This window comes from Lactuca sativa, chromosome 3, assembly GCF_002870075.4.
Source record: "Lactuca sativa cultivar Salinas chromosome 3, Lsat_Salinas_v11, whole genome shotgun sequence".
Taxonomy (NCBI): domain Eukaryota; kingdom Viridiplantae; phylum Streptophyta; class Magnoliopsida; order Asterales; family Asteraceae; genus Lactuca; species Lactuca sativa.
In genome coordinates, this window is record NC_056625.2 from 59549164 (window position 1) to 59621252 (window position 72089).

Here is a 72089-nt window from a genome sequence, read left to right on the forward strand (position 1 = left end):
ATAAATAACCCAAGTAAAAAATGTTTCTTTAGGGAATAAGGAAAAATGACAACTATCATGTTTGTTTTTGGAGCATATTCAACATTTTTCAATCTTGAAATACCAACAATCTATCTTAAAACTTCTAACTGGAAAATTATTCTAATCCTCCTATAATAAATGAAAACAATTCTCACTTAGTCATTTTTTTATGCATTATAATACATGTCATTTTGTGGTAAATTTAGATTAAATTATATTCATATGTCATTTTGTAGTTTTTCCATTTTATTAAATTTCATATAATTCTTAAATGTAATAAATGTAATAAGAAATATATATCCAATTCATTAATGCAATTTTCCTTATAATTTCTAAATTTCTAAATTGAATTTAATTATTTTAGTTGTATATTTATGTAAATTATTATTTTAAATTTAAAAGATAAATAAACATTTCAATTTTAATAATTAATATTTTACTTTTTTTTCTTGTAAATTTAAATTTTCTAAATTATTAGATATTTATGTTTGTTTATTTATTTTTTTTAAATAAACCAATGTAATACATGAATCTTACAACTAGTTTGTTAATAAAAAAATCAAATGTCATTGTTTATTAATTATGAATTATAAAACTGATGTAATACATGAATCTCACAACTATTTTGTTAATAAAAAAAAGTTCAAATGTCATTGTTTATTAATTATGAGTTGTAAGGTTATTACATCATTTCGTTAGTAAGATCGTCAATCCACCTTCGTAAACCTTACACTTTTGGGCCTTACTGATTTAATTATCAATGTTAAAATCAACATACTCATCATAAGTTGAAACATTTATTAGGAACTTTCGGACATTCAGTTAGTAGCCAACTATTCCCTAAACTCCATTAGTAATCCAAGTTTATCTTGCTTTAAACTGCTACAGAAAACAATACAACAATATTATCTCAGTTAATACATATGGGTAAGTAAAAGATAGGATGATCGCCAGCACCTACCATAAGGTGGGGATATAGAGAAGAGAACAATTACATTCACTATGTTTTTAATTTTGGAACTGTACATTAAAAATATTAGAACTACAAAACTTTATACAAATAATCCAACTTTTAAGTATTGTTATATAAATCAATAAACTTTATTAGCGCGCTATAATTTTTAAGTCAAAGCTATTGAAAACAAATAGTAGTGATGAAATGAAAATATGTAGTTACTAATTGAAATTTACCTTCAACCAAGACAAATTAGGTACCTAACCGAGACAAACGAAAATATTATGGGTCAAATCTGGAGTATAGACAGAGTCTAGGGGCTCTAAGTAATGTTCTATTTTAGGGTAATGCTTAGTTGTTTGCTTGACACGTGGCACACAGAGAAAGGCTGAAAAACATGGACCTATATGGATATTCTGTGGATAATGAGGTAATTGTTTGTTTGGTGTTTCATGTTCGGTATCTTTCATTTATCAACAAAAGAAAAAGTAACACAATAAAACTCAGGGCGGATTAGGCGGGGGAGGATAGGAACTTGTTTCTTTTTCTCTCTTTTCTTTTTGGTTTTAATGTTAATTTTATGTTTCATGTTGAAAGAATTTATTGGTTTATGCTTATGCGTACATCATTTTTTGAGAAATATTGTCTCTATAAATTTTGAAAAAAAAAACTATTCTTAATCGTTTTTGTAGTTAATGTGTATTATAATGTAATATGAAATAATTTTGTTTTGAGAATACATTGTATCCTCTAAGTAAGGCCTAATAAACTAGAATAATTAATTGTACATGTATATATGAGTTATTGAAAGACACATAAAACTAATTTGTCTTTCAATAATTCATATATATATACTTAGCACTTGTAATTTTGTTTGTCATAACGGAAGTATAATTAAATTCTTGAATTTAATAATTCCGGCTTTACTAAAATAGACGTACTTCATTTGAATATATTGTCTTCTAAAAAGTTAATGGTGTTAATGCATTTGATGTATGTAATACATAACGGATGATAATAACTCGTGTTGGATTCCTTGAGTTGACGTGTTTAATTATGGATATAAATCTTTAATCTTACGCAACTTTTTAAACAAATGGGTTGGGATCATGTTGATCATTTATTTTTTCCAACCTAAATCAACATGTTGACCCATGTTGACTCATATGAATCACAAAATCCAAATAAAACGATAAAAAAAGATTACATAAAATTTAAATAAGTTTTATAAGGACTTTTATTATAATGATAAACTACACCAATAATAAGACTTGAACTCTCAACTTCTTGTACAAATGAAATATTTACCTTTTTGTTTTATACACCTAAATAATTGATGAGAGTTAATTAATAATACTATAAATACAAATCCACCATTCAAATAAGATAAGAAATGTCTAACTTTTAATTTGGGAAAAATGGAAAAAGGGAATGCACAAGTCAATTAGATTTAAAGGGTGTTTGGAATTGTTTATTTAAGGTATATTTTAGCATATTGAGGTTTGATATCACGACCTACACAAGATGTTTTTATGCCTATCACATACAACTCACACAGTATTGCACAAATTTTCACATACATCACTCAACACATCCTCTCTCTTTTTATAGATGTAAAAAACACTAAAAGCTTAAACAAGTTGTGGACAAAATAGAGAACGATTGAATGTTTGTTTAAATAATGATTATCGTAATATTACGAGACAACTTCAACTAATCGATAAATTTAAAGTTAAATTTAGTTATGTATGTATATGTGTGTATGAGCAAAAACCCAATTAAGAACAGCAAACATGAACAACAAATCGTCAATAACAAAATCAATTGAACATCAAACATCAACAACAAGATCAATTGAACATCAAACATTCAAGAACAAAAAATCAAAACTTTTGGAGAACAACAAACATGAACAAAAAAATTGGAATCAGAAAATTATACTTGATATCGTCGATCGTTGGGTTGGGTGGCAGAGGAGAACTTTGCGTCGATCATTGGGTGACAGAGGGAGATTGTCGACGGATGTTGTTGGATCTTATGTTAGGGCAATGGTACAATTGGAAATGCTTCTCTCTTACTCACTCAACTAATTTCCCTCTTTTTACCCAATAATTTGTTGCTTTCCAAGTTAGATGACCAAAATTGGTTTATCAAACGCCTTTAGCTGACAAGTCAACTAAAAATATCTGACTCGACTCGGTCAGACACATATCAAACAAAGCCTTAAAATAGGGATGTTAACAGAAGCAAACCGGAAGGGGATTGCATTCCCCGCCCCCGTCCTCGAATTTTCAGCCTCCCCACCACCGCCCCCTTTTTCCACGCTCCCAAATGATTTTGAGATATTTTTTGAGTTATTGTCACTCTAGCCCAACAAAGTTACGTATAATGGTTTAAATGGTCCATCGTGATTATTTTTTGCGTTTTAAGGGCTTAAACTTGTTAATGACCGATTGAGAAAGTCACCTTACCCATTTTAGCAGGTTAACCTGCCTCGTCACTTGCCATGTATACGTATGAGGTAACTCACTGAGTCAATACCGAGTTGACTCGATGACACATAAGCTGGCACATGCAGATTAGTAATTATCGCCTTTAATGTCCACCAACACCCCAACAACCTTTCATTGTCGATTCGATTGAGTCCCAGGCACAAGTCTCGAATTATAAGGGGACATACGCATGTGGGGTTTGAAGTAAAACAAATCTGAAACTTGTTTACCATTTTCGGGTAAACAATCTTGTGGAAGAACCCTTAAAAAGCAACAATGTCGGCTCCACCACCTTCACCCAACTCTATAAATTCTGGTGATGACATCAACTACAATGTGCTCCACTCAATCTTCTGTGATTGTGGTCCGAAGATTACAGAAAACCAAACTGAAATGAAAAGGTTGAAGGAGTAGCTAGGACAAGAGTATATCGTTTGCAGGATCGACCACATCAGTCTCCAGCACAAGTTGGATGACCATGATCAGAAGTTTAAAGTCGTTGGTGTTGCTCTGGGTGGCATGATGTTGGGGATGCTCTTGTTGCTGGTTGTTGTGCTCCATTTCCTTGTTAAGCTTTGGTGATGGGTTGATCTGCAGCTAAGGTGGTTAATGGTTAAGAAGGTTATTAGTATGTAGTGTTCGTGTGTCTTAATTTTTTTTCTTTTATTTCTGTTTATTTTGGCGAAATATGTAAAAGTCCTGTCTTAATGACAAGCATTTTGTAAGTGAAATCGAATGATTAATGAAAGACCTATCAAAATGATAGGCGTTTTGTAAAGTTGTCTGATGTTCTTTGCCGATTGTTTTTTATCTGAATTAGTTCTTAAGTTTGATAAACGTATCCTTTGAAAGTGCAATAGTGGGGGTAATATAGTCTTTTACACAGTGGAGGTAATATAGTCTTTTTTATGCACTGCTCCTTCATATATACCTTCTTGCATTCATTCTAGCACATTGTTTTCTTCTTCAAATACTCTTCACTGTGAAGGTACATAATGAAGAACATGGAATGTGGATGTGGAGCTGAGGCTATAATAAGAACATTTCATACTACCAATAACCCAGGAAGGCCCTTTTATGCATGCCCGAAAAAGGTAATTTACCAGTTATTCAAATTTTGGTGTTAACCCTACTTTTTTAAGATGTGTTAACCCGAAAAAGGTAATTTACTAGTTATTCAAATTTTGGTGTTAACCCTACTTTTTTAGGACTCAGCCATGTTTCTTGTTTCAAATTGGTTAAGACCATTTGGTAAAACCTGCCAATACCTAGTGTAGACATAACATAAGTAATTATATTAATTTATGAGTTTAGAGTTTAGAAAGTACCTTTGTGCTTTTTTTAATTGATTCAGAAGGAGTGTAATTGCTGGGCAAGGCTTGTAATCAGGCCATGAACTACCTTTAATCTTTAAATTGTATATTCTCTCCATAACATACAATCTAATCTCCTTTAACATGGTGATGATTGGCTTTTTCCTAGCATCTCTTATCACACTGTTGAAGCTCTCATATAACCCATTCTCCACTGCATCACACATCTTTCCCTCTTGAAAAAAATGCTCTACTCCAAGATTTGGAGTTGGTGTCCATAAGATAAGCAAAGGCTGTAGGGTTAAGCACTTCAATCTCCTTCATGGAAACATCGAATAAAGGCTCCGTGGATGCCTTGCTTTCCTTCCAAAACATGTTTTCATAATGCACACCACTGAATCTTTTCCTAAAGTTGGCAACAATATGCCTTGCACACTGCCTATGTTCAGCAATAGGCAGTATTTCCTTCACAGCCTCTAACAGCCCCTGTGCAACAATGGTAACAAATTATATAAAGGGTATGAAACTAGAATTTATTAAATTAGGAAGTAAAACTACTAACCTTATGCTGATCTGACATTAATGTTATACCAAAACCATCATTCAGTTGCAAGTCATCTCTAAGGTTTTCTAGAAACCATTTCTAATTTTCTTTGTTCTCTACACAAACAACTGCCCATGCAATTGGAAATATGTGATTAGTGGCATCTGTTCCTACAGTAGATATGAGCTCACCACTACATATGCCCTTTAAGAAACATCCATCTAAATTTATAACCGTTCTACAACTCCCTCTCTACCCTTGATTAAGCCCATCAAAACACAAATAAAGTTTGCTAAACTAATTCTTACCATCTGGCATAGAATTGACATCAATTTTAACTGTTGATCCTGTATTTGATCTTCTAATCTCCTCACCATATGACCACAACTTTGCATAATGCTCCACTAATGTTCCTTCAATCAGTTCAATTTCATACTTCTTTGCTCTTCTACACTGTCCCATACTCACATCTATACCAAATTTCTCTTTAACCTCATCCCTAAGTAGCCTCACACTAACCTTTTGTTTATGTAAGAATTGTGTTGTGTAATGGGTACCTATCCATGAATAATTGACAATTGAACCTAACTTGAAGTTTCTTGCACAATTATGCTCATTTATAAGACTCTTTATCTGGAAAGACTTTTCCTCACTCATCCAAGAAGCCCACATCCTAAACTTGCACTGCCCAGAACAACATTTCACTAACAACCTCCTACAATAATTTTTTTTGTAACACAATTGATAACCATTTGCTACAACATAGTTACACATCATATGTTTCAGTTGTTTAGGACTCACAAATCTCATACCTAATACAGGTTTTTGCTTTTTCCAATGAACATTCTCATTGTAAATAGCCTAGTCATTAGAAATTACCTCAACTTCATCTGGTGGATCATATGTATCTTCATGAGGTGGACTGTCTGGGGTGACTTGCTCCTTTGGGCACAACTTACTCAGAAACTCATCCTCCTTTGTCTTGTTCATAGGAATGCACTCATCATGATTATTGTCCCTTTCCATGTGAATGTCATCATCTTCCTCTCCTTGCAAAATCCTCGTTTGGACGTGGGATATCATCCATACCACCATGTAAATCTTGCATGTCGATACCATCATCCATATCCATACGACTGTGAACTTCTTCACGATCTTCATTTGCATCAGATAATTGGTCCAAAGAACTGCCAACTTCTGCTTGCTCTTCAAGAATCCATTGATGTACATTAACACCAAGATGGTCCATATATACATCGATTACACAATCAGAATCATACCCTACTTCGATTAGTTCCATGTAATCCATGTCATTCGCGATTAACCTTAAACCATCAGGAAAAACAATATCGGGCATGCAAAAGTACACATTCACACATATCTCACATGCAAATCTTTCAAGGAACTCGACAAATTCCTTCTTGTCCATTCCAGCAAAATCAACATCATCAAATCGTTGCTCTGCTCCATCTGTGTAAGTAATAAAGGGGTACCTGGTAAAAATTCCAGCAAAATGTAGATCAATCTTCATGAAAACGGCCATAGCAACAACAAAGCTCCCCAATTTGAGTGACTAACACTTGAAGAAAAGGATAGGACCGAAGAACAAATCAACAACGAAGTCCGATGCGGAAGTTATAGACAAAAGTGAAAGAAGGGGACAGTTGAGGGGTTTAAACGTACATTATCTCTCATTAACTACTGTGCACACGTGGCAATGAAATGACCTTATTGAATATGACGTGGAATACCAGGTAGGATGGGGTCACCGGTTCACCCCTTCATTTTTCCAAGATTGCCCTTTTAAACCAACAAATAACAAGTTTATGCCCTTAAAACGCAAAAACTAGTCATTAGGGACCATTTAAACCATTATACGGAACTTTGTTGGGCTAGAGTGACAATAACCCATATTTTTTTATTAGGCTAAAAAAAAGTTGTTTTTTGGACTTAAAAAAACTATTATTTTGGGTTAAAAATAATTATTTATAACATAATTTTAAATATTAAAAATTAAAATATTATTATATCTCAATAACATTATGCTAACAAATTAAAAACATAATTTTTTTATTGTTTGAGAAGCTCAAAATATTGATATTATGCTCCCGCCCTGTCCGTTATTTTAACAAATATCCTCCTTATGGGTTTGGGTCCCACAAAATTAAAAACATTATACTTGGAAACAAAGCACGCCGTCTGAAACACCCAATTATTTTTCGAACGTTAGGATTCCACCATTTATATGTTTACCGGAACTCCCTCATTTCTTGATGCTTCAATCAATGAATCATTCGGTAACCTCTTGGCCAAATTTTCGCAAACAAACAATCTTAGAGCCATCAAGAAAGTCCATGCTCATTTACTTAGAACAGGCATAATCTTCATATCTTACACCCTCCAAACCAATCTCGCATACGCACATACGAATTGTTCTCAAGAAAACAACATTCAAACACTAACCAAATTCTTCAATTCCTCCATTCTCACACACCCGGTTCCCTTCAATTCAATCCTTTCTTGTTTTGTTAGAAATGGACATCCTTCTTTTGCTCTCAAAACATTCACTTTCATGCATGTCAATGGCGTTCCAATAGACACATACGCTTTGTGTAGCTCGTTAACAGCTTCTTGTTTGACTCGAGATATTGGGTTCGGGAAACAGATCCATACCCATGTACTGAAATCCGGGTGGGGTTCTAGTGTGTTCCTAGGCAGTGCCTTGGTTGATTTCTACTCAAAATCAATGGCTATACTTGATGCAGCAAAGGTGTTCGATGAAATTCCTCTGAAGAACACAGTTTGCGCAAATGCCCTTCTTTCAGCTTATTGCGATGCTAAAATGTGGGATAATGGTATCAAATTACTCCGAAGTATGCCTGGTTTACATTTATGTTATGATAATTGGACTTTTTCCATGGCTTTGAGTATATGTTCTGGGATGTATGCAATCGAATTAGGTAGTCAACTACACGCAAAAGTAATTCGAACAATTCACAATGCAAAATCCGACGTATTTCTCTTGAGTTCACTAATCGATTTATATGGAAAGTGTGGGCTATTAATCAAAGCGAAACAAGTCTTTTCCATGGCAGAATCTCCCGATGTGGTTTTATGGACATCAATGCTTAACGTATATGGTAAAAACGGGCATCACAAAGAAGTAATTCAACTTTTCAAAAACATGTTAACAAAGAAAGTTAAACCAGATGGGGTGGCATTTGTTACTGTTATCTCAGCTTGTGGTCACACGGGTCAAATTGATCTTGGCACTGAGTATTTCAAGTCCATGGGTCGGGATTTTGGGTTAAACCCAGATCCCGAGCATTACGGGTGCCTTGTTGACTTGTTTTGTAGGGCGGGTGAGTTAGAAAAGGCTTGGAATGTGGTGAAAAACATGCCAAGTAAAGCGACTCAAAGTGTCTCTGTTTGGGGGGCGTTGCTGAGTGCTTGTTGTGATCATGGACATGTTGATTTGGGGAAGTTTGCAGCTCGAAGAGCACTTGAATTGGATCCTATGAATACTGGGATTTATGTTTTATTGTCGAATATGTACGCTAAATGTGGTTTATGGGATGAAATCCAACAATTAAGGGAATTGATGGAAAATAAAGGGTTAAAGAAAGACACCGGATGTAGTTGGAATGTTGGATTGAGGTGACCGCGTGATTTCGGCTAGGATTAGGTATCGAGTCAAAACTATGTCGTTTTTATATGTTGCCAGTTGCCACCGACAAAATATTAAGTACTTGGAATATAAAAACAAAGCCATTTCAATATCATTTTATTCGTTTATTTCACAAGTATCAGTAATAAAACTCACAACTCACATTCACGTTTTTATTGGTTTTCTATCAAATAAAGCAACCCCACAAAATTTAAATACGAAATAACCAAAACATATAAACGGAGATCCTATACCAAAATCCACACTCTTTAACTGTTTACAACTGCACAGTTCCTTCGAATTTCACCCGTGGTTCCGGTTTTGACCCCGATTTGACCCATTTTCTCCATGGATAATCCGAATTCAGTGTAGAAATTAGCAATTGATCCTTGAAGGAGTTGGTTGATGAAAGTCAACGTGTTGGAGTTCCTAGTCAATGCTGAATCCGACTCAAACAATCCCCTACGCTTTAGTAATAACGCGTAGTAGCTAAGATCAAAAGTCTTACGACTTCCGGGATCCATCTCAACTATTGTTGTTGTGTCATTTTGTATCCTGCATTTTCTCGATCTGAGATTGTCCGCATATTCGCTATCCAGTGTCGGGTCACGATCACCCACACCCGTGAAATTGTATAGACGGTTCGTAAACGATGGACAATGTGAGATTCCAATAGTATGGGCGCCTGAAACAAAACAAACGGCCAAAGGTTACAATCTGAGCAGTGTGAGAGTTTCAATTTCAATATGACTGGGCTTATGTCAGCCAGGTGGGGAACATGAGATCAGTGTCGGCCAAGTCAAGAGTTACCGGAAGAATTGACCTTTTTATAGAAACTAATTGAATCAACGGATAAAAAGATACATACCAGAAAGCAAGACGAGATCCTTCAAATCAAGACTTTTATTTGCAAACTTTTGTGTGAGGATTGTAATGTTATCGAATGGAGCCGGGATTTGGGCCAATGCCTCGGATGCGTTTGACATCAGTCCGTCTCTTCGACCCGTAGGCACTCTCCATGAAGGGCCACCCTTTATTTAATTAAACCGGAAATAATAATTTAAAAAAAAACGTTATTTGTTATATTTTATTTTAAATTTTATTGGTCTTAAAAAAATGTTAGAATTGATCATACAGTGAGAACAATGGAGTCTCTAGCAGCAAGAGCAACGATATCAGCACAAGAAACAATGCCAGGGCATTCTGCTTCAAGTAAACTCTTCAATCTATCAATGAAATCAAACCCTCTAACTGTTTGGTTTGGAACTGCCACTTTCTCAGTTTGATTCCCTGAGGCTGAAGTAAAATTCAAAAGCACTGATCCATCACAACCCTATCCATTTTCCAAACAACAATAATGTTAGCAAGGTCAAAATGGTCATTTTATAATTATTGAAAACTAAAATATCCATTTCAAATTATGTTTTGATGAAACTAAAACAACGTGTCATATTTTGATTGTCACTTTAAGAACCTATCTTCATAATTCGTCATGTCAAGGTAAGGGCTCCAAGACAACAATAGTCATTTCGCATGCATAAAAAACGTGAAAGTACAGGGGTCTACCTGCTTAATTAGCAGAGAAGAAATAAAAAAAAAAAACAGGACCCACAATAATTAAAATGAACGACTTGAATGACCATGCTATAGTTAGTCTATGTTTTTTTTTTTCTAGATGTTTAAATGATATTTGAAAAAACTATGGAACACTTGTGAAAGTGATTATATACACTATATAAATGAAGGAAAAAAACGTACAAAAAATGGATTTAAGTCGAAATGCCTATTTCATAACATTATCTATTATATCATCCACACAATACATAGGTCAATAGAAAAAATGAATAATGTGGAATGTTTAGTTGTTTTTCTGCATTATATGTAACTTATCGATTAAATTATGAACACAGCTAAAACTTTTGCTAAAAAGAATATACTAACCCTGACAAAACAATCATGGAAATGCATTCTGATAAGAGCAGCTGCAAGCGATGGAGCATTGGGGACATGTTGATTCACGTAATCTTGAACAATTTTTTCAGCTTTGGGGCATGAACTCCCATAAAATCCCATCTCCAAATCACCTTCAACTGATCCAAGAATTGCTAGAACACCCAGAATGATCAAGCAAAATCCTTTCATTTTTAATTTGTCGCCTTTTCACCTTCTTTCCCACTTCTTTTTGTACAGATTCGTTAACCTCGGATTGAATTTATAGAGAATGAAAACAAGTAACACCTGGATTTTAAGTCATATCATATCATATTAAACTATCTAATCAATGTTATCTTGATTGATTAATAAAACTGAGATTAGTTGAAAGTAGAAGTAAGATTCCAGATGTCGATCAGAAATCTCACCTGCTACTTATGCATGTATAAGACATAAAAGAAGAATACAGACACTAAAACACACAAGACATACCGTTGCTCGTGAAAAGAAGTAGTTGATGGATATTTAGTTTATAAGCTCATGAGTTGTTGGAGATGTTGGGATTGTGCCATAACTGTGATTTTCAATGACTTGTAGGATTAAGATTTTTTTATATTATTTTATTCTATATAAATATCATTCATTTGCCAACTGGAAAGAGAGACTACAGTGGATAAAGTTGGAATTATATATAATAATGGTGGTTTTGGTAACCTGCTCTCTCTTTTTGTACATTTTACATGCATGCATTGCAGAACATGCAAACAGTTGAACATGTCTGAATTTGAATTGATCAAACTTTTGCTATATCGTGTTTAAGGTTGCAAGTTATCAAAAAGTTGAATATGTCATTGTATTATTTGCTCGTTACAAGTTATCAAAAAGTTGAATATATCATTCTATTGATTTACCGTATTAAGTTATCAAAAGGTTGAATACGTCGTTGTATATAATCGGTTTTAAGTTAAAAAAAATGAAATTTGATGACAACCAAACAAAATCAAAACTTAAAGTATTAAGTTTTTTTAAAGAGTTTAAGTGATTAAAATGAAAAAAAAAAACCCTACGAATTTTGATTATTATTTAATGATATTATGATTAAAAATAATTTTGAATAAAAGTTATTGATACATATTAATTAATTTGATTAAAAAGGATGTAGGGCTGAAGCATTATTCCCATGAAAAATAATATAAAATCTCTTCCCATGACCCATGTTATGAGATACCATTTTTGACTTTTTGGTTTTTCAAGTTACTTTTGGTTATTTGTTTTATGAGGATTACGATTTAATTAAACCAACGTCCACTTTGGTTGGACTATATATGTCATGTGTGACGATATTCTTAAATAATGGAAATCAAAATTGAGTTGATCACAACATATACCTGTCTTTTAACAATATTTTGAATGTGATATGGTTATTTTTAATCTTAATTTTTTTATTTGTTATATATATGCTTAAGGAAGGAATATTGTCTTTTAGAATGGCTAAAAGGCATAGCATATAGCATATAGGTGCTCTTTTTTTTACTTTCTGTTTTATGTGAATTTCCACCTCCGACAACTGCTGCACGAGAGTCTTGCCTTTAAAGCAATACTATTTTGTATGGGAAAACACAAAAATGTTATTTTATTTTAGATAAAATTGTAAAAATGGTGAGGATGGTTATTAAAATTATATGGTTTTGATTTAAAAAAATTTGATGATGTATGAGTGGTCTAATCTTAAATATTTTTAATAATTTTGGTCCCTATATAATTATTTTTATGCCGTTATAATTTATAGTTTTCATTTTCTTTAATTGCCAAAATACTTTAATTAAATTAATTTACCTTTAATTAACTTGAAAAGAAAACCTAACTCCCCTCTTATCTTTATCATAATACTTATGATACTGAGGAGGAGTGAACCCCAATCATCACCGGTTCCACCTTCCGTCATCAGTGTCCATAACCATTATCGGTGACCTCCATTCTCATCGGAATTCAGTCGATTCCTCATCTTCATCTGCATGTTCAAGCTCCACTAAGCCACTGCAACTGTTTGATAAGATGGACCACCTTATACACGATGTCGTTATTTACAACCCTAGTGACCTCGCTTCGTCCCCAAATAAATCTAGCGGTGTAAATAAATCTAAGCCACCGCTGCCAGAGTTATGGTTTGCAGATCGGAGCTACGATTTGCAAACAAAAATAGTAATAAAAATGTTAGGGTTTGGGTTCAACGATTAAGTTTCTCTCGCTCTTTCCATCTCTCTCCACATGACCTCCTTCTACCACTGCTTCCCCCTCCTGTAATTCAGTTCCACCACCACCTCCTTCACTTGTCCAGATCTAGATAATGAAACAAGCAGCAACCAGTATATATTTCGCCCTCCGTCAGAGTTATGGTTTACCAAACAAATCTTCGTCGATTTTTCGCCATGGATTTGCAGGTGTGTGTGTGTCGATTTCAAGCTTTTTTGGATTTGCAAGTGTGTACGCATTGATTTCAAGCTTTTTTACCAATCATTGATGGATAATGATAATCGTCGTTGCAGAAGATGACACAAACGACGACTAAACTTCTTCCAGAGATTTGTGTTTAGGAAAACAAGAAGTTGAACAGAGGTTGATGGTATGATTGGTCGGAGTTTTGAATAGAGGGTTAGGGGTGATAATGGTGAACGTCGATGATAGGCTCCGGTTACAGCAAAGGGGACGAAGGACACCGGTGGTGAAAAAAGCGATGGATATCGGTGTTAAAAAGGCGATGGACACCAATAACGGAAGTGGGTGACGAACATTGGTGCTGAAACAGGGGAAGACAGACTGAGAAACCTTTTGGCTCTTGTAGTGTGCACTGTGGATGAGTTTTTTTTATACAGAAGATAAGAGTAGAGGGGTGGGTTGGTGTTTGAGTAGTAAGTAAATAATTAAAAAAAATACAATGACATATTTGTTTTTTCATGTAGGGTATGGACCCAAAACCACAAAGTGATACTAAAGATACTAACTATAGGGACCAAAACCACGTAAAATATTTAAATTTTGACCGCTAATGCACCAACAAACATTTTTGGACCAGAACCATATATTTTTAACAAGCACAGAGAACATTTTTGCAATTTTGTCTGTATTTTAATTTGACAAATTGTTATTTCGGTAAGTAGAAGACAACATTCATCGTTAAGGATTTGAATCAATCTTGATTGGACAACAAATAATAATAATAATAATAATAATAATAATAATAATAATAATAATTATTATTATTATTATTATTATTGTTATTATTATTAAGATGGAATTTTACATGTCTTACTTATATTAGAAATTTTCCATATCTTTAGTAGTAGCATAAATTGACAATCAATTTCGAACTTTTATAAATTGTGGAATAAAAAAATGGTTTCAACACTCAATTAAGATGAAATTTCAAAATTTTGACATAACATTTTGTAATTCTATTTGAAGATTTTATGGAAGGAACAATCTTGATATCTCGTGATTTTTCTAAGAACCAAACGGCAAACCACACAAGTTCTTTACTTCATCTTTTGTATAAGAATAAAAAGGTTGTTTTTCGCAACTTTGTAACATCCTCAAAATTGAGACCAAAAATTTTATTTTTAAGCAAGTATTAAAGAAACCATTAGTGTTAAAAGCATTCATCGTGTCATCTCATAACAAACCAAATGTTAATAATCAAAACATGTCACAATAAAGCATCGTCAGAGTCTCCCAAGAATCTCATGTGCGGAATAATGGTGTGATGCGCTGCAATCATGTCGGCTTCTTTCCCTTTGAAGAAGAGGTACCTGAAACCAAAACTGAAAACCGTAAGTACAAAGCTTACTAATTTCCCCCATCATACCACATAAACACATATTGTCAGGCATATCTGGATGTCCGACCTACCCTGTCAGGCATATCTGGTTGCCCGACCTACCCTATCAAGCATATCTAGGTGCTCGACCTACCCTATCAGGCATATTTGGGTGCCCGACCTACCCTATGGTTTATTTCAACCGGTTACGGGGACTATTTCACCCCTACAACTACCACATAATAGCATAACAATAAGCACATAAATCATAACAGGCAATGACATACCAGACAATTATCACGAAGACAATCGTCTCTACCAAAAACAACTACTAGTGGGTCGACATTAGTGTCTTCAACCCACTCCTACAGGAAGGTAACTCACCTCGTAAAGTTGAATGCAAAATCTCACGGTAAAAAATCTCTAGCGGTAATTCCGATGACTCCCTGGGCTATCATTACCACAATAACACTTGGTTTTGTTATCTGATATGTTAAATGGTTATTTGATTTTCTTGAATGGTGACTTGGAAAACTGCGAGACAATACTTGGGACGAGTATGAGTAGGTGTGAATAATAGTAGAGGCCTATACTACTGGAAGCACAGGACTCACACTTGGATCAGGGAAAGTCACAAGGCCACCAAGAAGCTAGTAATTGATTTCATTTTTGTTCAAGTATGTCGTTACCATCGTTTCGGTAATGACTAAGAAGATGATTGTTATTCCGACCCTAGAGGTCATATCGAATCGAGTCCGACTAAGATGAGTATGTTACGTGGTTCGGGGAAAGGAAAAGCTTTCGCTGAAAAGGATGTTGATTCAATGTAGGTGGATGGCGCTGGTGCGGAGACTCATCTGGTTCTGCTTCGGGGAGAGTTGAGTCCAAAGTTTATTGGACCGTTTAAAGTTCTTCAGAGATTGAGAATCAAGCTTACAAGCTAGAACTACCAGAAGAACTAGAAGATATTCATAACACTTTCCACGTGTGTTATTTGAGAAAGTTCACGGGAGAAGTTCCCGACATAATTCTAATTTCTGAGTTAAGGCTAGATAAAAACAAGAGGTTAATTGAAAAACCAGAGGCAATCGTTGACCGTAAGACTGAGAAGATGCGTCACAAGATCGTCGATTTAGTGCTTGTACGATAGAAACATTCAAATGGGCCAAATATCTCCTGGGAAACAGAGAGGGACATGATGAATCGCTATCCGCATTTGTTTGCTGATGTATGATTCCGGGGACGAAATCATTCTAAGGAGGAGAGAATTGTAACGTCCGTGTTTCTGGACTAAGCATTAATGATGATATAATAGTCTAGGTCAACCATTGAAACTCGTTTTGAAGTAATAAGAATGAGTTATGCGCTTTAAACTTAATTATTATGATTAAGGATAAAATTAATCGTCGAAAATAAATATTAGATAAATTCGATATCTATGAAGAAAATTGTAGTGGTTGAAACAAGGATTCCAGAGATATAAAGAATACTGGAATCCGAGTTATAACGAAGAAGTTATGACCTGTCGAAGTTTCGTGACAGAACCGGTACGACACTGCGTGACGTAAATAGTGAATTTACGATAGAATGATTTTTAGCCTTAGTGATCTAAATGAAAGTCGTAGAGTTCGTTAAACCGAGAGTGTGGATAGAATGATTTTTAGCCTTAGCAGTATACAGCCCGATCGAAACTCGAATTTTAGATCGAGTGATTTTTAGCCAAAACAATCTAAACGAGAATCAAAGATCTTGTTGATTGTAGTTTAACGGTAAAAAGACAGACGAAAACGAGCGTTGGATGAAGAAGCTATAAATTTTTAACGGACTTTTCCTGTCCCGTCCTGTTAAAAATATATTATTAAAAATGAATTCAAAATTAGCCGACGAAGTCTAAACGAAAGTTTTAGAGCATAATCCCATATACGCGTGGATATAAAGATCGTCAAAAACGGAGCTCATATGCAAAAGATACGAATTTTTGAAGTTTGGAAATTCGGAGTACGCCCAGCGTACTCGTGTTCACGGTCCCAGATTAGCCACGTCGCCTATTCCTTGCAATCGAAACGTATCACGCAAGTTCGACATGTCTAATGCCACTCATCAGAGTACGCCCAACGTACTAAGTTGTACACCCATCGTAGTGGCTGTTAGAGCAGTACGCCAAGCGTACTCATAATTTACGCCCAACGTAATAGGTGTTTCAGTCACTATAAATAGAAAACAAAGCCTGTGGGTTTTTGTTTAGAAAATCTATTCCCTCTCACTCTCTACTCTCTCTAAGCTACTTTTAACCCCTGAAGTCCCAGTATTATCCCCGACACCCGAAGCAAGTCCCGACGCCCTGAAGATCCCAGAAAAAAAGTTTTCGGGCCGAAACTCTGCCCGCGTGATGCCCGGTTTATGGGAAAACATCCCGGTTTTATCAGAAACGATTGTTTTAAGAGACGAGGTGTTGTCCAATCGTCGTCTTATCATATGAGTGTATAGTCACTTTCATCTTACACATAGATATGAAGTATTTTATATAAAATACGTGCTATGTGTATATATGTTGTTTGTTTATTTTAGATTGATGTTGAAAGAATGTTTTATACAGGTTTTAAATTGTATATATATTTTATATCTACAAATATGTTGGGTAAAACATGGGTAGATAAAGAATGAGGGATGAAAGATGATATAGATGTTATTTGTAGTTGCGCCTAATAAATAACATTTGCAGCTGTGTCCAATAGAAAATAAAAGATGTTATTTGCAGCTGCGCCTAATAAATAACATTTGTAGCTGTGCTCAATAGAAAATAAAAGATGTTATTTGCAGTTGCGCCTAATAAATAACATTGGTAGCTGCGCCATAGGCAAAGATGAATTCGTATCTATTCCTTAGGAATAAATGAACGAGGAAAAGCTGATTTCTTAGGGTGGATCCTTAAGAATAAAGAGGATAACGGGGGTGAGGAATTGGGTTGATTGTTTGATGTTTAAACATAATAAATTTATTTATTGTGGGTTGATAAGTTTGTTGCTCGGTGATGAAATTTTTAAATTTATTGTTGGTTGATAAAAATTAATAAATTTATTATTTGTGGGTTGAAAACCCTATATGCTCACCAGGCTCCCAAGCCTGACCCACTTAGTTTATTTGTATCACAAGTGTTGATACGAAGCCACATTATACTGAGAGATTAAAGGAGATGTAAATCAATAGTGTAAATGAATGTACGTTCTGTTTATGCTTTTGGTCTGTATCAATGAGGACATCTCGAGTTTTATAATGAAACAAAAACACATTTCTTTAAGAAATGCTTTGATAAATGTTTGATTATATTTTAAAAAGCATAAACGAAATCGGTATTTTCTGGCCGAGAAAATTGGGGATGTCACAGTTGGTATCAGAACATTAGTTTAAACGAACTAGAAATTTGTAGGATTTCTAGACTTAAACTTATAATGCTAAATGATAATCGTGAGATGATTGTCTACCATATTTTTGACACGAGCACTAGTATATTTTAGGAAAGATGCCTAAAATGCTTTTATGTGCTAAATATTATATGTTTGTCATATATGATATTAATTTTTCGGATCTATGGTCTGTTGCCGACCGGATCTGGAAACCTTATGTGTTCAGGATTCTAAGCGTATGACTACGATATTAGAATTAGCATGTAAACGTTTCGGAGTGATAAGGAGAATTTAAATATCTATTGTGAATAGAGATCTAAATTCGCCTAATTTGGTGTTTAGATCATAATGGTAAGAACCTGAAGTGGAGCTGGAAATGCGAATAGGAATCAGCAACCTCAACCCTAAGTGATTGAGCATGCGCCTATAGTAGAAACTGCACCAGAACCAATCACAATGGCTGGAGTACAAGCCATGATTCAGGCTATGATGGTTGAACAAAGGGAAGAAATGAGACAACTATTGATGAACAATAGGAGTGAACCTTTAATGACTATTGAACAACTTGAACTAAATGACGAACAGTCAGAGGAAGGAAATTACAGCCGCACCGTCAGTCAAGTTGAACCCCCAGTGGCAAGAGGGAATGACCCGGAGAGGAGAATCGATAGAGATGGACATATGTATAAGAACTTCTTGGGTACCAAACCACCAAGTCTTTCTGGAAGCCCAAAGCTAGTAAAGATTATGGACTGGATCTCCGAGACGGAGATGGTATTTGAAAGCTGCAACTGCAACGATAAGCAAACGGCAGTCTTTGCAGTCAGACAACTAAAGACTGGAGTTTTAAGTTGGTGGAAGTTGTGGGCAGATACAATGCCATAAGGAGAAGCCAGGAGGATGTCTTGGGAAGCATTCATGGAGCAGTTGAAAATGCAATACTGCTCAGAAATGGATCTGATAGACCTAAACAATGACTTTCTGAACTTAAGGAAAGGGAAAATGAGCATATATGACTATGCTACTACGTTTACCGAAAAGATGAAGTTGTTTCCATACTTGGTGCCGAATGAACTTTCCAAGATATATAGATTTGCTAACGGATTGATAACGGATTGCCAACGGACTTTGGTCCGATGGTCAAAATGGCAACTAATTTGAAAACAGTTGTTAGAGCAGCAAAGAATGTAGAGACCTAGATAAAAGAAAAGGTTCTGTAAAAAGATAAGGTAGGAGAAAAGAGGAAGTTTGAAGGATCTTCAAGGTCCAACGAGAAGATAAAATTCTCGAAGACTGGAGGAGGAGGAGAAGGAAGAAGTGAAACAAGATGGTGTGAAAAGTGTAAAAAGAAACATGTTGGGAAATGTGGCGAGGATGTTACATGTTTCAAGTGTGGGAAGCATGGGCAATACACCAATGAATTTACATTCAACAAAAGGGCGTGTTACAGATGTAATGAAGAAGGGCACTACAAGCAAGACTGCCCAAAGAGGGAAGGAGCTACAAAGCCAAATGCACCACTAAAACCAAGGGCATTCTACATGATCCTCGACGAAGTAGATAACAACGCGAGGAATCAAGGATGAGGACTTCATACCCGAAGATCAAGTTATGAAGTAGCAATGTGAATAGTAACGTGTGGTGTAGCCTATTAGAGGCGTAGTTGTGTAATCGTATCAAGAAGTAATATAAAACTTGGTTTTGTTATTTGATATGTTAAATGGTTATTTGATTTTCTTGAATGGTGACTTGGAAAACTGCGAGACAATACTTGGGACGAGTATGAGTAGGTGTGAATAGTAGTAGAGGCCTATACTACTGGAAGCACAAGACTTACACTTGGATCAGGGAAAGTCACAAGGCCACCAAGAAGCTAGTAATTGATTTTGTTTTTGTTCAAGTATGTCGTTACCATCGTTTCGGTAATGACTAAGAAGATGATTGTTATTCCGACCCTAGAGGTCATATCGAATCGAGTCCGACTAAGATGAGTATGTTACGTGATTCGGGGAAAGGAAAAGCTTTCGCTAAAAAGGATGCTGATTCAATGTAGGTGGATGGTGCTGGTGCGGAGACTTATCTGGTTCTGCTTCGGGGAGAGTTGAGTCCAAAGTTTATTGGATCGTTTAAAGTTCTTCAGAAAATTGAGAATCAAGCTTACAAGCTAGAACTACCAGAAGAACTAGAAGATATTCATAACACTTTCCACATGTGTTATTTGAGAAAGTTCACGGGTGAAGTTCCCGACATAATTCCAATTTCTGAGTTAAGGCTGGATAAAAACAAGAGGTTAATTGAAAAACCAGAGGCAATCGTTGATCGTAAGACTAAGAAGATGCGACGCAAGATGGTAGATTTAGTGCTTGTACAATAGAAACATTTGAATGAGCCAAATATCTCCTGGGAAACAGAGAGGGACATGTTGAATCGCTATCCGCATTTGTTTGTTGATGTATGATTCCGGGGACGAAATCATTCTAAGGAGGAGAGAATTTTAACGCCCGTGTTTCTGGGCTAAGCATTAATGATGATATAATAGTCTAGGTCAACCATTGAAACTCGTTTTGAAGTAATAAGAATGAGTTATGCGCTTTAAACTTAATTATTATAATAAGAATGAGGGATGAAAGATGATATAGATGTTATTTGCAGTTGCGCCTAATAAATAACATTTGCAGTTGTGCCCAATAGAAAATAAAAGATGTTATTTGCAGTTGCGCCTAATAAATAACATTTCCAGCTGTGCCCAATAGAAAATAAAATATGTTATTTGCAGTTGCGCCTAATAAATAACATTGGCAGCTGCGTCATAGGCAAAGATGAATTCGTGTCTATTCCTTAGGAATAAATGAACGAGGAAAAGCTGATTTCTTGGGGTGGATCCTTAAGAATAAAGAGGATAATGGGGATGAGGAATTGGGTTGATTGTTTGATGTTTAAACATAATAAGTTTATTTATTGTGGGTTGATAAGTTTGTTGCTCGTTGATGAAATTAATAAATTTACTGTTGGGTGATAAAAATTAATAAATTTATTATTTGTGGGTGGAAAACCCTATATGCTCACCAGGCTCCCAAGCCTGACCCACTCAGTTTATTTGTATCACAAGTGTCGATACGAAGCCACATTACAGTGAGAGATTAAAGGAGATATAAATCACTAGTGTAAATGAATGTACGTTCTGTTTATGCTTTTGGTCTGTATCGATGTGGACATCTTGAGTTTTATAATGAAATGAAAACACATTTCTTTAAGAAATGCTTTGATAAATGTTTATCACATTTTGTTTTTGGGACAAATTCCGCAACACCTTTTGAAAGATTACTTTGATTATATTTTAAAAAGCATAAACGGAATCGGTCTTTTCTGACCGAGAAAATTGGGGATGTCACACTTATAGTTTTCACTTTTGTTTTCAGGTACCTCTTCATCGAAGGTGAAGGAGTTGGCACGGTAGCAACACATCACACACATGATTTCCGCATTATGAGATTCTTGGGATTGTACTTTGACATTGTTACTATTTTTATTATATGGTTTTAAGACATGTGATTATGGTTTTATGAAATGATGAGACTCGATGATGTTTTCTTATAAATGTTTTTCTAAATCATTATATTAAAAATGACATTTTTGGTCTTCAAAATTGGGATGTTACAGTGGGCCATGAGGCCCAACAACCCAGGCTCAAAATTGTAAGGCCCAAAAATCCATATACGCTACTCTGCATGCGTATGTGCGGCGTACCTGGCACGTACGCCCAAGGTACGCTGGCCTTGACCAAAAGCGGGAAGTTGACCCAGTACACGCAACGTACCAGGGTGTACGCCCGCTGTACTGGCCAACTTCATTAGGACTCTATTTGTGACTTAATCCATTAAGTCCCTACGTCCAGAACATAGATCGAGGTTCTTTAAGACATCCTAATCCATAAAGTCACAAACTTTATGGCTTTGCATGCATGGATGGGGGTCGAAACATGATTTTAGTCCTGAAACAAACTTTGTGACCATAAAACACCTGCATAGTTGTGGCTTAACCATTAAGGTCCGATTTTTATGACTCTCAATGCTTCCAAGAGCTCAAAAGGACAGCTCTTATGGTCTGGAACTATCAAGATACAAGAAAGCTCAACAATGGAGTCCAAAAGTGACATAAAACACCCCATGAAAAACCTAATAGGGTATTGGGTTTTAATTGGATTGAAACTCCTAGATCCCTTGAGATTCATTGAACTATTCAATGGCATGTTTAAATCTCAATTGTGCCTTCTCAAGTTTGTGTCTGGGATGTCGAGGATCACAAACAAGGTGTGAATAACCATGCAAATTGAATCGGTACCCTTAATTTTTTATCACCTAATCAATGTGCCGGTTACCTACACGCGCTCCACCAATCTATGATAAACATTAAGTTACCCTTTGCCACTCTTACTAGTCCATGTTAGTGTGTCGGTTACTCACATACGCTCCACCAACGACTTGGTAAGGTACAAAGTGTAATTTCATGGGTTAGCACCAAATTCACATTTTTTCTAAAGTAACTATGATTGGGAATTTAATAAGGTTTAGTTACTTAATATTTATCATTATACTTTTAATGAAAGGAGAATTAATATCTTGTCAAACCCGTTCGGCTAACGACCCTCCATCAGTTAAGGAAGCGGTGGGTGAGAGTGGACACCCATTAAACTGCCATTTTATAGGCAGTAACCTTATACTCCCCCTTATAGACCGACCCATTAAACCCATTAGGGAAACTCACATTGCACTACTGAAGTCTCGCGGTAAATCTCTGACTGCTGGCTGACTGATCCCGAACCGTCAACATCAAAATAAGACCCAATTAATAATTGGGTTCCAATGCATAGCCATACAACCATATTTGGGGTAAAAATACCATTTTACCACTACCCTAGCTTGATCCAAGCCCAAGGCCCAAAATCACACTCTGAAGGCCCAAAAGTCAAATAATCAACCAAGGCCGAATTATGGCCCAATTTTACAAATTGGGCCCAATCGCCTTACATGGGCCTTACCCTAAAGCCCATCCAAATACCTAGTCCATACACTTGTTCTTAGATGGGCCATCAAGAATCCAAACATCTAAGCCCAACTCAAAACCCAACACAATTAGGGTTTTCACATAAAATGACGATTAGGGTTAAGTGTTCTTACTTAACCAATTAAGGACATAATCCATTAAGTCCGTCACTCCACTAGACCAATCATACAATGTGGTTGGGCGTAATTCAAAATTCCAAATCCAACTGTTCAAACGCAGGTCTCGACAAGTCCCAAACTAAAGTTTCCAAGATTAGGGTTTCCCAAACCCTAATTAGGGTTTCCAACCAAAAACATGCCAATTAGTCCAATGGTTAAGTTTTTAGGTCAATTACTTTTTCACTAGGTCGAGCATCACCCACTGCCATCTCGGGCGGTGGTGGTTGACGGCGGCTCATGGCGGCAGCCACCACCTCACGGCGGTGGTGGTCTTCTTCACTTTTGGCTAAGAAAAATTGATATCACATTCATCATTAAAACACACACACACAACCGTCTCCCACGGTGGCTGGTGGCGGCAATGGGTGGCAGAAAACGGCAGCCACCATGGTTGGCTGCCATGGTGGTTCGTCTCACCTCCAGCCAACAAGCTTCTCGGGATTTAGCAACAATACACGAACATACACGACATGATACAACAGCCCTTAGCCACCAACTTGATGGCTGACAACGTCGGAGTTAACGGAAAAGATGGTCGAAACCGACAACGGCATCAAGGACGTACTCCACGTCACACTCGCCAGAATGAACAAAGGAAATGAGAGATGGGTCGCAAATAATTTACCGAGAGATTTCAGTTGCTCGTGCCCCACACATCGACGCCCACAACATGTTCCACGGTCTTTGGTGGTTCTCCGGTTGCCCACAACATCCGACAGCAAGGTTGTGGTAGTGGCGCTTCAATAGCGAGGTAGTATGCGGACAGGTGGCGGTCGAACTCAACTGGGCAGCGGCGGCTAAGGAGGCTTCTCATGGTGGTGGCTGAAAAAGAGATTAGTTTTAGGGTTTGGAGATGCGACGAGGGGGAAGCGGGAAGCGACAGTCTTAAACCCCGACTCCATAATAAATCTTCATTCCCTTTAACACAATCGGCCCCTACTTCACTAAACATTACAAGCTAAATCCAGATTTTACCCTTTAGCCCCTGTTTCCAAAATCTATTCAATATAAGTCCAAATGATACCTTTAGACTGTAAATTCCCAAATTTATAACATTTTACTCCTAAGGCTAACACTAATAAACTATTATGGATTGAGGGCTTCAATTAAATAATAATATGAAATATAGTTTATATCTCAGGGTTTATTTATTTATTTTATTTAATCTTATTTATTTAATTCCAAATTGAATGTTACAATTTTCCCCGACTTAAATTTGATTTCGTCCTCGAAATCATTCCTTACCATTCCCAACAAGCCAACACACTGAGCAACAAGACCACAACCTCGAAGATGAACGAATCCCTTGCCAATTAATCCTCAACTACTTAACCTAAAATCTGAAGTCTCAAGATGGTCTGACTCCCTGACAGATCGCCCATACTGAACCATTGTTGAATCCATCCCATTAATTTCCCAACTAACTACTAAACTTTTAATAACTTGAGGTTCTGACTAGAAAACAGAATCACAGACCAAATATCCCTGCAGAACACTTATACTTGACAGTAGGCTCAAATAATCCTTCGAGTAGGAGACTCATCCCTGTAACGGTTAGACTCATATGAGAGCGGCGCAACAGGGTCACATCATCTACCCGGAGATTATCGAAAACCCGACTGCAAGTGACCTGATATCGCCTCATAATAACAAGCTACCCTACATTTGAGTTCCAGTTTAGTAATACCGCCCTGACTTATCTTGATGCTCTTACCAATGGAACCAATCCAAGACACAATCACGAGAGCTAACCTACCATCCAAAACTGAATCCATTCATTACCATTACACCCATCGATCGACGACCTCGACATATATATACCCCAATCATCAACCCACGAAAATGGAAATTCTGCACAAATCATTTGCGGTACTTGACTCGAGATCTTACCCATAAACTAACCTGATACTCAACTCATAAACCGAGATCCAAAAATCTGCACTTGCATTTCACCCAACACTTTCTGATGATGACAAACCTTGCTAGATCGAGTTATAAGGTTCCTAAACCAACGCATAGACTACCTATCTCACACCTGGTCCAACCACCAGGTTCCCAAGAGTTCAAATAGCAAGGCTACACAGCCCAAACATCCCCTGCATCACATACTAACCACACACTCAATCCTGAAATCCAAGATCCAAATACCTTGAACCAACGGTCTCTATCAAGTTCCACCTGTATTGCCAAAATCACACGGACCTTGCCCATGGGTCCCACCCAAATTATACCACGAAGCGACCTTGCCCACGGGTCCCACCCATCTAGAGCTACACAGGCCCAGCTCCACCTCAGACCCTAATGGTCCTCAACCCATAACGGAGAAATACTCTATGACAATTCTAACTGGCGCGCCCAAGGCACGACTTGATTCTCCCTTTACGCTCATGTCCACTACCAATGATAGTCTACCTCGAACAGGCGAATGCTACGATCCCATCACAATGTCGCAACACTTCTAACCAACCATGATTACCACACTAGGTTTCATCACAACCCAACCATCTCAATTCCAAATATCTTGAATTGAACCTGCATCAGATAAGCACAGGCAGCGAGGCTCTACACGACTCTTGGTTAGGATCCATCCACAAACCGGGTATGCATAACAAGAAAATGCCGACCAGTTGCCGGGAGTTCTCTGAACTCCCACTTACAAAACCCCGAACTAAACGGTCACTTGAGTCGTCTCTATTCCTGACCAGGATGTGAAACTTACCCTAGTTCCATACTCGATCCAATTCCTGGAAATTCTAATCGATTATCCCCCACTTGGATTTGTCGAAGCTCTTTCATCCTATAAGTCTGATGGATTCCCAACCCATCGACCGTCATATAGTAGGAACTGCCTATGACTTGTGATTACCAAAACTAGTGTTCCATTACTAGCCAAATCTCAACGATTTCCCAACTTCTAGAATCCGGTAGAATGCTCTTGAGACCTTAACTAGTCCGATGATCCAAATCACCTTCCTTGATACCATGCCACTTCCTTGAGTTCTTATGTCTGTGACTAATAACCATAACCCTTGTCATGCACTACCGAACCTCTACTCTAATCTTCATTCTCAAAGAATTACTGAACTCTAACCAACTATAACTCATACAGATACAAAACTTCCTTGGCACATCCAGTGACCAAATAACTCATGCCTCTGACACTACCATTCCCTGCTACCGTTCCTTCCCTAGCAACGGTAATGCCTTAAACCCCAAATTTCATCCATAGGAAACTACCGATCATACCCGAATAGTTGATAGAACCACTGAACCCTGACTCCATTGGAGAACTATCTTGCTAACCCTGACCAAAGATCTTCCAAGCAATACCCCTGAATTGATCCTGACAAGGACCAGGATAACAACAGTACATACTTAACCCACTCTACTAGATAGGACCATCTAAAGTTTCATCGAAGACTTCTCGACATGAAGAAAAGCATATAACCATCCTTGATAACCCAGGAAATAACAGAGGACCAATCCGAGATATAACCCGCAAACATCTAAAGGAATCCTGATCATCTCCTCTTGAAATAACAATGGCTCAGAATACTAGTATTGAATTTTTGATTCATTCTTGACAGAGTTAGGAATTTCACATAACTTTTTGTCTCCTCACACACCACAACAAAATGGTGTATTCGAAAGGAGGAACCGTTCTCTATGCGAATCTGCAAGAACCATGCATACGTTTGCAAATTTGCCTTAATATCTTTAGGTAGAAGTTGTTTCGGCAGCATGTTTTACACCAAATCGTTCTTTTATTCATCATCGTTTCAGCATCACACCTTATGAGATAATTCAGAAAAGAAAGTCGTATGTGAAATTTTTTCATGTTTTTGGGTGTAGGTGTTTCATAATGAATCTTAAGGACAATATTTCTAAATTTCAATCAAAAGATGATGAAGGAATCTTCTTGGGATATTCACACAACTATGTTGCCTATAGGGTGTTGAAAAAACGAACAAAAAAGATCGAAGAAACTTTTAATCTTACATTTGATGACTATTATGTCAAGCGTGTCGAACAGTCTTTTGTACAAAAGCCTATTATTTCTAAAACAAATTATGACTCTTAAATCATGAATTCTTATGATATTGATTATGATTTTATTTTTGGCATTCCATATAGGGTGATTGATGTTGAAAACCATGTTGATGATAATCATATTCCTGAAGTATCGAAACATTCAGATGATTCGAGTGTTACACGGGAAGAAGATGACACACATTCCATATTAACTTCAAGAGTGACTGTCGAACGAGTACCGGTTTTGACTAATGATCAAGTGGATGGGGAACACTTGAGTTTGATATTACATGATGAAAATCAAGATTTGACTGTTAAGGGGGAGCATATGCGAACTACATCTCAAGTCGAGGGGGAGCTTGTGCTGGACCATGTTGATATTGAGGGGGAGCATCAGAACTCAAATCCATTGGTTGAGGGGGAGCCAAGTGGATCGAATCCTAGTAACATAAATGACCAATCTAATGAGTTTCATGATGTCATTGATAATATTTTGAATGCAGGAGAAGGTTCAGAAGCGGAGGATGTATTCGAAGATGCACCTTTGGATATTGATCTCGCATATCCACCGCTGGACAAATGGACATGCAACCATCCAAAGGAACAGGTTCTTGGTGATTCACATGTTGGTGTATTGATACGTGCATAGATTTGACCCAAAAATGAAGTGCTAGATGTTCATCAAGAATATTGTATGTTTAACGTGTTCATTTCAAAATTAGAACCAAAAACATTATAGGTTGCATTAAACACTCATATTGGGTTGTTGCAATGCAATCTGTACTGGTTGAGTTTGAACGAAACAAAGTTTGGAGGTTAATTCCTAAACCAAAGTATGTTTCGTTAATTGGTTTAAAATGGATTTTCAAAAATAAAACTGATAAAGAAGGCAATATAATTTGAAATAGAGCAAGATTAGTCGTTAAAGGTTACTCTCAACAAGAAGGTATCGATTATGAGGAAACCTTTGCCCATGTTGCACGACTCGAGGAAGTTCAAAATTTTCTTGCTTATGAAGCGCATAAAGATTTCGATGTGTATCAAATGGACGTCAAGTGTGCATTCATCAATGGAGTTTTGGAGGAAACGGTCTATGTCTAACAACCATCGGGTTTTGTCAATGATAACTATCCTGATCACTGTTATATTCTAGATAAGGCAGTTTACGGGTTGAAACAAGCACCTCGTGCCTGGTATGTAACCTTGACCAGTTTTTTGAAAATTGCTAAATTTAAACAAGGATCAGTTGATCCCACTTTGTTTCGAAAGAAAGTTGGGAATCACTTGACGCTTGTTCAAATTTATATCGATGATATAATTTTTGGTTTGAATAACCATTTTTTATCTAAGGAATTTGAGGAGCTTATGATAGTTCAAAGTGAGTATGATGGGGAAAATTAATAATTTATGGGTTTACATATTCTTCAAAGCAAGGAAGGCATCTTTATTAATTAGGAGAAACATACACGCAACCTGCTTGAAAGATTTGGGATGCTGAATAACACAAAAGTAAAAGTACATATTGCGGTTGACACTCGCTTGAATCCTTCGTTGGATTAGTCAGTTGTAAACTTAACAACATATAGAAGCATGATAGGTTCGCTCGTGTATTTAACTGCAAGTCGATCTGATATTATGTTTGCTATAAGTAATTGTGCTAGGTACCAACTGAACCCAAGAGAACCCCATCTCAATGTTGTGAAGACCATTTTTCGCTAGTATCCATTGAAGACATGATTCTTTATATAGGCAATCTCAAATGCAGACCTAGGTGGCTGTCAACTAGATCGAAAGAGAACGACATGTGGATGTTAATTTTTGGATGGAAAGCTAGTGAGTTGGCACTCGAAGAAAAAAACATGTGTTTTGTTTTTGACTGTAGAAACAGAGTATGCAACTGTTGCAGCTTTCACATATCAAGTTATTTGGATACAAAGTCAACTGTGCGATTATGCAATCAATATGAAGAAAATTCCTTTGTATTGTGACTCACAAAGTGTCATTCTCATCTGTCATAATCCAGTCCAACATTCGAAAACCAAACACATTGCTCTTCGCTATCACTTTATAAAAGACCATGTAGAAGACAAGAGAATTGAGGTCCATTTTGTGAAAAGAACAGATCAACTTATAGATATTTTTACAAAACCTTTAGATGAGAAGTCATTTTTTAAGGATTTTGAATGGTTTGGGGATGATTGAAGCAAGTTCTGTTCTAGGTTCTTCTTGATTGAAAAGGTGTCTATTCAATTGGTGTTTTTCTGAATCGTTCAGAGGTTACTGTTCCGGTTCAGCATTCGCATGCGTTCGCATTCAAATTTCCTTTAAATCATTCTGAAATTAGTTCGCCTTGTGGGGGAGAAATTTTTTCGATGAGTGACATCAATGGGGGTTGCTACTTACTAGGTTGAACGTCACTTTGTAACATTTTACAAGTTTTTTTTGTTCTATTTTCAATTTCAAAAATTCAAAAACCCGAAAAATATTTTCTTGTTATTATTTCATATTTTGCTTAACATTTTGTGTCTCATTGTAACAACGTACTATTGAGGTGCATGCCCCACGATCATATCCATCTAAGGGACATGTATTCATTCGAACTTATGTACTAATTAAGCGTCCCTAGAAGCATGTTGTTGTATGTTGACCTCAAGCCTCATAGACTTTATGTGTTCGAAGCCTTAATGGAACTATTACTACAAAAGTTCCTTCCTAATTAGGCTACATTCACATTAGTCGAAGAGATACCTTTCTCTTCTCATATTAAGTAAATAGATTTCTACAATGTCCATATATTTCGCAGATGTACAATGAGTTCTTAAACACAATATTTTTCACTAATTTTTTTTTTCATAATCACACACTTCACTGCATATCCTCGACATCTCTGGTCGAAACCTACCACAATGTAGATATTCCACCATCTGTGTTTATGATCCTGAGTCATTCTTCCATGATGATTGTGAAACCCAAAAACCCCAACTATCAAGGAGTTGACATTGAACATTTTTGTTCAAGATTATAACGAAACATTTGTTTCAGTACCTTTCGAGATTCAAAATCATATTCCATTCTACTTGCGTGACCTTAATAAAATGTTCTACAACCAAGACATTTTTTCCCAACACGGTCCATTACTAATTTTTTTGAAATGTGATTTTAGTCTGAATATCTTTCTGATTTCTTATTACTCTAAATCATATCCAACCATACTTGTTCTTGACTACACTGGTCATCCAAGTAATTTTGTTCATTTGCATCACACTTATGTTAAGTTGTGGTATTGAGAAAAATTAAGCTTACATTTTGAAACCAATGAAATAGAATCCCTTCAATTATTATCAATGAATATTTGATTGTATTTCACGGGAAACCAAACAAGCAGTTTGTCATCTCTCTTGATGTCGAATGAAGAGATCTTTTCCCGGGATCCAAACGCTTTTGTATCAAATGCAGTTTGTCACTCATTCTTTGGCACACATTTGCACTGGAATCCTTGAGGTTTTAGGTAATACCAACTCGAAACCAAGATTTCGCAAAGTCTGGCATATAATTTTGCTTTCAAATCCGAAAAATGAATGAGACTTACCTCAATGCAAAGGAATGATATTCTCTTGGTGTCGAAACAACAAGATGTCCTTGCTCTCAGTTCAAAATAAGTGGCAGTTTTTATCCGGTTGGGAACATTGAAAGATCCGACAGACATGACGGTTCAGGATCTTCACGGGATTTGAGGAAAACGTGATGATCACTTTTATCACGTGGCAATTTTTACAGTGATCAATTAAGTAACCAATGCAAATATGTAGCAGTGTATTATTGGTAACCGGTTCAAATTCAAAAATACCATAGCTTATATAAGGAAATTGGTGGTATCATTATCAGACTTTATGCTCTCAGAACAAATTTCCCAAATTTCTCTAAAGTTCATCGTCTTCAAAAATCCTTGAAATCACAACAATGGCTGCTCCTCACACCAATGTTGATCCCACAAACACCACCAGGGAAGAAGAAATTTCACAACCTATGATGAAGATACAGAACACAAATCTTCATTTGCTTCCAACAGTTGATCAATATCCAAAATGGTCACAAATGTTGATTTTAGCCCTAAATCACCCTGTTATATCCACCGTGTTATCATCATCGTTTGCAGTACCAATGCCTTAGATTTCTCTTGTTGGTTCCACTGCAGTGTTCAACAAAACAACAAAATTTGTTACGTTTCAGCTGATGAATAACAAGATGTGAAAGCTTACAAAGAAGCAGTTTACCCAAATCATGAAGTTGCCTGTTTCAGGTACTTTTTATGAAGTCACTGATGAACAAGTTATTCACATGTTCAACGAGCTGGGGCATCAACCCGTTCTGACTGGAATAAGTATATTTAGAAAATTGAGTCTTCCCTGTGTATGGAGTTTTCTTTTTGGAATTGTATTGTGATGCTTGATTTGTCACAGTTTAGGGTTACACAACGCAAAATTGGAAGTCTATGTTATGATTGCTAGCATATATTATGGTTTGAATGTTGATTATTCCAAACAACTATGGGAGGAATTTGGAGCAGAAATTACTCACACCAATCTGACAAATGGTGTTTCATGTGCTCGATACTAGAGTTTGATTCTCAAGGAGGTTTATGAACAAGAAGATATTTTGGTTCCTTCAAATGTCGAAACTGCTGAGTTTTTGACATTTGTTGCTCCAAGACTTGTTGTTGATGATCCAATCATTTATCCTAATGTCGCTTGCATTCCAGATGTGATGCTAAGGCGTATTGATCCGCAAAATTAAGTTCTTGTTCGGTACTTGACATCCGTTGATGCTAATTCTTATGTCAGTGTTCTTCCATTGAAAGGGATCGATGTTTCTTCAAAACCTGCGAAAGCAACGAAGAAGAAGAAGCAGATTGAGAAACCACAACCTGTGGTGGAGGAAGTTTCTAAAGAAATTATTCCTTCGAAGACTAGTATTCTCAAGTGAACCAAGAAGCCAGCCAAGAGGCCTCGTGATTCTCCAATCAGGCCAGCAGTTCAAGAACCCAAAATCGCGACAACTGAGCAAGCTCATATTGATTCTTCTCATACCTCATTTGTCTCGGAAGGGTATAAGATTTGCAAACCTCAAATCAACAAAAGAGGTGTACTGTTTAGAGAAGTTCATGTTCCTGTCTCTCCCGCTTCGAAGAAACGACAAACGTTCGATATGGCTCAGAAGCTATACCAAAAGAAGAGAAAGAATCAAGATCCACTTGATCAGGTCATTGTCGAAACTGATAATAACGGTGCTAGTGAGAATATTCACCATGATGATTTTGGGCTCGGGTCGCCTCGAAGGGATTCTCCAATCAAGTCGATTTTCGAGGAGACTAAAAATTCTGGTGTCACTGTAAATGTATCTAATACGGATAAAAATACTAATTTGAATGGTCAAACATCTACATCTATCCCTGAGAAGACTAAGGTCATACCACGCATGGTTTCATATACTGAGTCCTATACAGAGGAGGCTTAAACTCCAGACATCACTGTGAACTTATCTGATAAGGACACATATGTCAATATGGGTGAAGGGGTGTAGAAAAATAAAGCCATTGTTACTTCAACTCTTAAAACATCAACCATTCCTACTTCCACAATAGTCTCATCCACCATCTAAAACTCTACTTTCGAAACATTCACTTCATTACCACTTTCATCACCTATTCTAACTTCACTACCAGTCTCAACTATTTCACCAACTTTTTCCACAATCATGCATGAACGCATTACTACTCTCTTATCTTCTCAATCCACTGTAGCTGAGAGAATAGTTCAAGAAGATGAACCAAATGACGATGACATCATTTTTTTTTTTGCTGATTTGCGGTTCAATCCTGAGGAGGATAATGTTCCTGATGACATGATCATGTCAGGTAAACAGTTCAAAATCCTTAACTTCAAAATCAATTCTCTTTTACAAATCCAAGCAGAAACTGGGGAAAAGAATTTTGTTACTGGAGTAGAGATGGAGCATTTGTTAAAGTCTCAGGAGTTCAAAGTTTGGTTGAAAGTCTTGAAATGGCACAGGTTGAAAGGTTGAATGTTCATTCTAGAAGCTTTGAGTACGAAATTTAGAAGCTTTGTGATGTTTCCAAGGAGCGTTATGATCTTTTTGTTGAGCAAGTCACCAAGATGAAGGAGTCTGTGGATCAAAAAATGGCTGAACTCAAATCAGAAATGGCCAAAGAGGTGGAAAAGATGGAGTAGAACTATACTTTCTTGCATAGCAAAGTTGATGTTGTTGCAAGTGCTATCACAAAGTTGGTCGAATTTAGTACAGACTATTCGACTAAGCCTGAAGAAAAATCGGAGAAGGATTCATAAGTGTTCAGTTTGGAAGGAGAACGAAGCATTTCCTTAAAAGGGATGTAGATACCTTCCTTGACACAACATGTTTTAAAGTCGTGAGGACACCAGGTCTCATAAGAACTTTGCAATTAAGCGTGCCCAGATGAGAGCAATCCAGGGATGGGTGACCCCTTGGGAAGTTTTCACGCCGGGAGCCCAAAGTGAACAATATTGTGATACATGCCAGAGGGGGTGTTACAAATGGTATCAGAGTTGGGGCACGGGTTGATGTGTTCGATGGGGACGTCGAACCCTATAATGGGGGGTGAAGGTGGGTTGCACCTGATCCCATATCGGCTTGGAAGGAGTACGAAGCACTTTCATATAAAGGGGTGTGGATACCTTCCTTTTCATAATGTGTTTTAAAGCCGTGAGGGCAACAGATCCCATAAAAGCTATGCAGTTAAGCGTGCTTGGGCGGGAGTAGTACCGGGATTGGTGACCCCCTGGGAAGTCCTCGTGCCGAGAGGCCCAAAGCGGAAAATATTGTGATACGTTCCAAAAGAGGATGTTACATCTACTCTCCCTCGGTTTGACATTATCAAAACTGGAGAGAACAATATAGGAAACCAATCTTGAGAAGGATTTGTCGATTTTGAAGCTTCATTAGCGTATTATGAGTAATTCTATGTCAAATTAATCAAATGGAAGTTTATAAGGTAGTCATTATTCCATTTTTTAAGGTTAAATACTTCATCTTGAACATCCTCATTCCTGATACATAACTTATCCTGGTTTTGTTTTGTTTAATTTGTTGATATCTGAAAAAATGAAGAATCGAGATTTAATCGAAGGATGCGAGGCGCACTTCTTAAGGGCGTGAGTCGCTCAAGCCCATGGGTTGATCGCATTTTTAGGGTTTTGGAGGCTATTTATGTTAGAACCCAAATTTTTGAGAAGGTTGACTTTTAACCAAAGATTGACCAAAAGGGCAATTTGGTCATTTATGAGAAAATATGAGAATATGAAGTTGTAACTTCATGGAAATGGCCAAGAGCAGTTTAAGTCACTAAGATAAGGTTAGATGATTAAGTTATAGAGAAAGAATGCATAAGAAGATGCATTATTGGTCAAAAGGGAAAAATGGGTACTTTATGCTTTTTGGCCCAAGTTTGTGATTCAATAGATTAAGATCCATATTAAGTTAATGCCATACCCTGACCGGCGGCAGAAACGTTAGATTGTGCGACATTAGAATGTTGGAGTTCAGGCCAAAGACATACATTGATTAATACACTGATATATTAAACAATGTTGCTATTTATTCATTAAATAAAATATGTTACAAAGTTGTTCGAGGTACAAATAGGTCACAAAAGCAAAATACAATAGTAAAGCACATAAACTTCGAGTTGCGTCACTAGGGTTACCTCCTTCTTCAACCGGGTTCATTCTCCTGAGAATACATGTGTTTTTTTTGAAAGGTCAACATAATGCTGGTGAGTCCACAAGTTTTATTATTATAAAAGGTTGTGTGGTTATTTTAGTTTTCTTGCTTATCCTAAACTCGCTTCCTCGAGTTTGTGAGTACTATCACTACTTTCTTAGGTTGTTTCCTAGTAGTAGTCTAAGATAGTTAGTTTTAGTTTAACTAAGTTACAATGAGTTCCTATAACTGAGCTAACGACTGTTGATTCCCAAAAACCACGATGCTTCGTTGGACGTCGCAAATGTGTTTAGAAAGTTATGTCTGTTTCGACTTGTCATTAGGTTGTAGCTAGCAACCACATGTGGGAGTGTCAATCTTATATATATATATATATATATATATATATATATATATATATATATATATATATATATATATATATATATATATATATATATATATATATATATATATATCCCGGTCACTTAAGATTTAACGATTATAGGTCGGGAGCTAGCTGGAAGTCCTTCAGTGTGTTGATGAATCGTGTCTCATCCAACTCTTGTTGTGGACCCAACATAGCTTCAAACATGAATCTTTTCTCATTCTTAAAAACCTAAGGACCATTTGAGAGTCATAACAAGCTCTAGAGTTTCTCAAAATCCAAGAGCATTCATGGAAGGGACCTAAACATCTAAATGAGCCCAAACTTGAAACAAGAAGAACAAGGATCAAGATGTGAACTTTATACCTCTAACAACTCCAAAATATGAAGGGACTGAGAGATACAAGATAACTCCTTGCACAACAATGTACTTCCTTTTTCTTCAAGCTTCACCAAAAGCCAAGAACAAGGCCTCCATTCAATCAAACAAGCTCACAAACATAAAATGGGGCTAGGGTTTCATTGAGAGAGGTTGGAGGTTAAGAAGGATACCCTAGGTCATGAGTTAATGACTTTAAATATGGAAGAAACCCTAGGGTATCCTTATTTAAACCCATGAATTTTTAGGGTTTCTTCCATATTTAAAGTAACCACTTGAGTTGTGGTGATTTGGTGAGACATATGAAATATATGGTGGATAACATATTGACTCATGTTCAAATATTGATATTATCCAGCCCCCGTGGCTATAGAGATTCGTCTGCATTGACTCTAGGGTACGAGACATAGTCTCATGTTCGACTGTTCGTAGTGGGGATTAGTTGGTATAAGAAAGCCGGCCGAAAACCCTTGTTAGGGAAGTTTCCTTATTAAAAAAAACTATTCTAGTAGAAGTTAGAGTGAAATTGTGAAATTAGTATAATGGATACGTTTTTTTTAAACAAAGCATACATGAGAGGTATGGGATCTTTACACCCCGTTCCCGAGTTCAACTTAACGAGAGAAAGGAAAGGAAATAGATTAAAATAAAAAGAAAATAAAAGAAATTGATGTTCCCGAGTTTCGTTAAAGAAGAGAAGTGGAAAGAAATGGAGGGAAATGGGAGGATCACAATTTCCCTCATAACTTTCCTTCCGACTTGGAAGGATTTAGGAAAAAAAAAAGTAATTAATTTTCATTCCATTCCTCTCCGATTCCCAAGACAAAAAGAAAAGCAGGGAGTACCAAAATCCTCCGATGATCTGAGAACCATCCCTCCTTGCTCTCACATTCTTGATCCACCTTTGGCGTTTCACCAGATTTTCAATCGATATGTTTGTTTATTCATAATTAGTATACATCTTTTTATAATTCATGAAATTTAGAAGCTACATTTGATCGATTTACGTTCAACTCGTCAGCTTCAACTTAGGGTTTTTTATGCGTCTCTATTTCTGTTTTGAACTAATGGAATTTGGAATCAGCATGGAATTTAATCGTTTATCGCATATGATTGGGCATGTGATTTGTTGATTCGTTTCTGTGGCTGATGAGTTTCATTATGGACCTGTTAGATCAGCTTACTTAAGGCACCTATGTGAATAGGACTAGGGGTATGTATGCATTGAAAAAAGATTTTACTTTATAAACTATGGAATGGAACAGGTTTATGTTTCATGATCACATTAGTATACAGCTTTAATGCTTACTTTAGGATAATAGAACTTGAGATCATTCACTTGCATTTCATTATCTGAATAGCTTGTAAGCTTACTTTTCAATTAGTGGTTTCTATAAACAACAAAAATGGAGAAAGAAACAACTTCTAAGCTATTCGTTAATTTGTGGAAAGGTTCAAACAACTTCAGCAAGAAAATGGAAAGGGTGATAAAGTAGAACAATCAAGATTGGATCCAACTTTATCAGTGTCCAGTCAACCCAAGGCTGTTATTAGTCATAATGGGTCACATTCTAAAGCTAATAGTTCTGGAAAAGTCAACAAGACTCCTTCATCCTTGCATTCAGCCTGAAACAAAAATCAAAACTTGTGGCACCTTCTGTCAAATTAAGTGAAGATGAAGACGTACCCATAAAAAGGCAAAAGTTGGACCAGTTTAATGCCTCTGTTCATGAACAGTCAGTAAAACAAGTTGATGTTGGTAATTACATGAACATCTGGTTTTATGCTACCTTTTTAGTTTTTTCACAATCAAACTTGTGAGGGAGTAGTTTTAGGTTTTATTCACACATGAGCAATTGCATGAATATATCTGTGTTTGTGCAGTGTGACAGATTTGGAATCTGTTGTTCATGGTCTTGATTTAATCGGTTCTTAAGTGACATGCAGCACCACCATGTCCAAGTGATCCCACAATAAAAAAGGCTGCAGAACTGGCATTGCAGATCCAATTGCAGCTGGAAATGTGAAGAAAGATCATTTGGGTGTTGGTGCTTCTAATCCTGGGGAAGTGACACCCGATGATGATATATATATATATATATATATATATATATATATATATATATATATATATATATATATATATATATATATATATATATATATATATATATATATATATATATATATATATATATATATATATATATATATATATATATATATATATATATATATATATATAATATATGAGCAGTATAAAAAGCGAATGATGCTTGGTTATCGCCATAGACCAAATCCTCTAGTCAGTATTGTACTGTATTTGATATGTTAATGGGAATGTCATTATCCCCGTCATTGAAAATAACAGTGGTTCTATCATGTCATGTCATGTCCTGTGTAACGAATACAATTTGAAGAAAGTTTTATTGAGTAGATAGATGAATGTGATGTGATATTTTACTAATCTTGATGGTGATCTTTTTTTTTTTTTTTTTTTTTGCAGGGTAATCACCGGAATGCGTATTATTGATTGATACCAAAAGATTTAAGTGCTTTTAAAAAAATGCATCCGGAAGGAAAAACGAAATGGGGTTTGGTTATTATTATTATTTTTTTGAATAAATTTGATGTGTGACAAAATAGGAACATGGTGTGTTTTGTTTTTCTTGATAACGTGTGTTTTGTTGGTTTTCGACTTATGGTCCGGATGAAGCTTGAACACGGAACACTTTCTTTCTTTATTGGTTTTTGAATCCTACTTGAGATTTGTCTCCGTTTGTTTATGTTTATTGTTTTGGTTGATGTTATACGGGAGTAATAACAAAATGAACAAATTGAATTTAATTTGGACAAATTGATTTATAAGTATGAATTATTGTCTAAAAATAAAGTCATACAAACACATTTTAATAATTAGATTTGAGGGTGAATGAAAAAGAATAACAAGGAAGAATTAGTTAGCCCCCAAAAATTAAGAGTTAACATAGCCAACAATCATGCAAAGGGACAAAAGACAAAACTCTAAACAAGTCAAGCTACCTACCATTCTTCCATTGGCTTTTCATAGGTTATCTAACCTTCTCCCTAGTGAAACAAGATCTTGTCATCTTGTGGCCCTCAATTCCCTACCAAATCGTACAATTTAATCCATTTTCACACAAAACAGTTATATTGTTCTTCAATGGCTAACTTGAACCTGAACATCCTATTGATAGCCATTTTTATCTTTTCTTCAATGGCTAACTTGAGCATTCTACTGATAGCCATTTTTTATATTCTATAGGTACATATACCTTATCTGTATCTTTCTATCTCAAATAATAAAATTGGTGTTAGAAACCCTTGATCATGGTTGCTTTTGTTCTATATGCAAAATTGTCTCGGCTTTGACGATGGAAGATAAGAGGAAGACAATAAGAAGGAAGGAATGTTGCATGGTCTAGAGCTTGCAAATTAACTACTTGCACAGTCTTCGGACCAGGCTTCATTCCTTTCAACTTTTGCTTTCCTGTTATAAAAAAAGTCGAGATCCTATATGAGATTTCTTGAATGCTTCTATCTTTAACTTGTAAGTTCTTAAATTACTAGCCTTATATTTGGCGAGAAAATTTTGATTTTTTTTTTGTTAACAACAAACACATGCACACTCTCCATACCCTACTCTTTAACTACTCTTTTTGTCTCCAACAAGACTTGAACCTTCAACATATGGTTGAGGGACATATTTCCACTGCCTGATACCATCGTTAGGCTACAAGCCCTTTTGTATTTCTTGATTTGGTAACTCCGGTTACAACTAGGAAATAGATTTGAAGGGGAAATTGTTGTTTTAATGAACTTAACGATGAGTCATTACGTTTGATGATACCGAGACAAACAAGATGACAAATTCTAATTTTAAGGATAAATTTAATACACACACACACACACACACACATATATATATATATATATAGAGAGAGAGAGAGAGAGAGAGAGAGGTTCAATAAAAAACTAAATTCCATAGGGAAGTAGAGATTTTTTTTTTCTTTTGGAATTTGTCAACAAAAACACTATTTCAGACATATATATGTAGCATTGTATCATTCCAAAAAAACGCCAAAAAAGAAACGAATAAAAACTATGTGCATCTGCATCATTCAACCCTGCACAATGCACATGTATGTGCGTATGAATTGTACTCATATGCACATAGCTTTTCCTGTGCATTTTTTTGAACGATGTATCTAATCGCCAGGTGCATAAGACATGCATGGTGTTTTGATTAATTGTTCTTATAATTAGAATTTATCATTTGTTTGTCTTGATATCATAAAACTTAACGACTCAACCGTTAAGTTCACTAAAATAACAATTTTACACTCATATGTATTCCCATCCCGCAACCGAGTTACAAACGTGAAGTATGTACCAAATCAAGAGTTTTCTCAACAAAGAAGCTGGAAGTTACAATTTTTATTTGTGTAGAATTGTTCGTCAAAAATAGTTGTAAACTTTTGAAATGTATAAAATGATAAAATATAAAACCTCAAACTTAAAAACTCTCAAAGCTACTTCATGTAATTTTATTATAAAGTTTTTTCATTAATTCAAATTTGTTTTTATAAACTAAAAGTCAAAAACTCCTAACTTTGCAAAGCCCATTACCGAACATACGTTTAAAATAAATAACGTTATATTCCATAGAAAATCGATTCCATGTTTTTTGCTCTAATTTTCTTGGTCCATTGAGAAATCCTGCCTCTTAATTACGTCTCCAAAATTATCTCCATTTTTTTGAATCATTAAATTAACTAAATTTTAAATCAATTAATTATTTCATGTATTATTTTATCTTCTCTCTGAACACTCATTTGTGCGGAGATTTATGTGCATGTTTCATGTCTCCCTCGTTTCTTGTACCTCAAGAAATATCACCCCTAAAACGTTTTCAATCATCTTCTTGCAAAATATTACTTCAATTATATATCCGATATGTATCTTCAAGCTCTATAACTCCTTTAAAGGCTTTGAAAAATTGGAACGCCTCGTCTTTTTATCCATTCCAATGATAAAGACAGAAGATCATCAAACGATAATATTTTTTGATCAAGAGGAGCATTAATCTTTTCCAAATATCTCAAGGGTTTCGTGATCAAGCTTTTGGTGCTTCATGTGTTTAAGCATCATAATTTGATTTGTGATCTTCAGATCAAGAAAAATGAGTTTTGAAGAAAATTAACCCACATGATCAAAAATGCATCCTCATGTAACATCATCTATGTTTTTTTCGCAAGGAGAAGAAGCTACATCATCATCAAAAACCGCACAATGCACGGTGTCATGCATGTATCAAGCGCACATTGGCGGCTTTTGGCGGACCGTGACAGCCCATTGGACCAAAAACATCATGCACCACTCATTAAACATCTTGGTAGACAGTGTGGAATCTCCCGATCGCCGTCATCACTGCAAGGTAGACCTCAAGCCATGGCATTTTTGGGGCAAAAAGAGTTACAAGACCTTTGAGGTTGATAGTCTTCAAATTGATGTTTATTGGGACTTCCGGTCAGCCAGGTTTTCTAGCTCACCGGAACCATCTTCAAATTTCTATGTCGCATTAATTTGCGATGAAGAAGTTGTGTTGTTGATTGGTGACTTGGAGAAGAAGGTATACAAGAGGACAAAATCACGGCCAGGGGTGGATACAATCTTGTTCTTCAAGAAAGAGCATGTTTTTGGAAAGAAAAGCTTTACAACAAAAGCAAGATTTGATAAAGAAAGAAAAGATTACGAAATTTTGGTGGAAAGTTCTACTTCTTCAGGGTCTAAAGACCCTGAAATGTGGATCAGTATCGATGGGGTCGTACTGATCCATATAAGAAACTTGCAGTGGAAGTTTCGTGGGAATGAAACGGTGTTGGTGAACAAGCAACCGATTGAGGTGTTGTGGGACGTACATGCATGGCTGTTTTTGAACCCTGGTTCGAACCATGGGTCATTTATTTTCAAACCTGGTCAACCTAACTCAGAAAGTGATAAAGAGGATGATAGCCAAGATGGGACCGAAGAGGGTGATAACAATAGTGTAAACAAGGATTATTCTAATTCACCACAATGTTGCGTTTTTCTTTATGCATGGAAGATAGAGTAAGCAATGCACATATACATACACTAGTTGATACACATACACATATAGATACATATATATGTGCTTCTCTCTCTCTCTCTCTCTCTCTCTCTCTTGTTTTAAAAAGATATTGTTGTACAAAAGTTTTTAACACTTGCAAATAGCTCCTTATAAAGCAGCAAATCTAGTTGAATCTTGTTAAAAAATGGCATGTTGCATGCGTGGCTGAATGCATAATTGATTTTCATGTTTAAATGATATGTTCATTTATGGAAATAATTGAAACAAATAAGAATTACTGATTTTACTAAACTATATACATTCACAAAATGTTGAACAATAACATGGTAGGAGAAGTTAAGATATTGTTCCTATCAAAGAAAAGCTCACATTTTCCACCAGGTATCAATAATCAATGTGGTCAATGGTCATCACTTGTGAGCTTCGTCATCAGGACTGGATCGCCGATCAATCAACTCTCAATCGTCATCTTTTAAATCAGCTATTTCCTTCTTCGATTTTCGTCTAGAGCTTCTGGTCAGACACCTGATCATCAACAACAACATTAGACAAAACCTCTCCAAAAGTGTTGTGCCAAAGGAAGCAAAATCACCGATGTGTTTATATGTTTGTGTAAGAATGTGGAAAGAAACAACCAAGAATAAAATAATAAAATAGATTCTTAATGTGTTTATGCGAAGAGAAATAGAGAAAAAAGAAAAAAGAACTACATAAAACTTTATATATTGTACGTCAAAACTAAAGTTATCCACAATGCATTCAACTCATTAGAGTTTAATGGATTGATACATCATTGTTCTATTCTCCATACAACTCTACTAAAGTTTTCCTACGGTGCATTAAACTTTACAAAGTTCAATGAAACATATTGATAAAATCTAATTTAAGATATATTTAATAATTAAAAAGTTTTATTGTTCCCATTAAAGAGTTTAATGATCATTATACTTTATATCCATGCCAACATGACATCTCACAATGATATAGTTTAATCCATTAAATGTCAATTAGGTATGTCATCTTATTCAAATCTACAACTGAATTATGCATTCTAGATGCTCTAAATGTGTTAAAAATTATTTCCTGTCATGTTTACAGTAATAATCCTTACACCTTAGTCTTATTGACGCTTTTAATCCTAAACTTATTTTAATGTCATATTTTATTACAATCTCCACCTTAGTATTCAAATAAGTTGCCTTTATTATATCCTTCAAAGAATCCATGGTTTAAGGTACTTTTTCAAACATGGATTTAGTAGTCTTTTAGCATCTGGGAACCGACAGGTGAAGACTTTCTTCATATAAAGGAAACTACAATCGTAAAAAAAAAAAAAAAAAAAAAAAAAAAAAAAAAAAAAAAAAAAAAAACTCTCAATTCTCACCTTATTATTGTTAAGCCTCAAACACAAATCGTTTGACATATCTAACATGTCAACCAATTTACGCCATGAAGGATAAATCTTTATAGTTCATAGTAGTATAAATGTAAACTTTAACCTTGTATTTAATAGCCTCATGATGCATTCATCTTAGGTCATGACATAAGATGTATTCGTTGAACGCCAATAATCAAGTAACGTGTTAGGGGTTGATCCTTATACCACCATTATAGGATTTTACTCCATAATTGTTGGCATAGAACAAAGACAAGTAATATTAGTAGAGCGCATCAAATTCGAATCAGATTGAATTTTAAAACCATAAAATGATGGAATTAAGCGTGTTCCATTTCAAATACACATTTAATGTCCAAATTAATATACTTAGATGCATGATCCTCGCAAAAGGTTGTTTACGTTATATAGAAAATATGGATATTTATATTGACATGGTTCAGATATCCATATGTGTGAAACTATATAACGGAAAGTTTTCTGCATTTTTAGAATTTTTTTATTAATAGATTATACTAAAGGCTCAACCACATTATAATTTATAAGAGTGAAAACTATTTTGCATTTCAATGTTGAATTAAAATTATGTAGAATGTAAAAAAAATATATCTTCAACTCTAACAAATATATATATATATATATATATATATATATATATATATATATATATATATATATATATATATATCACATGTCATTATCTCATTCATTTTGTCACCTATCATTTTGTGGTTATTCTAATTTTTTCCACATACCATTTTATGGTTTTTTTTTTCATTTTATTAAATTCTACATAATATTTAAATGTAATGATTGTAATAAATGTAATACAAAACTTTATATATTGTACGTCTAAACTACGGGCATCCACAATGCATTGAACTCATTAGAGTTTAATGGATTGATACATCATCATTCTACTCTCAATACAACTCTACCAAAGTTTTCCTACAATGCATTAAACTTTCCAAAGTTCAGTGAAACATATTTATAAAATCTAATTTAAGATATATTTAATAATTAAAAGTTTTTCTTTTACCCATTGAACAGTTCAATGACCATTGAACTTCATATCCAGTGAATGCCAACATGACATCTCACAATGGTAGAGTTTAATTCATTGAATGTCAATTAGGCATGCCACCTCATTCAACTCTCCGATTGAACTATGCATTGTGGATGCTCTAAACGAGTTAAAAATCACTTCCCCCATGTTTATATTAATAGTCTTTACACCTTAGTCTTATTGACGCTTTTAATCCTAAACTTATTTTAATGTCATATTTTATTACAATCTCCACATTAGTATTCAAAGTAAGTTGCATTTCGTATATCCCTCAAAGAATCCTTGGTTTACGGTAGTTTGCCGAACATGACCTTAGTAGTCTTTTAGCATCTGGGAACCGACAAGTAAAGAGTTTCTTCATATAAGGGAAACTACAATCGAAAAAAAAAACTCTCAATTCTCACCTTATTATTGTTAAGCCCCGAACGCAAATCATTTGACATATCTAACATGTCAACTAAATTATGTCATGAATGATATATAGTTATAGCTCATAGTAGTATAAGCATAAACTTTAACCTTGAATTTAATAGCCTCGTTATGTATTCATCTTAGGTCATCATATGAGAGGGATTCGCTGAATGCCAATGATCAAGTAATGTGTTCGGGGTTGATCCTTATACCACCATGTGATTGATCCTTATACCACCATTATAGGATTTACTCCATAATTGTTGGCACAGAGACAAGTAATAGTAGTAGAGTTCATCAAATTCAAATCATATTGAATTTTAAAACCATAAAATGATGGAATTATGCGTGTTCAAATTCAAATACACATTTAATGTCCAAATTAATATACTTAAATGCATCATCCTTGCAAAAGGTTGTTTACGTTATATAGAAAATATGGATATTGATATTGACATAGTTCAGATATCCATATGTGTGAAACTATTTAATGGAAGGTTGTCTGCATATATATATATATATATATATATATATATATATATATATATATATATATATATATATATATATATATAGAGAGAGAGAGAGAGAGCTAGGTTATTTTGTTTATTACATTTATTGTGTGTTAGAATGCACCAATAGGAATTTAGTAAAATTAAATAATTACTTAATTAATAAAGATAGATATTAAATGATTTCCATAATTGTATGCATATTAAATGATATCCATAATTATAATTTTCTTTTTGTGGAACTAATTAAATTTATCATTAATGTCAATAATAACATTCTTTCACAATGAATTCGTATCTAGGTTTTTATGTTAGCAATAACATTCTTTTAGAACTCACTCACTTAAAATACAATAAAGTTGTATGTAATATGAAGAGTGAAAGTGTATTCTAGTATAATATACTTTCGTTCTACTTGAATACGCTCTTATTCTTCTGGATACGAATTCATTCTGAAAGAATATTACTGTTGATATTAATGACGAATTTAATTAGTTTCCATAAAAAAAAAAATTATAAGTATGGATATCATTTAATATACATTTAATGTTTACTAAATTCTTATTGGTGCATTCTAGCACACAATAGATGTGAGAAACATTTGAACCTACCTACCTATATATATATATATATATATATATATATATATATATATATATATATATATATATATATATATATATACTAGTTTATAACCCGTGGGAACCACGGTTATAAAATTAATCAAACTTTTATAGTAAAAACAAAAAATTATTAATAAGTTATTTTAAATAAATTATTAATTTAAGAGATATTTTTTATTAGTTATGTGAAATTATAATCATTGATTCAAATAAATAAATAAAATTAATTTTTAATATATATTAGATATTTTTTATTTGTGAATTAATGAAAACAATAATTTAAAATTTAAAATTTAAAATTTAAAATAGAATCACATTAATGAGGAGTTCTAATAAATTTAAAATGGAAAACTAATAGATTGACAAGTGGCAACACATTAATTAAAATGTCTAATATGATGACACATGACAAAAGAGCTACTCTTTTATTAGTATATATATATATATATATATATATATATATATATATATATATATATATATATATATAGATAGATAGATAGATTATGCTAAAGGCTCAACCACATTATAATTTAAAAGAGTGAAAACTATTTTGCATTTCATTGTTGAATTCAAATTATGTAAAAGAAAAATTATATTCAATTCTAATAAATTTTATTATCACATGTCACACTCTCATTCATTTTGCCACGTGTCATTTTGTGGTTATTTTATTTTTTTCACGTCATTTTATGATTTTTTTTCCATATTATTACATTTCGCATAGTATTTAAACGTAATGATTGTAATAAATGTAATACTAAATAAATATCAATTAATTAATACAACTTTCCTTTTAATTTAAAAAAATCCCTGAATTGAAGCCTAATTATTTTCTTTGTTTATTTAATTAAATTATTTATTTAAATTATTTGTTTAAATTTAAAAAAGAATCAGGAATTCAATTTCAATAATTCAATATGTTTTTCATTTTCGTTATAAATTCAAAGTTCAAACTTTATAATTGTTAAAATCTTCATATTTAATTTTTTTAATAAACAAGTATTATACACGGGCCTCAAAACTAGTAAAATAATAAATGAAAATAAGATTATATAATACATTTAAATTAGGATTCTACCGTAAACTTTATGGTAAAAGTAACTCTAAAAAACTAATTACAAAAAAAATGTTTTCGTTTTTGATAAAACTGCAAAAACAGTCTAAACTTTTTACATAATTTGAATTCAACAATGAAATACAAAAAGGTTTGGACTAGCACCAGTAGTCCAAACTTTTCATTTTATTACGAGTTTGATTCAACTTGTTTTGAACTTTTTTAGAATGACGATTTACCATTATTTTTTTCTTTTTTAGTTTTTTTTTATTGATTTTTTGATTAAAATAAATAAAAAAAACAAAAGAGATGGTGTTTACCGGAGGGTAAGACAATTGTATCTGATAGATCTAGCCTTAAGTCAAGAGACTCTGATGCTGGAAGAGAATCGATTTTTAGAGTATGTGTGTGTGTTTCGATTTATGGAGACCTTGTTAAATATAGGTTTTGTTACTTTGTGTGTTAGGTTTGATTTTTATATATTCTAAAGGAAAATAGATTGGTTGTAATCTAATGTTTCTTTGATTGGATTTGTAGGTTTGTGTTAAATCTTCATAAGATAGATCAATGGTGGAAAAATAATCTGATGCTTATGTATGTGTGTTAAATCTGGTCCAACTCATCATCTGGTCCAGATCTTCATAATGTCCATCCTAATATTTATGTGTATAAATCAAGAAGTGAGAGACGGTGGGAGTTCACAAATATGATACTTCTTGAGTTTGAGTTGTATATATGGATTTTTTTTGAGTTAATCTGGTGGTGGTGACCGATGGTGTTAGTGCTGGTGGTGGTCGAGTTGACAGGTGGTGATAGAGGAGTTAACTAGTGATGGCGACGACAACATTGACCGTTGTTGGTGGTGTTATCCGGAGGGAAAAAGGTGAAGAATGGGAAAAATTGGTGTAGTAGGAGGGAGTAGAAGGGGGAGGGTTAAGGTGGGGTTTATTTATCTTTTTGCTTTTTTTTAATGGTTGTACTAAAAAAAAATAAAAAAATAATAATAAAGATAAATCCTTCATTTAAAAAAAATCGAAACAAAATGGACCAAACTCACAATAAAGTCAAAGTTTTGACCGATGATGCTAGTACAATTTTTTTTTGGACCAAAGTGATAATCTCCGATATATTATAGGGACCATTTTTGTAATTTTTGTAGTTTTGTTTTTTTTAATTAATTTTATTTTATGTTTATTCCACTACCCCTCCAACGAACATATTTTATCCATTTGTTTAAAACAGTAGGAAGCAAAAGATGGCAGCTTCAATTCATCACTCAATTTGGTCTCTCCAGCCATCTTCAACTCAACGCAGTACATCTCTAACTTCAAAATTGTTAACTTTGCTTGAAACTTAAGAGTTGTAAAGTTTTAATCTCTATTAATTTCCACTTATATTTTCAACATTTCAGGTCGTTGTAGTTCGAAGAAATTAATTTTAACAACTGGGTGCTGGAACAACATCGTATTCAAATCAAATTCAAAAGGTGGAATGCAATCTAAGAGGAGTAAGTAATTGTGAACCCTTAGCTGGTATCAAATTCATAATGATTCCCGTGCTACATAATTGAAGCCCAGGGTTTCAACATTTCGAATCTTTCTTGTATTTTATTCCCAATAATTTAGGTGTATATATTCCGAAAAAAATCGATTTTAATGTTGCAGATAAATCCGAAATGAGACCTAAGAGGAATAACTGTAAAGAAAATTCAAGCACTGATGTTGAAATTGGGGAAAGACTGTATTTGGGGATGGATTTTGGTACATCTGGAGCGAGGTATGCAATTATCGACAAGGAAGGGATCATACATTCGGAAGGAAAAAAGGATTATCCTCTATTTCTAGTAAGATTTCTATCATTTTCTTTCTTCTCATAAGAAATAAACGGACCCATAATCCATATTTTTAGTAAGATTTACAAGATTATCATATATGTTGTCTAGGAAGAGTGATGGATCAGTCGATTGGGTGCAATCATGGAAAACAACACTTTTTTCTCTGCTGGAAGCTATACCGATTACAATGCGTTCATTAATCACTTCCATCTCTATAGATGGGACTTCTGCAACTACTCTCATTTTAGATAGGTGTCCATTTATTTACATGTATGCCAATATTAATGGGTCAACATTTTTATACCAATTTTCTTGATATCTGCAGAGAAACAGGGGAAGCTTTAGCAAGACCTTTACTCTACAATGAGAGTTGTCCGGATGCTTTACCAATTGTAAAATCTATTGCCCCTTCAAACCATACAGTATGCTCGGGTTCTTCAACCTTATGCAAGCTCCTTTCATGGTGGACCTCAAACCCAAACCATTCCAATAAACAGTCTGCAGTTCTAATGCATCAAGCCGATTGGCTTTTATGGCTTCTCCATGGTAAGATCGGAGTATCTGACTACAATAACGCATTAAAGGTATATTATTATTATATACAATTTTGAATACTTGGTGTAAAGGTAAAATGTGTGACCTTGAAAGCATAAAGTCAATTTTGTTGTATAGGTCGGGTATGATCCTGAACTGGAGTCATATCCACCATGGCTGAAATCTCAGCCCTACTCATGTGTACTACCAACCGTCCAAGCACCAGGAACTGTAATCGATACCCTTAAAGAGGAAATAACAACAAAACTCGGTATTTTTTTTTTGTTAGTAAAAAAGAAAACATATTATATTAAAAAATTGGCAATAACAATATTACTTTTATTAATTAAATTATTTGTTGTTGGCCTGAATTCTTCCACAGGTTTTCCTAAGGATTGTGTTGTGTGCACCGGAACCACCGATAGCATCGCTGCATTTCTTGCAGCCAGAGCTACTCAACCGGGGAAGGCGGTGAATTGCTTTTAAACTACATTCGTTTTCTTCTTTGTGTTCATTGATATCAGTCTCAATCTCAGTCTCAGTACAATGCACACCAAACGCAGTCGGATTATTTTTGTTATGTTATGTCATGTTGGGGTTTATTGGAATGGGGCCTACTATTGAGAAGTGATTATATAAATATAATTTTTAATTATATTTGGACTGATTTTGGAAAGGTTGTATATGTAATAGGTGACATCACTGGGTTCAACACTTGCGATAAAACTAATGAGCACAACTAGGATTGATGATGCACGATTTGGGGTGTACAGTCATCGTCTTGATGACAAGTGGCTGGTCGGAGGTGCCTCAAACACTGGTGGAGCGGTTCTCCGGCAACTTTTCTCAGATGAGCAGCTGAAGGAGTTAAGTAAGCAGATAGACCCGATGGAAGCTTCATCTTTGGACTATTATCCATTACCCACACAAGGCGAGAGGTTTCCTATTGCGGATCCCAAGATGAAACCCAGGTAAACTAAAAAGTGCTATGTACTTTCACAACTTTTTTTGGTAGTGATTGAATTATGATACTTGCATTTAACCTGGCGAAAAAAAGAATCCCAATTTTAGAAAAGGTTAAAATACAGAAAAAGACAACATACTTTCGCCTTCTATCGATTTAGCCACCGAAATGTATTTTTAATTACTTGATTATTGAGTGGTTATTATAATTATCATTTAAAAGTAATCGCTCAGTGGTTAAATCAATAAAATAGTTAAAGTATGTATTTTAACCTTTTTCAGAAGTGGGTAACAAGGAAAATTGGGTTTTTAAACAGTTAAAAAAAAAGTCACCGGTGAAAATAGTTAAGTGGCTAAATCAATAAAATGATGAAAGTATATTGTTTTTTTTTTTTTTTCTGTATTTTCCCTTATTGAAAATTGGAATAAAAAAAATCTTTCCTACGTTATAGGTTGAGTCCTCGCCCAGAAAGCGATGTAGCTTACTTGCATGGAATTCTCGAATCCATAGCACGCATCGAGGTAAAATCCTTTTGTAAAATTTAAATATAATTGTTGATCGACTGTTTTCTACAATGATGAGGAGAGCATTTACGTCTTTTCCTGTCCCACTTTTTGGGTGAATTCAAAACTTGCAATTTTCCCATTAACATCATTATCGGTCCTAGCCCAGTACACGTCAAACACAGACAAAGCAGTCATGTTCTATCATGTCATGAGTTGTCTTGTGTTTTGCTTAGGCAAAAGGGTATGCATTGTTGAAGGATTTAGGAGCCACCGAAGTTGAACAAGTGTTTACAGCGGGTGGTGGATCCAAAAATGATAAGTGGACAAGGATTCGAGAGAGGGTACTTGGTTTGCCTGTGAGTCAAGCACTTCATACAGAAGCAGCTTATGGGGCTGCTCTATTGGCATTGCGTGCAACCCTTTAGCAATAAAGCGACTTTTGCTACATTGGTCTGTCTTTGATTAAAAAAAAAAAATCATTGTATCATTTTAACTAGAAATTCTATGTGATTCAATTGATATGCACCTCTTAAATTAAAAGTATTTAAGTATATCATTAAGGGTAACGAATTTTGCTCTATGTACACATTTAGTCACTAAACTTTACTTTATATATGTTTTATCAATGACTTGTGCACCATTTTTTACAGCTAAAGATCCATATATTCACAATTCTAGCAAATTGCTAGGATGAAAATATATTCAATTACAAAGGATTTAGAATCCAAACGTTCCAAAGTACGTCGGACTTTGAAGCTTAAAATTTTAACCTAGAAAAGGATTGCAATATCACTATCAAACAATGTATTTTTCCTAATTTTAGCCCCATCTAACACCAAAGAGTTTTTGAATCTCCATATCACCCAACACGTAGTTACCAATATCACTTGTAACCCCAACTTTTTATTTTGAGAAATTTGTGCACTTTTACTAACTAATTTATTTTTTGTATATATTTAATCACTATTTTTTCACAAGTTTTACCACCAATCTTACATAATATGAATATGTATTAGTACGCACTACTATGTATAAATATTTATATAAAACACATATTTACATGTAAACAAAATATTTTTAAAATAAATGTGTTTTCCGGCATATAATTATATGTTTTAATGTATACATATGTATTAAGGGTTGCACAATCTTAAACTCTTAGTCTTTTTTACATTTTAGAATGTATTACTGAATCTTAACTGTCAAATTTCTAGTATAATGATTGAAAATTCAATACCATAAAGGTTAAGTTAAAACAATATTAACTCTATGTACCTTCGAAATATATGACTAAGCACGATAATTATTTAATAGTGAAATACGGTTTTTTAGAATGGTAACACATACTTCTTACCTTATTCTTAAAATACTCATTTAGTCTCAAACGAGACTTGTAGAGTGTAGCCATGCTAAAAAAATTGTAACTGACAATAACCTTACTTGTTTAACTTTTGTATTGTGGTACGTTAACTCATTTATTTTTGTGTCGAGTTAACGTGTTTAGGGACTTATCGTTTAGACCTTGTACATGTGGTTTTGGTTTCATCTACTTTACCTAAAGAATAGAAAAATTGCATATAATTCAATAGGTGTTTTTCACGTTAAATTAATTTTTGACAATAAACTTATCTGTTAAATTTTCAGTCTTGTCATGTTAACTCGTTTAATAAAACACATTGAGATCTCTTATTCAAACCGTTTATTTATTTCAATGCCAAACTCATATCGAATTAGCATACAATGTCAGCTTTTACCAGCTAACCCTGCAAAAGTTCAAAACTACTCATTCAAAAAGGTCCGTCTTTGTTTACAATGATTTCTAGTTCGTCCATTGATGGAGTGTCGTGTATATGCACGTGATGCCACTAACTGCATTTTGTTGTTATGCAAAAGTTTCAATTTGCTTTTTGGTCTACTTTTCTTTGATTGCAACTGCAATCAGTAGCGAGAGCAAAATCTAATGAATGATGGAGAATAATAATATATACATAAATTATAAATTATTATGTTTGTATATTTATGTTTTATCACTTTTATGATAGTTTTATACTAAGCTATTTATAGATTTTTATGAGGATTAAACCGACTACCATTAAATACAAAGAAAAAAAACATAATTAAAATACCTACACGCATGTTACTTTCAATGTATGATTTATAATCATCCATTGATATTATGATATAGTGGTATCTTTCCTTATGTCAATTTCATTTTGTTGTTATGCAAAACTTCCAAGCATTTTGGCCCACCTTTGTTACATCGTAATTTGTATTTTGCATCGTGCTAGTTTGTTTAAAGGGATAATGATTTAAAAGGTAATTTATTTTTCGATTTGCACATGTTTGATCATTGAGTAGTTTTTTTATCTACATTTACCCATTCAACTTGTTAAACTGTACACATTCGGTCCCTAAGACCGATTACTCCAGGTTAACTACGAAAAATGACTAAATATGGTAATATATTTTTTATTTTGTACGCATTTAGTCCTTAATATTTTTTTGTTTCAAAATAAGTCATTTTTGTTTTTATACTCATTCAGTACTTATAAATGATTTCTTTAGGCTGTTGATGCTTATATCCATCGTGATCTCGACTGTTTGGTTGCATAGGTCTTATGATTTGGCTTAAGTTTCGTGTTCTGAATGTCATAACTTCTTCATACGTTATCAGATTTTGACAATCTTTATATTGGGTTTGTTTTTTGCGTCTACTACAACTTTCGTTAAGACTACTCTCGTTAAAATGTAATACATTTTTACTTACGATTTTATAAAACAAACATCCATACATGCATTCATAAAAATGTATGAATATAAAGATCGTAAGTAAAAATATATTATTTTTTAAAACGAATGTTGTAGTAGACTAAAATATGAACGCATGTATATAAAGATAGTTAAAATTTGAGATCGTATGAAGAAGTTATGACGTTCAGAATACATGACCTAAGCAACCAAGTAGTCGAGATTGTGAGGGACATAAGCATCAAAAGCTCAAACACCTCATTAATGATTGTCCCAAGTAAGATATCGTGAGAAAAAACCTAAAAAAATCATTTATAAGAACTGAATGAGTACAAAAACAAAATTGAGTTATTTTGCAACAAAAAAAATATTAAGGACTAAATGTATACAAAAATATTAAGGACTAAATGTATACAAAGTGAGAAATATATTATCCTATTAAGTCATTTTTACCGGCTAACCTAGAGTAGCCGGTCATAAGAACTGAATGTGTACAGTTTAACAAGTTGAAGGGGTAAATGTGGACGATAAAAAAAATCAGTGACCAAATGTGTACAAATCGAAAAATATATTATCCATAAGTCATTGTCCCTTTAATAAAAGACCTAAACATTTTTGTTAAAGAAATTCGATCCAAGTTGATAATTATTACGGATGTTTTTATATTTTAAAAGATAAACATTGGCTTGATTCATGTTGAGGGTTGGGTGGGGGATCCCTAGATGATGAAGATAAAGTGTTTATCCATTAGATTATGATTTTGGTTGATGATTTGGGATATGTAATCATAGTTTGGGCTTTTCATCCAAGTTAAGATTTCAATTTATGAAGCGTTCAATTTTATTCATTGATGATTATGATTTTTGAGCTTATATTGAAGCTTTAATGGAGTTTTAGCTTGTGGTTTCTTTTGAATTGGTTTCTAAACTATTGGACTTCAATTATTAACATCAATAAAGTTTTGATTGTCAGTTACGTTCATACGTTATGGTGTTGAATCATCAATAAAGTTTACATCGTGTTTGGAAGATAATTGGAACTCTTGTAGATGTTAATCAAACTTTGAAACTTAAAACCATTAGATCTTTAATTATAGATTGTTAATCCATGATCTAATATTTTAGGGTGTTTATTAGTGTTAAAACCATGTATTGCATGGAACAGGCTTATAGTCTAGCTGTATTTAGTATTGACATGGTGCCCCCTCATTACAAGTGGTTAAAGGTTCAAGTACCATCATGGACAATGATATAAGTTAAGAGTAGAGTAAGGATCGTGTTTGTGTTTCATCGTTCTAAGAAATATATTGGATGTTAAATAATTATCCTAGTTCACTAAAACTGGAATTGAAGTGATTAGAGGTGATTTGGATATGTTTTGAAGCATAATAGTACAAATATATTTGAAGTGTGTTGTGATGTAGATCCACTTGATCTATTGGATTCTCAGGAAATCTGCTCGACCAAGTATTTTCCTAGAAGTCTACACACAACAAATTTTGATCTATTTTACCTCTAGTTGCCTCCAATACATTCCATTAGCCTTAAGGATGTTATGTGAGGGATAAAAGGAGGTGTTTGAGTTTAGGTACTTTGGTTAGGCCATGTAAATGTAATTAGGGATTAATTATTGGATAATATTTGGTCATTAGGATTCAAGAAGTTACGCAAACACCATTGGAAGCTAAGAAAGTACATAGTACATCATGTAGAAGCTAAGATGAGTTTGTACCAATACTACATGTTGTTGAACCTACTTTGATAAATTTGATTGATTGATTTTATATGTTAAACTTAATATGTACTATGTGATTACTATATGTATTTATGTATTCCATGAAATTTATTTTGAAAAATATATATATTTCATTTGGGGAAACTCTTGATTTGAATTAATGTATTTTTGTGTATCCTACTTATACATTCATACAGGATGGCTCGAGACTTGGTATGAAACTCATGGATATCCATTTTAGGACAATTATTTTGGAATGTGACTTACTACATAAGCACAACTTGCACAAGGGAGTTAGACATCCCTTGTGTTGTACTTGTAACACTTGTGCCCTGGTATGCACCTTATGACCATTCTATTTTGAAGTTATGCATTTTGGTCCCTGAAGTAGTACGTGAAGCGTACCACTTGGTACGCTTAGTGTACTGGTTGAAAAGCCAGTACGCAGGGCGTACCACTTGGTACGCTTAGCGTACTGAGTTAAGGGCGATTCGGGACCCAGGTCACGTACGTATGTATACGCTAGGCGTACGTGAACTTTAATGAAACCCTAATTGAGGGTCTTGCACCCTATATAAGCCACCTTATTCTCTAGGGTTGGCCTCATTTCCAGCATCCAGAGCCTCCAAAACCCTAATTCGAGTTCTAGCCTCCATTGTTAAGCATTTGAGCCTTTCAAGAGAGTTTGGTGTTTATTTTGTGCATTGTGAAGGAGTTAGAAGATCTTGAAGTTGTTAAGCTTGGAGAGGAAGTCTTAGATCCAGAACCACTACCCATTTTGCAAGGAGATTGAGGTATCAAGTTCTTATCTTGATTACTAGTTACTTAGATCCTTTTTTGGGTTAAATTGTTATGTTTTTAGCCATGGTTTGGGTAAACGATGGAATCACTACTAGAAAAACGGAATTTTACGACTCTCATTGCGCGTCGTAAAAGGCTCAGACGACGCGCAAATGCGCGTCAAGGAAGGCCCTGTCATAAAGAGAGATGACGCGCTTTTGCGCGTCGTCTATAGACGACGCGCATTTACGACACTCATTTACGACGCGCAATTACGACGCGCGTTTACGACACGCAATGCGTGTCAAGGAAGGCCCTGTCATAAAAGAAGATGACACACATTCGCGTGTCGTAACCTTACGACGCGCGTGTTAATGACACGCAATGCGTATCAAGAAAGCCCCTGTCAAGAAAGGCCATGTCATAAATGAAGATGACAGACATTTTTGCGTATCATAATTTTAAATGTTTAAAAAAAATATTATTTATAGATTTGCTTATTTTCAAATTAAATTTGCATTTAATGTTTAATAATAGATAATAAAATATCATATACAAAAATAGAATCCATTGCAAAAATTTAATGTCATACAAATAATCGTTCCATGGAAAGATAAAACAAATTAATAGAAGTTGTAACAAAAATTTACAAACAAATGGTAGCAAATATGTTATCATAATTCCTACATTAATTAGTGCTAAGCTCTGATCCTCCGGTTGAATTCTGCAGTCAGGAAACGATTAAGACAAGTACACATTATTATAAAGTTCATTTATGATCCTCAAATAAAAAATAAAGCAACTACATATATTATTGGCCATGAGAGAAGTAACCTTATAATAGATCTCAATGTAGGACACACGCAATAAGAACTCCCTTCCTAGCATCTAAAAAGTTAATACAAGGTGTTCATTATTCATAAACAAGAATCATGATATAAATAATAAAGCAAACACACCAAAACTACACACAGAATGTGTGTGTGTGTGTGTGTGCATGTGTATTTTTTTATGCATATATGTAAGCATGTTCACACATACATGTATGTATGTGTGCTATATGTGTGCATATTTCAGACATATATCATATATGTATTATGTAATGCAAGCAAGTATGCACATACATGTAAGAGGAAGTTCTTTCAGAACACTTACATCCTGTATAATGTTGAAAACGTCCTTTATTGCCAAAGGTATTTTTCCTGGAGAATTAAGAACACCCTGTGAAAAGAATTAAGAAGAATAAAAAGTTCAGGAGAACATAAAGCAACTACAGAGAGTGTGAAGGGACATACAAACAACCATATGGACATGATACTTGCATCATACCACCTCCATGACCAATAAGAACATAAGAAGTTTAAAATAACTAGATAAACTAGATGATATTAACTATTAATTAATAAGCAACAACTTTGCTTTCTAGATGCCAATTACAGCCTCCTGTCACAGGCTCTTAAACCTAGAGAGATTACAAAATGCTACCTTTAAAATCTAGCATTTAACTCATTTATCACTTAGAAGAATCCTATGAGTCTCAATCTCCCCCTGTTGGTGACTCCATTGATTCCCACTACCACTGCCAAGTGTTAGCAGCTTCTCCACGTGTTCGAATACAACATAGAGCCGTTTTACATCTTGGATTATTTCCATATCACCCCGTAGCTTGTTCGCTGCCAATGTAACAAGTTAGATTAAAAAAATGATTATTTTACCCTTGTGTCTAAAAATTGTAAATGAGACATTACACATACCTTGCAAAGGCTTCAATGCAGAAGCAATGGTGATGTATAATTGGTCAATCATATTTTTTAACCCACCAAAGCTATTCTGGTTAAGAGTGTCAGCTGCAGTTCTAAAAGCAGTACACACCATTTGCTCTAGTAATTGATGTGGTCTTACTATTTCTAGATAATGAAGTATCTGTATAGATATTGGATGATGTTAGTTTCATTGATCATGGAGGGTAAATGTGTAAAAATAAAAAAAAAATGTACCCTACTAGTTGTCTATGATGTTAGTTTCATTGATCCAGGGTGATTGCACTATTTTCAATCAGCGACTTATTAATCCCTTCACAACTAACACAAAAAAATACTAGATGATTCAGATAATAAATAAATAAATAAATAAATAAAGAAAATTTGACATTTATAAAAAAGATAACTGATATTTGTCGCTATACTAGTTGCTTAGCAACAACCCAAGAAACTCAGCTAGGCGAGGAAGGTTTCTCCTTTAAGCTTTGAAGGAAGTGGTGGGTCCTGCAATTACAATATATACAACATCAGTAAACACTTATTGAATCTTCTTTGTGAGATGTAGCATGATTAACCTTCTTTGAAGACTCTGTTATTATGAAGCTTTTCACACCAAGCTTCATGTAATACAGCTCTTGCCTTTGCTCCCCTTTTCTTCTTTAAATTTACCAACATCACATTTCTTATATTATTATATACTATATATTTATGCTTTTTATTTTATTTAATTAAGAGATGACATCTGGACTGAAGGCCAACATAAAAAAATAGTTGCTTTACCGAAATGTGTCTAACTTTAGCATGAAACCTGTCAAGGTATGTTACTTAATAAAATTAGCTTCACAAACATGTTTCTTGCTCATGTCTCACATCTGTTATTCAACTTCTTCTGATTTATTATCTTTTGTTTTTAGAGGAATTATGCATTACTAACTCATTTTTATTTGCTACAGGTGATTACTAATTCATTTTTTTCACAATCTTTATCTTTTTAGGACTCTATAGCTTTCAGTAAATTTGATTCAATACATCTGATTAGATTTAACATATCATGCAAGTTGGCACCAATTTTCTTTGGCATGGCAGCATTATTAATTGAATATGTAGCTACAAAGGAGACAACATTATTAATTGAATATGTTAATGGTGGAAAAAAGAAATTATTCATCAGTTGAAACATACAGACACCTGAGTTGGAGAAAAATAAAAGATTATCAATGTCAGGATTGTGTGTAACAACAGAAAGTACAAGGCAAGTCCCAAAAGCCCAACCCATAAGATATATTGGCCTTTCAGGTGATTGGCAATTCTCAGTTGCTCCTATTTCAGTCACTTACAAACAAAAATCAAACACATCAAGATTATTATACAATTAAAAGTTAAACTTGCTAGAGAGGCTGTAATGAACATGTTTCATATTGTTACACAAAATCAATAATACAAAAATATCAATCACGTTAGCTATCAAAAGCCCTAATTTCAGAATGGAAGAAAATGATGAAGAACATAAACAAAATTAATAAAAAAAATAGATCAATCACGTTACCTGTGAGAGAAAGAGGGAAAGTACAATTGAACCGGACCAATCTAGAATGGAGAAAATATGGTATGTATCACTACATGGTTGACCAGGAAAGGGCAAAAATGTCCAATCCAAAAACAATTATCTAGAAGTCAATTGAAATTTGAAAAAATAACCTAATAAATCTATAAAGAAAGAATATCATACGATTTTAAGTTTATGCATCGCTATATTCCAAATTTTCTTTGAGTTTAACCACCCAAAATCAATAGAATCCCCAAATTAGATTCAAACCCTAACAAAGTATGAATTAATGAAGAGAAAGTTTAAATTAAACGAGAGGGAAACAAAAACATAAAAAAATAGAGGGAAACAAAGTTTGGATCATGTTCCTGATAAAAACATAAATTGAGGGCAAACCCAGAACACCATTTGAGAGTGAGAGTGCTTAACCTTTCAGGTCATTGAAGATGGACAGTTTTGAAGTGGGATCCAACTTCTGAGCTTTCTCAAATGCATAAATCGACCTGTAGAATTCAAAACGGGGAAGATGAACTTGTTTTCCTAGATTCGATCAAAATGCAATCAAAATTACTTGTGTGTGAGTGTAACGATGATTGATAAATTCAAAACTAACATCATTCAATAGGATATGAAGAACTTAAGTTTAGATCAAGAAAATAAAGAGCAGCGAAACCAATAATTACCTGATGGAAAACCGAGAAGATGAAGGAAGATGAGACGGTTATAGAAGCGGAGAATAAACAAAGGGCAGAGACGTGATTGTCTTTCAACGTAAGTTTCGACCTCCGATTGACACGGGTAAGCTTCGGGATCGACTTCTGGAGATATTGTAAGGCAAAGAACCGTTGAAGTACAAACAAGAAAAGCTTAATTACATTTATTGAGATGTGGTTCAAAGCCCTAGTTCTTTTCATCGAATTTGTGAAGACATGACCCGAGATGGAAGGAGATGGAAACAGTGAAGAGAGAGAGAAGAAGGCAAGTGAGGAAGGAAGGAAGGAGCATCGATAACTAGGGTTAGGCGATAATTGGGACGAGGAAGGAAGGAGCATCGATAAGATAATTAGGGCAAGAGGGAAACAACAATCGAAATCGACAACACCATCTCTGAAATTGACCGGAAAGCACCTTCGTTCATCATCACCGGCAGATCCATCCCAGTCTCCCTTATTTCCGTCACTTATCACAATAGAGAAACAAGAGGGAGAGTCGATTGTGAAGATGCAAAAAAGAAGGTAGAAAAGAAAGGCGGGTTTTCAAAATTTTAGGGTTTCGTTTTCCCCCGTTGTCTTCTGAAGGCGCGTTTCACTAAAATTATAAAGCGACACCTATAGAGGACACACGTTTAAGATAAAGTGCCCTCCGTGTTTTTAATTTTTTTCCTAAAGACACTTAATAAGTTATAAAACTAACTTGAAGATCGTTTGGATCTTTATAACAGGTGAAATAATGAATACGAAAACTGCAAATAACACAAGTATGGATCAAAGTGTGTCGAATGATTAGATCAACAATCCTCAGCAGAGCTCGATAAAGAACTTCCACTGTAGAGGATTTAGGGTTACAGGAACGATAAAGAAATAATGCTCTGATCTATCGTAATAATCGTTTTCTATCCCCTATCTAATATGCATGCAAGTATATATATTTATACTAAACCCTATCAAGTTCTCGGTTGGACAGGCCCAAACCGGAGTTACAAAACTGGACTAATAAGCGAGCCCAATAGACGCAATACATAACAAAACGCTACCCAACAATCTCCCCCTTTGCGTCAAATTGGAGCGAGATTACTTCTTCTTCTTGCTTGGGCCAGTAGCGGGAACCTTCTTCTTGACAGTATCAAACAGACGTGAGATAAGCGCAAGGATCGTCTGTCTAAACCGAATGTACCAGTGTATCATGTCGTCGAAGTACTTGATATCATCCGCTTTGTTTTGTTTACATCTGTGGATGATCCCCAACACATGCTCTAGGCAAGCAGTGGTGTACAGATGTTTATCAGCTAAGGCAAAAAGACATTTATGTCCTTCATTCCTAGTGAACATGACTGAGTTTCGCCTCGAGTCAATTTTGCCCATCTGCATTTGATTCAGATCACTGGCCGAGCCAACAGGAGATATTGTTGGTTTCTTCTTGAAGACGCTTGCTATCTCCTGATCCATCAGTGCAACTTCCATGATGTAGCACACCAGCATCCTCTTGAGATGGTCGATGACCGGACCATATTCAACTTCGTTGGTCAGAAGGATGTTGTGCAGAATAATCCAATCATGGGGATTGACGTTCGGAAGATCTGCTAAAGAAATGGCATGTTCGGTTTTGGCAGATCCCCTAAGCACCTTGAACCGAACGTTGATGAACTTCCCTTCAGTGTACGGTTTCAAGACCCGAACGTTGATGATCTTTTGAGCGCTCCAGGTTTGCTATTGAGGTTGAGCAGCCTTCAGATAGAAATCAATCAAGTCCCGATCGACCTGCAGATGAGGATGAGGGAACTCTGCAACGTTGGAGAAGGCATGAAAGATGAACGCCTTTCGGGTCAGTGGCATGTCGAACTGAGAGTGGACAGTATTGGAGCAGTCAAAAGAGATAACTGGTTCCAGCCACAATATGCTCGGAGTATCGATTGCTTCCTTTATCATCCTCTCGAGAGTCCAAGAAGGAAAAAGAGTTTTCCTACTCTCGAGAAGGTCGTGGGCTTCCTTATGTTTTCGTTCAGCTTCTTCAGGTTCTTTTGCCACACGAGCACTATCATCAGCATCATTGCGTCGACTTTTGCGTTTCAACAAGTCGGCAATGGTTTCTTCGTCATCTTCCTCTTCTTCCTCAGCAAGCTTCTTGCCTTTATCTTTCACACCCGAACCGGAGGCTTGGCCTACAGGAGGAGGTTCGGTTGTGTGAGTTGCCTTTGAGGAATGAGGTGGTTGAGATACAGACTCCTTTTCTCCCCCTTGTTTCGGAATGGACACGAAATCGGGTAGCCCTTCAAGTTTGCTTAACAGGTCTAGGGCAGGAGCGAGCTTTTCTGTAAGGGTACGCCTCACAGAATAGTTAAGGATAGGATCATGTGCTTCGAGGATGTTGGAGATGGCTGAGTGGACATCCGAAACACACGTCTTAATGACCTCCCGTTCGGACCGAAGAGAGTCAATCTGCTGTTGAGAATGGGAGAGTTGAGCACTCTTGACCTTCAGGGCAGTGGTCTTCTTTGCTAAAACATCCATCAACGAGTTCTCAGCAGCCAAATCTTCTTGGAGCTTTAAGAGACGCTCGTCAATAGTATCACAGAAGGCTGAGTTGTCATCTGTGAGCGATTGACGAAGTGAAGCAAAGGACTTCAACTCAGTAGAGACAGACGTGGCCAACTGTTGAACAATTGGTTCCAACGTAGTCTTGGTGGCATTAGCACTCTCCTGTAAAGACTTTAACAGGGCAGAGGCATCAGAAAATAGTTTATCGACTTTTTCGATCGCGGCCTAACAGGCTTTCGTTGAGGCATCGATGGCGGAGGTTGCAGAAGCGATAGAATCTTGTTGAGCCCATGAGAAAGCATCAATAATCTTCTGAATAGCAGCTTCAGAGAGTGATGATTGAGACGTGGAAGAAGAGGCAATGAGCAAGTCGACCTTGTCATGGAGCTCCTTAAGATGTTTCTTTGTGACCGGAGCGTCATCATCATCATCGCTCTGAACTTGAAACGGACTGTAGTAGACCGAATCAAATGTCATGTTTTACCCGCCAAGGAAAGTGTCGTCTCCGTCAGAGGCGTGACCGGGAGATGGTGGTGGTGGTGAGGCTGGTGGTACAGTGGTATGGGTAGGTTCGGGTTGGGTTGTTTCGGGTGTAGGTGTAGGGGTAGGTTCGGGTGCTTTTTGGGTTTCGGTTGTGTTTATGGTTTCGGGTGCTGGTGGAGGTTCGGTTGCATCAGTATGAACCCCCGTATCAGATACGTTGGCTCTAACATCTGCAGTGGATGTTGTGGTTGCTTCGGTGAATATTGGTGGTGGCATTGGGATTGAGGTGTTTGGAATGTGTGTAAAGGGGTTTATGGTGGGAATGTAAGTAGGAATAGTCTTAGGAGGAGAGGGAATTGGAGAAGGAGGGATTTGAATTTCAGGGGTAGGAGATCAGGGTGGAGTGTTGCCTCGTGGAGAGTCTTCAGAATCCGAACTCTCTCCCTCAGACTCGCTTGAGGAAGAAGCGATAACCAGCTTTCTCCTGGGTTGGGTTTTTTGCCTCTTTTTCTGCGGAGACTGAGCAGCCTTTGTGGGTTTCCTCTTCTTTGGAGAAGGGCCTTTAGCCCCTTTCGCCACCTGTTTCCCTTTTTCAGCCTTCTTGCCTCTTGGATCAGGCTTGTCGGCTTCGTGAATCGACTTCAACATCTCCGGTGTGAGATCCCTCGGACTAGAACGCTTAAATTCTTTGTAAGTTCTGATAATTCGGCTATCAGCGGGAACATCACCATACATAGACTCCGGAATGGAACCGTTGAATGGGAACTTGGATGCATCTGAGATAATGATCTTCGTGGTATGGAATGTACCAATCGAAGACATTGGAGAGCCAGCGACAATGGGGACGTGGTACTTGTCCATCACCCATTTCGTTACCAAGGTCCAGAACCTGGCGTAGGAAATTTCAGAATGCCTTGATGTAGAGGAGAGACTCTGGATGAGTTGTTGCCACAGAATGGACCCGTAATCCATGTTAATGCCATTGTAGACACCATACATTATCGATAAGAACAACCGGCTAGCACCATCAGAACCGGAGCTTCTTTCAGAAAGTCCTTTGAATAAAATAGTGAACATCCCGTTCCACTGTGGCGGTAGGCAAGACTTCTTGAACTTGGCAACTGAAGTAAGCACCTCCGTGTAACCCATGTTGTAAAACATATTGAACAAGTGCCCCATGGGAATCGTCTCAGGATTAACCCTTGTAGAGTCAACGTCAAACCCTAACAGGGAGCAAAATCGTTGCTTGGAAATTGAGGCTTTGTGCTGAAAGATGTCGAAGAAGATCCTATCCACAGCCTTGTCATAGTGAGCAGTCGCAAAGATCTGCGACAAGAACTCCATTGGAACTGATTCTGCTCTTGTAAGTGCAGGAGCAATCGGCGAAAACCTTAAACACTCAATTATTGGAAACATGAAGGCGTCGTAAACGTGAGGAGATAAATCGATTATCAGGCTTTGTTGTGGGCGAATAGGCAGAATGTGGGATGTTGCATGAACGGAAGATGAATCTGCCATTGCTTGAAGAAAGGGAAGAAGATGATGAACAGTGAAGATTCAGGGATTTCTTGCGCTTTGGGAATTTTGATTGCAGTAAAGAGGTAAATGGTAGAGGATGTTGCCTTTTATACTGTGGGTTAAGGAGAGAGAAATATCTTCCCAAATCTTCTATCGAAAAACGAAGAGTTTTCCGGAGTTGACTGATGCGTGACAGTTGGGGTAGCCGATGATCACGCATGAGAGAGAGTGTCAGATTCCAAAGAACACGCCTCCCATCAAGCGCCGTTTAGATATGAAGCGTTTCAGATTCACACGCGCCTCTTCTGCGCCATTTGGAGATGAACCGTTTCAAATTCACACACGCGTCTGCGACGTTTGGAGATAAAACGCTTCCGATTCTCACGCATGCCCTTTTAGCGCCGTTTGAAATCAAATGGATTAGACTCCCGCCTGAGTCAGCACGCCTTTATCTTATCTCTTTAAATTGTAACGACATCTTTTGAACAATTCTGCCACATGGAATAAAATCAACCATATCTTTCAATCGACTGTCAATCCAAGTAAAATGCCTTGTAATTAATGAAACCTGAATTTTGGAAAATCAGAGATTTTCGTGCTAAGGGTGTAAAAGAAAAGAAAGAAAGCAATAATTTGTGGGAAAAATGTGATGTCAATAAAGACACGAAACAAATGATCCCGGGCACGAATCTCTTCCTTCAAAGTCAAGAAAGATTTGAAAGTGTTGGTGTGGTTTCCCGTTGAATGACGATCAAACACTTATGAAGAAGTGTTGAAAGGCTGCTTTTAATAAGGCTTAGTAGGGTGGCTTTTGCTTCGATTCAACATTCCTAATCTTGATATAAGATAGAAAGTGAACGAGGTACTTGTGAGACCGGTGTAGTCTGTTGAACAAGTAGGTTGGGAATAATTTAAAGTGGCTAGGAAGAAATATAAAATCTCAACAAAAATTAAAAACTGGATCCCAAGGGAAGAAATGTTATGGCTTTTAACAATTTCGTAGGAATCACACAAAAGAAAAATTGGATATTTCCTGAAGATACATCCGTCAATTCATTAGTGAAAACTAGAGCAAATTAATTGTTCACCGTCAATTCGTATTAGGTATTGAATTTTGGGTTTCACTTAGATCGTAGTGGCACGAAACTACGATCATAAACACAGAAATTGTGTAACCATAAACCTCAGTGGTAATTGCTGAGAGTCTCAAGGGTTACGTATGTGAACTGAGAGGAATGGAGAAGTTTAATTTAGATGGTGGAAGAAAGCAAAGTACCTCTGCATTGAAAGATAGGACTAAGCAGAAAACTCTTATCTCTTGTGAGAAGAGAGTTAGGTAGCTTTGGATTAGAATAAATGTGATAGCCTGTTTGGGAAGACAAGGTTTGTGTATACCGAGTCATTAAGGTTATTATTCAGAATCAAATGAGGCTTTGGACACATACAGCAGCATGCTTCTAGGGACACTAAACTAATTCAACAATTTCCCCATAAACAAACACACAAATAAACTCAACGTCAAAAAGAAAGAAAGAACAAAATATTTTTGGAGTTTTTGAAAGTATATATTAAGAAAAATATTTTTGGAATTTTTGAAAAAAAAAATAATAGTGAAAGAAAAAATAAAAAAAAATTAAAACTGAGAAAGAAAATAAAAAGTAAAAAAAAAAACTTTGGAACCGAACCCGAGCGTTCGGTCTATTTCGGTTGTGAGAATTTGGAAAACCGAACCCGAGTGTTCGGTCTATTTCGCTTGAAAAAAAAACTTGAGAAACCGAACCTGAGCGTTCAGTCTATTTCGGATGGGAAAAACTTTGGAAAACCGAACCCGAGCGTTCGGTTTATTTCGGGTGAGAAAAATTGAGAAACCGAACCCGAACGTTCGGTTTATTTCGGTTGTGAGAATTTGGAAAACCGAACCCGAGCGTTCGGTTCATTTCGGTACATGAGTACAAAAACCGAACCCGAACGTTCGGTCTATTTTGCTTCTTACTTTTGAGTTTGAGAGGTGATTTGTGGTACTGACTCTGATTCCATCATGCCTAGCCCTTGTAGAATTTTGTTAAATGATGCTTCAGGAAGGGCTTTGGTGAAGACGTCGGTCAGTTGATCAGTGGTTCTAACGAAATGAATTTCAACGTTTCCTTCTTCCACATGATCTTTAATGAAGTGATACCTCAGTGCTATGTGCTTAGTCTTTAAGTGTTGCACTGGGTTATGACAGATCCTAATTGCACTTTCAGAGTCACAATATAGTGGGATCTTTTTCATATTGAGTCCATAGTCCCGGAGTTGACTTTGGATCCAAATCACTTGAGAAGTACAGGATGCAGCTGCAATGTATTCTGCTTCAGCTGTAGACAAAGACACACACGTTTGTTTCTTTGATTGCCAGCTAACCAACTTCCCGTCAAGGAATTGGCAGCCTCCCGTGGTGCTTTTCCTGTCTAGTCCACAACCTCCAAGGTCTGCATCTGAGTAGGCTTGAACAAAGAAGCCTGAGTTGGATGGATACCATAGGCCTAAAGAGGTAGTTCGCTTGAGATACCGGAGTATGTTCTTCACTGCAAGCATATGAGGTTCTCGCGGATTCGCCTGAAATCTAGCACAATAACAAACAGAGAACATGATATCAGGCCTGCTAGCAGTAAGATACATCAGTGAACCGATTATCTGGGGATATTGTGTGATATCAACTGCTGGGTTATCCAATGATGGAGTGAGCTTGGTGCCGAACGTCATGGGAACTTTGACTTTTGAATCTCCCATCATGCCAAACCTTGCAAGGAGAGTCTTCGTGTAAGCTTCCTGATTAATAAAGATGCCTTCGGGTCCCTGTCTAATATTTAAACCAAGGAAAAAGTTAATTGGACCCATTGAGCTCATTTCAAATTTAGTCTCCATCAGCTTTCTGAATTCAGCCGTTAAGCTGGGATTCGTAGAGCCAAAGATGATATCATCGACATAAATTTGAACAATCATAAGGTGGATACCTTCCTTCTTACGAAAGAAGGTTGGGTCAACCGAACCTTGTTTGAATTTGGACATCTTTAAAAACTTTGTCAGCGTTTCATACCAGGCTCTCGGAGCTTGTTTCAGTCCATACACGGCTTTGTCCAAAATATAACAATGATTAGGATACCTTTCATTTACGAATCCAGGAGGTTGCTCCACGTACACTGTTTCTTCAAGTTCTCCATTGAGAAATACACACTTGACGTCCATTTGGTAGACTTCAAAGTTTTTGTGTGCAGCATAGGCGAGAAATATTCTAACGGATTCCAGCCTAGCTACAGGAGCGAAAGTCTCTTCGTAGTCAATTCCTTCCTCCTGACAGTATCCTTTCACTACCAGACGTGCTTTTTTCGTATCACGTTCCCTTCCTTGTCCATTTTGTTCCTGAAGACCCATTTGAGACCAACAACTGAGGCATCTGGAGGAGTTGGAATGAGTCGCCTAACTTTGTTCCTTTCGAATTCATTCAGTTCGTCTTGCATAGCTTGAACCCAATCGGAGTGATCAAGAGCAGTGTTAACTGTCTTTGGTTCAACTTTTGAGACGAAGGAGTTAAACATACAGAATTCTTCTTTTGAAAACAAGGAAGTATTTTTTTGCCTTGAGTTGTGATCGGGTCAGAACTTTTTCAGACACATTACCAACAACCTGGGAGACATGATGATCTCTGGTCCATTTGACGAGAGGAGGATAGTTTGGATCATAGGTTGGATCCAATTCAGCGTTTACCATCTCTTCAAGTTCAGATTGACTTTCATAGTCGTAAGACATATCTACATTCTCCCCCTCGACAGATAAAATTTCAGGTATTTCTTGAGTATCTTGAGCTACAGAGGTTTCTGGTGGTGCTGAGCTTTTGGGTGTTGATGCGCCTTCGGGTGATGAAGCATTTTCGGTTGGTGTGGCACTTTCGGTTAGTGAAGTGTATTCGGGAGCAGCTTGAGAACTTATCTCCCCCTCAACATGTGAGCTCGACTGTGATGACGAAGATGGATCCTCCCCCTCAACTGAAGCATTGTGTTGTGGAGGGTCGTCAGAACTTGATCCTCTTTCATTTATTCTCTTTGCAGCATCTTCGACAAGTTGCTTCAAATGATCTACACTGTTGTCTGCTGCACTGGCTTCTGAGAGAGTGGCCTTCTCTGGTTCATCAAATAACTCAACGAACTTCTCAAATAGGTTTGCGATTGAGGCTGTGACTTGGCCAGTTTGAGGAAAGATTTCTCTAGTTGTGTCTTCGTTGGCCTTTAGCTTTTTGACATAGCTATCATCAAAAGTCACGTGATAAGTTTCTTCTATTTTCCTCGAGCGCTTGTTTAATACCCTGTACGCTTTAGAAGTGAGAGAATAGCCCAGAAATATCCCTTCGTCGGCTTTGACATCAAACTTGTTGCGGTATTCTTTAGAATAGAAGATGAAACACCGTGAATCGAACACATGGAAAAACTTGACATTTGGCTTCCTGTTGTTGATGATCTCATAAAGAGTGAGAGTGAAGCGCTTATTGAGATATGACCTGTTCTGTGTAAAACAAGCAGCAGAAATAGCATCAGCCCAAAAGTATAAAGGTAAGGAAGCGAAACTTAGCATGGTTCGGGCCGCTTCACACAAAGATCGGTTTCATCTTTCGACAATTCCATTTTGTTGAGGTGTGTAGGGAGCTGAGAAGTTGTGACTAATTCCTTTTTCTGCCAAGAATTCTTCGAATTCTTTATTTTTGAACTCCAGTCCATTGTCGCTCCTGATGTTGCGAACGACTTTCTTCAGCTGTATTTCAACCTGCTTGATGAACACCTTTAGCTTGTAAGTCGCTTCAGATTTAAGCTTCAGAAAGAACACCCATGTAAAACACGAAAAATCATCAACAATAACAAGAATGTACTTGCTACCACCGATACTTTCGATAGATGATGGACCACACAAATCAATATGAAGTAACTCTAGTGGTTCAACAATTTTGGTGTTTATTATAGATGGATGACTTTGACGACTCTGCTTCCCCAGTTCACATGCAGCACACAAATGTTCTCTATCGTACTTGAGCAATGGAAGACCTCGAACATGACTTCCAGTGACAAGTTTGTTGATATCCTTAAAGTTGAGATGAGAGAGCCTTCGGTGCCACAACCAGCTTTCGTCAGATTGTGCTTTGGATAACAGGCAGATAGTTGGGTTCCCTTTGATAGGTTTGAGGTTTAGGGGAAACATTTCTCCTTTACGCTCCGATTTGAGAATAACTCTTTTCGTCTTCTTCTCAATTATTTCAGAACCCTCATCATCGAATGATACCTTGAGACCGGTACCTCCAACAAGCTGAGATACACTGATGAGGTTGTGTTGTAGTCCTTCTACGTATGCAACCTTCCTTATCGTGAAATCACCATTTGTAATCATTCCATAGCCTTTAATGGTGCCAAAGGAGTTGTTCCCGAATTTGACATTTCCACCGTTTGAAAGAGACCGAAACTCCCTCAGTTCCTCCTTCCTTCATGTCATGTGACGCGAGCAGCCACTGTCAATGTACCATTCTTCGTCAAACTGCTCGTCACTGATAACCTGCAAAAATTAAGCAGATTTAGGAACCCAAAGTTTATTGGGTCCACGTGAGCTTTTCATAGGAACAGGAATAGTAAGAGAGATGTCAACCAAATATGTTCTTTTAATTAAAGTTGTTTCATCTTTCTTTTTAATGGTAAAAACCTTAATTTTATTAGGATTTGTTACTTTCGGTTTGATCTCTGGTTCAGGCACTGGGACATTGGAATGCTTTTGATCGGTTTTGACTAAGGAAACCTTCGATTTTCCTTTCAAATCTGTTGAAGATTTTGGATTTTGAGCATTAAAAGAATTGGATTTAGAATGAGGTTGAGAGGAATTAGAAGAATTAAAAGAAGAACGAGAGAAGTTAGACTGAGATGATTTATTGACTTGAGATTCTAAGTGACCCTTTTGTTTTTGATCATTAGTGGGACCGAACCTAGATCTTTGGTCGCTTTTGCTCTCGGAACCGAACCTCGGCTTTCGGTTGACGTTGTCCTCTGAACCGAACCTTTGCTTTCGGTTGATGTTGTTCTCTGAATCGAACCTTTGCTTTCGGTTGTTTCGACATTCTTGTGACCTAACAGTGTTTTTGTCTGACTTTAAATTTCTGTCAGGATAAGAGAAATGGGCATTTTGAGATCGCCAGAACTGTTTTCTCTTAGAGATATTCTTCTTGTATCTCTGATTTCTTTGCTGTTTCTGATTTCTCACCTGCTTCGGCTGACGATGGATATTCTCTTTTTGTTTTTGCTTTCGGTCAGTAGGTTCACTTTGAACAGATGAAGTTTCGCTTGAAGTAGTGACTTCTTTTGCAGGAACTCCTTTTTCTTCAGGAAGCACAAGTCCTCTCGCTCCTTTGCGTCTTCATTCCCACCATCTGTGTTGTATCCCCTCATCTGAGATACATCGGACACCATCAAGCATTTTCCACCACTACTCTCTTCTTTCGCCACATAAGCCTTTCCATGAGAAGGCTTCCTTACTTCATCATCTTCAGAGTCGGTTGACCAGACCTCCACGCCACCGAACTCATCATCAGCTACCGAACTCTACACAATTAAAGCATTCATAGAAGGGTTAGCAGTAGATTTCTTCTTCCTGATCTCATCCAGCTTTTTCAACAACAAAGCTTCTTCATCCTTTTCATCATCCTTTTCTGCCATTTTCTTGAGGACACAATCTTTTGCATAGTGGTTCTTTCCTCCATAATAATAGCAGCTTACTCCTGAATCTCCTTCAACTTTCGGTTCCTTCTTTGGTTCTTCTACCTTCGGTTCTTCCCTGACCTTTTCTGAACTATAACTTCCCTGCCAATTTCTGTTCTTGTTGGTGGGGAATCTTTTCTTGATGAACCTTTTTGGGTTTGACACCATCATTGCATAGTCTTCAGAGGTAAGGTCATAATCCTCTAGGTTGAGGTCTTCATCTACCGTCACAGCTTTGCTTTTGGACAGAAGGGCTAATGAACCCAAGCTTGAAACCACATTTTTCTCCTGTAACATGATCTTTTCTTGAGACTTCAGAATGCCTACCAGTTTCGCCAGAGAATAGGATTTGAATTGCTCATGCGCTTTAACTGTGGACACTACAGCTCTCCACTCAGATCTAAGGCCGTTTAAAAACGTGACCTTTTGTTCAATCAGCTTCCTTTCAATATCATGTTTAATCATCTTACTAAGAAGATGATTGAAGCGATCGAACATTTGAGTCACGGTTTCTTCAGGGCTCTGCTTGAATTCACCAAATTCAGACAGCA

General features: G+C 35.8%; 4 protein-coding genes across 5 annotated transcripts; 3 read left to right on the forward strand and 1 right to left on the reverse strand.

Annotated features, from left to right (window-relative positions):
- Positions 1-7530: 7530 nt before the first annotated feature.
- LOC111904349 (pentatricopeptide repeat-containing protein At2g13600) lies at positions 7531-9107 on the forward strand. Its single transcript, XM_023900112.2, has one exon. The coding sequence runs from the start codon at positions 7571-7573 to the stop codon at positions 8984-8986; it is 1416 nt and encodes a 471-aa protein (XP_023755880.1). The 5' UTR covers positions 7531-7570; the 3' UTR covers positions 8987-9107.
- LOC111904350 (peroxidase 3) lies at positions 9083-11571 on the reverse strand. Of its 2 annotated transcripts, none has more exons than XM_023900113.3 (5): positions 11417-11571; positions 10934-11230; positions 10128-10325; positions 9861-10023; positions 9083-9677 (listed from the first exon to the last, which is right to left on the reverse strand). In XM_023900113.3, the coding sequence occupies exons 2-5, from the start codon at positions 11132-11134 to the stop codon at positions 9262-9264; spliced, it is 978 nt and encodes a 325-aa protein (XP_023755881.1). In that variant the 5' UTR covers positions 11135-11230; positions 11417-11571; the 3' UTR covers positions 9083-9261. The 2 variants fall into 2 exon arrangements, with proteins under 2 accessions (XP_023755881.1, XP_023755882.1); XM_023900114.3 differs by having other exon boundaries at positions 11353-11473.
- Positions 11572-39114: 27543 nt separating this feature from the next.
- LOC111904364 (uncharacterized) lies at positions 39115-42183 on the forward strand. The gene has a single exon (XM_023900136.3). It carries the CDS (start codon positions 41158-41160, stop codon positions 42052-42054), a length of 897 nt encoding a protein of 298 aa, XP_023755904.1. The 5' UTR covers positions 39115-41157; the 3' UTR covers positions 42055-42183.
- Positions 42184-48326: 6143 nt separating this feature from the next.
- Positions 48327-51580, forward strand: LOC111904348 (D-ribulose kinase). The gene is made up of 10 exons (XM_023900111.3): positions 48327-48429; positions 48528-48623; positions 48781-48959; positions 49063-49202; positions 49276-49534; positions 49623-49755; positions 49867-49955; positions 50178-50455; positions 50900-50969; positions 51188-51580. The coding sequence occupies exons 1-10, from the start codon at positions 48372-48374 to the stop codon at positions 51377-51379; spliced, it is 1494 nt and encodes a 497-aa protein (XP_023755879.1). The 5' UTR covers positions 48327-48371; the 3' UTR covers positions 51380-51580.
- The last annotated feature ends 20509 nt before the right edge of the window (positions 51581-72089 follow it).

What these genes read in the sequence shown, in the direction of transcription:
- LOC111904349 (XM_023900112.2), top strand. Translation starts at nt 7,571, where the DNA reads ATGTTTACCGGAACTCCCTCATTTCTTGATGCTTCAATCAATGAATCA.
- LOC111904350 (XM_023900113.3), bottom strand. Translation starts at nt 11,134, where the DNA reads ATGAAAGGATTTTGCTTGATCATTCTGGGTGTTCTAGCAATTCTTGGA. An exon ending in TCCATGATTGTTTTGTCAGG is followed by an intron (nt 10,326 to 10,933) that starts GTTAGTATATTC and finishes GAAAATGGATAG; the next exon opens with GGTTGTGATGGATCAGTGCT. An exon ending in GGATCTCGTCTTGCTTTCTG is followed by an intron (nt 9,678 to 9,860) that starts GTATGTATCTTT and finishes GTTTTGTTTCAG; the next exon opens with GCGCCCATACTATTGGAATC.
- LOC111904364 (XM_023900136.3), top strand. Translation starts at nt 41,158, where the DNA reads ATGCATCCTCATGTAACATCATCTATGTTTTTTTCGCAAGGAGAAGAA.
- LOC111904348 (XM_023900111.3), top strand. Translation starts at nt 48,372, where the DNA reads ATGGCAGCTTCAATTCATCACTCAATTTGGTCTCTCCAGCCATCTTCA. An exon ending in GGAAATAACAACAAAACTCG is followed by an intron (nt 49,756 to 49,866) that starts GTATTTTTTTTT and finishes ATTCTTCCACAG; the next exon opens with GTTTTCCTAAGGATTGTGTT. An exon ending in CTACTCAACCGGGGAAGGCG is followed by an intron (nt 49,956 to 50,177) that starts GTGAATTGCTTT and finishes TATATGTAATAG; the next exon opens with GTGACATCACTGGGTTCAAC.